A 71,800-nucleotide genomic window follows, 5' to 3' on the forward strand; every position below is an offset into this window, starting at 1 on the left:
GGGGATTAAGGGGGAGTAAGCTAACACAGACTCCAGAGAGTGGAATTTGCTTTCTCAAAATATTTGTATTTTGGTAGTTATAGCAGAATTTTAGCAGAACTATAGTATCTGACAAGAATCTGGAGTGATGGTACCAAAGTTTTTAAGAAGCCTTTTGTCAGTGCTTATTATCTGAGATTTTATAAAGTTATTTTTATTTTTAAGGATTCTCGGAGCCTTTGCATAATTCAGTCCTGAGACAGGCCTAGCCAACTAGGAAATTTCTTGTGGCTGAGATTTGCTTAGGCAATAGATTTTTCTAGACAACCCCTAGATGAGATAAGAATTTTGGTATGCAGAATTTGGCTTGCAATTCTGTAACAATAAAAAGAACTTGAAGCCAGGGCTGGGGGAGAGCAGAGGAGAGAGGCTGGGACAGAGAGCGGGAGGTCTAGACGAGTGGCAGGGAGTCTGATTAAGTCTGAATGACTATCTGAGGACCTGCCCCCAGCAGAACTACTAGCAGGCTTAGACTGTACAGATGTGTCTGTCTTTATTATTAAACCCCAACGGGACCCCTAAAAGTCCCCAAAATAGGTAGTTGCCAGAACTGTGTTGAAATCCGTTCTCTGCCACCAGTCAGTCTAGCGTCTTCCCTTCTCGTATAGACAGATCACCAGCAATTTCCTTGCAGAGTTGTGAGGGGGAAAAAAAGAGATGATGAATTGTCTGGTATCCAGGAAACTGTAATGGGGAAAAGTCTCTCTGGGCCAGGAAATTACCTTGCCAGACCACGTGACCTAGAAAAACCGAGATGCACGTGCATTTTTGGTTTCAAAGAACCTTAGTAAAATTTCACTCCTGCACCAAAATCTTAAAAAGCGGTGTCTCCTGATGCCTGAATTCTGTCCCAGGCTCTCTTGTTAATCCAGAGTCGAAGACGGAAGAGATACTTTGGAAAAGGAACTACATTGCTGGTTAATCCTTGGTTTTTCAATGAAATTCTATTTTTTTACTAGGTACTGTGATGTATCGTTTCAACTGATATAAAGGCGAAAGCAAGAGAAGTCTCCCTCCCTAGCTAGTACGTCAGTCTCCAGTCTCTCTCTCTTTCTTCCTTACCCTCTCCATCTTCCCCTACCTTCTCCCCCCTCCCCTTTTGAGACAGGGTCTCGCTAGGTAATCCCTGCTGGTTTTGAGTTTATCATATAGCTGAAACCAGCCTCAAACTTGTTAATTCAGCCCCCAGAATACTAAGATTATAGGTGTGTGCTGCCATGCCTGGCTCATGTTTGAGGGTTTTCCCCCTGCTCTTCTCTCCCTCCTTCTCTGACTTCCTCTCCCCTATTCCTCCCTTCCTCCCATCCCCCGCCCCCCACACCTTGGTCTTTCAAGGGTCAGCAAGCTGGACAGTAGCAAAAATATCACCTGTAACCCCTTTGTTTGAGTTTCTTTAATCTCCTCCCACAAGTTCAGTGTGGGGTTTTTCTCTCTTGAACATTTAAGTGTAACATCACTTTAAATCAAACCACACAAGGGGACTGGCTAGATGGCTCATCAGATAAAGGTCCTGACTGACAAGTCTTGGAAGCTGAGTTATATCCCTGGTACCCAGGTGGTAGAAGGAAAGAAGGCTGCACTTGTAACTTTGTGAACACACATATACACACGTTTGTTTATTTATTAAATAAATTAAATGTAAAAAAGTCTTTCAAATAAAAAAGCACACTCGTAAGGCCACCTCAGTCTTTTATAAAAGCGTCCTTGCTAAAGAAAGGCTGTGTCAAGTTAAATACCAAATTGATGTTTGGCATGGGGACAGTAGTGAAAACCAATTTTTGATCTGTGCAACCATCGTGCTGCCAGCGACAGCTGCTCTCAAAGTGTCCCTCGTGTTGGCAGAAGTTAGGTATCTCGTAAGAAGCCGGCACGTACTTAACAGACACTATGGAGTAGACATCTGACAATGCCTTCTGCAGCATGGTGTCCACATGTGACCTATGTTTTGCTGCATGTACCAAGCCAATTACCATCTGGTCACCTAGCACTTGGAGGCATGCAGGACTTCACAGAGCCCTTTTGAGTAAGCCATCTTCAGCCTCTTCCAAACAACACAAATGAGTACACAGTCACTGTCTTAGGGTTACTTCTCCTGTCATCAAAGGCTATGACCAAAAGGGAGGGAGAGATCTGTAAGCCTGTCATTGAAGGAAGCCAGGATAGGAACTCAAATAGAGCTGGTACCTGAAGGAAGAAGCTGGTGCAGAAGCCATGGAAGGGTGCTGCTTACTGGCTTGCCCTCCAAGTCTTGTGCAGCCTGCTTTCTTACAGAACCCAGTGTTAGCATTTCTTCTAGGCTCCACCCAACAGTAACGTAGCAACAGCCAGGTAGGAGCCTGGCTGCTATAAAAGGACTGTTTGGCCTCTCTTTGTATTTCTCTGGCCTCTGTCTCTGGCCTGTACACCCCCCACAACCCCCGACCACTCCAGTCTCTTTCCTTCTTTCTGTCCCCTCTTTCTGTTCCTTTCCTCTCCTACATCCCCTTCTCATGCCCCAACTAAACTTCATTTTATACTAAACCTGTCATATGGCTGTGTGGCTGGTACACGGGGAGGGGGGAGATGCTTCAGCATGGATCTGCTAAGGCATCCAACAACCCCCCCACCCCACCTCTACCCCATCACACATGAAGCCTCCGCATTGCAAAACATATCGCCCAGGACCACCATCCCAGGGTCACTCTATCCACAGTGGCAATGGGCTGGACCTTCCTTCATTAAACACAAAATTTAAAAAATGCCCTACACGCTTGCCTATAGCCCAGGCCTACAGAGGCATTTTCTAAATTGAGGTTTCCTCCTCTCAGATGACTAAGGCTTGTGTCAAGCTGACATCAATCTAGCCAGCACAGTTACTGACCCAAGTGTGTTCACTGTAAGCACCCTGACATTGTTCTAGTGGAACACTGAGTTCTGCATACATTAATGCATTGCTTTTTGGTTTTGTTTGAGTGTGTGTGTGTGTGTGTGTGTGTGTGTGTGTGTGTGTGTGTCTGTGTGTCTGTGTGTCTGTGTGGGTGTGGGTGTGTGCATGTGCGCGCTCCTTCAAGGAAATCCTGGGGATCATCACCCAAGAACAGAAAGGCACTTGACTATGGCTCATGTGGAGCCTCTGGAGAGGAGGGAAGCAGGGCTTGCCAGGTAGAAGGCAAGGATTCGAGTTCTGTAAAAAGAGTTATTTATTCTAACTGGCCTATATAAAAGATACAAAACCATGGTATTTTACTTACAAAGTGTGAGCCTAGATTGGGCAGGTTCTGAGCTGTTCTAACTTTCATACAAACTGTACACTGTTTGTTGCTTGCTGTTTGAGTCATGCTCTGGTTGCTTTGTTTCACCTGTCTGTCTTCATGGTGCACTTTTCTCAGCCACACGCTCCTTTATCCACAACCTCCTGCTCCCTCCCTCTTCTTCCTCCTCGCCTTGATCTCTTCTGAGACCCCCTCACTCTATCCTCTAGTCCTGCCTTTCTCTCTACCGCCTAATCATAGGCTCTAGCCTTTTATTAACCAGTTAACTTTACATTGGGGAGCAAGGTTTACAACAAAGGTGATGTACGCGAGAATTCTCTTCATTTGTCTGGCAACCAGATCTTGGGGTTCGGAATTTAGCATCTGTATACATAGCACCAGACCAACCTTCAACAGATTTCATCAGAGTCTGAACAACTTGAGTTCAGCTACATGCAAACCTGTGGGATAAAAAGAAGCAGATGCCAAGAGCTCACCAGCCAGCTAGTCCGGCCTAAATGTAAAGTTTGGATTGAGTAAGGCTTGTCCCAAGGGAATAATGTGTACAATGATAGAGCAGGACTCTGAATGGCTTCCTCTAACATCTAAACATGCGCGTGTGCTTACACACACACACACACACACACACACACACACATCGACATATGCACACATGCACAAAACAAAAATCAGGATTACCACTTAAATAACTTGATACCCAGTTAAATCCAAGTTCCAAATAAACAGTCTGTAGGACACAAATTCAATGCTTTTATTAAAAGTGTATTCATTGGGCTGAAACAAAAATCAGGATTACCACTTAAATAACTTGATACCCAGTTAAATCCAAGTTCCAAATAAACAGTCTGTAGGACACAAATTCAATGCTTTTATTAAAAGTGTATTCATTGGGCTGGAGAGATGGCTCAGCAGTTAAGAGCACTGACTGCTCTTCCAGAGGTCCTGAGTTCAAATCCCAGCAACCACATGGTGGCTCACAACCATCTATAATGAGATCTGATGACCTCTTCTGGTGTGTCTGAAGACAGCTACAGTGTATTTATATATAATAAATAAATAAATGTTTAGAAGAATGTATTTATTACTCATTTGACATTAAAATTTTACTGGATACCTTTTGTTTTACTCAGCAGCCACAAAAGGTGGGAGAAGGGTGGCTACAGCCTGTCAGTCAGCTGAGCCAGCAGCCAGTGGGTCACACTAGATTAGATGCCCAACATTTACTGGGCCTGGATTAAAGTTGCAGAGGTTTACTCAATCATCATTATCATCATTATCAATCATCATTATCATTCATCATTATCATCATTATCAATCATCATTATCATTATCAATCATCATTATCATCATTATCAATCATCATCATTATCAATCATCATTATCATCATTATCAATCATCATCATCAATCATCATTATCATGGTGGGAAGCATGGTAGCATGCTGGAGGAACCCAGAATTCTGCATCTCGATCTGCAGACAGCAGGAGAGTGTCTCTCACCGGGCATCACTTGAGCATACATAACACAATGACACATCTCCTCCAACAAGGACACACCTCCCAATAGTGCCACCCCCTATGGCCAAGCATTCAAATATGAGTTTGTGGGGGCCATACCTATCCAACACAGTCCCCTACCCCACCCCACCCCCAACCCTCCTGTCTTCCAGAGCCTCACAGGACGGGGACTGCCATGGAGCTCTGTCCTTAGCTCATTTAATTCTCTTCCGAGATAGGATGTAATTAAGTTGTCGAGGCTGACCTCCAATTTGTCATCCTTGAGCATTAGCCTCCAAAGTATCTGGAATCACGGGCTCTTGTCACCAGAACTGGTTAGATGCAGTTTCTCTGGAGAGCTCTGCATTCCCCTTACAGAAACCTGAGGCTCTGTGGGTTAGATATAGAAGAATTCCCAAGGCACAGAGGTAAGAGAAGCAGGTGGTAGGGCAACAGTAATTCCCAGCAAAACTCCATTTATGTTTTTAAAGTACCCACAGAAGAACCTGTTAATAGGTGTGTATGTCCATAGATGTGCACATGTGTCTGCAAGTGCACAGACATCTCCCAAAAATAATGGGGAAGGCGAGGGCAGGAGGCATACTTATCTTTCTTCTTAGTATTTAGAAAATAAAAGTGATATTGACATCAACAATTAAATTATCAGGACAAGCTCCTGATGGTCAGAACAGGGTGCTGTGGCACGTATAGGCTGCTCCTTCTACATGCTGGAAAATTCTCTTCCACAGTGTGCTACCCACTTCCCAACAGAAGAGCTGGAACCTGGAGAACAGGCTCCCACTCTTTGTGACTCTGAAACTAAACAAGCATACAAAACAGAAGTGCAGTCTCCTCACCCAAACCATGTTGAAAGGAAGGCTTGATTCCGATCTCATCCTGTTTACACTGAGCAGAAGCATGGGTGTGTTAATTTGATTCTGCATGAAGTTGGGATATTACATGATACGGCCCCATGGTGCTTTTACGAAGGGACAGTTTTGAACCGAGTCACATTTAGACCTGCGGCCTTGGTGAGGAATTATGGAATTAGGCTCACATTAGTCCTGGCAGAGTCACCTTCCAGGGGTTGTGTTTCAGACGAGAGTCATATGTCTCAGCTAGCTTTGGCCTTGGGCCACTGGGGTTGTCAGAATCCTTCATTCCCATCACCTGATAGAGCTGTATGGCCCAAGGTTCCCATTCACTGCCTTGGAGGTTTAGGAACCAAAGATCCCAGAACTCGAAAAGGAATGGTTCCCACTGGAGCTCAGAGCAGTATCAGCAGCAGTCGGATGCCTCTTCCTTTCTCAGATTAGTGATGGCGACTTAAGACCCCTATTCCCATCACAGGCAGAGGAACTGACAGGCCCACACTGTGGTTATTATCAGCCTAGAGAACGTTAATGACATGAAATCACAAAGCTCCGGGGTAGCCCTGCAGGTTCCAGCCTGCTCTGTTCAGACCTTGACAGGTGATTTGAGGCTTTCGATATAGTCCCATCTCTGTTCATTCCTTCCCCATCAAAACACCTACTTTTTAAGCCCCGACAACTGACCAAGAAGTCTACTCTGGGTTCAGTAGTAGTGACACTGGGAGAGATAGAAGACAGTGGAGCCATGTTTCCAGTGGCTAGGGGTAACTGCCTGCACCCGTGGGTGACTGATACCAGGTGAGGCACAGAAACTCACTGATAAGTGGATATTAGCTCAAAAGCTTGGAATACCTAAGAAAAAATTGACAGATCATATGAAGCTCAGGAAGAAGGAAGACCAAAGTGTGGATGCTTCATTCCTTCTTAGAAGGGAAAACAAAATACTCACGGGAGGAAATACAGGGACAAAGAGTGGAACAGGGACTGAAGGAAAGGCCATCCAGAGACTGCCCCACCTCGGGATCCATGCCAAATGCAGCCACCAAACCCAGGTACTATTGCTGATGCCAAGAAATGTTTGCTGACAGGAGCGAGATACAGGTGTCTCCTGAGAGGCTGTGCCAGAGCCCGACTGATACAGATGAGGGTGGTTGCAGCTAACCATTGGACTGAACAAGGAGTCCCCAATGGAGGAGTTAGAGAAAGGACTGAAGGAGCTGAAGGGGCTTGCAACCCCATAGGAAGAACAACAATACCAACCAACCACACCTCACCAGAGCTCCCAGGGACTAAACCACCAACCAGTGAGTACACACGGAGGGACCCATGGCTCCAGCTGCATATATAACAGAGGATGGCCTTGTCCAGCATCAATAGGAGGAGAAGCCCTCGGTCCTGTGAAGGCTCATTTTCTTAGTGTAGGGGAATGCCAGGGCATTGAGGTTGGAGTGGGTGAGTGGGAGTGGGAGCACCTCAGAGAAGCAGGGGTAAGGAGAAGAGGGTATGGGAGATGGGAGAAAGGGGGATAACATCTGAAATGTATATACATAAAATATCCAAGAAAAATACAATTAAAATAAATAAAACAGGACCCAACGAACACAATAGCCTCAGACATGTTGCCCCACCTGGCAGGTATTCCAGTCCCAGTATTTTCTGAGAACTTCCACAGAGCAGCGCAGAGCAGAGCAGAGCAGAGCAGGGCAGCACGTATGACTTCCCTGGGACACGGGGCCATCACAGAGGCACAAGCAGAGCACAGACTTGAACAGGCAGCACCGTCAATCTGGCATATGCCGCCCAGTATCAAGTCAGTGCTGTTGTGCACGCGCGCGCACACACACACACACACACACACACACACACACACACAGGCGCGCGCGCACACACACACACACACACACACACACGCATGCACACCGCCCTGGACAAGAAGCCCAGACTGAGGGCAAACATTCTGACCACTGCTTGTCCCTTGGTGTCTTCGGTATCTGCCCAGGAGGGCGACGTGCTGTGTGCAACGGCTCTGGTCCTAACTCCGAGCAGTGGGGCTGAGCCTCCTGGGGCTTTCCATTTTGATCCCAGGGCTCTCTGGCAGTCTCTCAGGAAGGGCCATGGTGAATGATTCCTTTCTTCTTTTCAAGACTCAGCAAAGCCACAGAACCCACAGGATCTGGTGTGGAGGCGGCTAGCTGGCAGGAACTAGCAGGCTTCTTATAATTCCTGAAGCAGGAAACAGTGCAAGGAGCCTCCCAGCACAGCAGAACCAGAGAACTCAAACCTATGCTATGTGTTTATAAAAACACAACTCATATTCTTGATTCATGACTTCTAGTCCAGGTTTTCTGTTGACAGTGGAGGGAGTAGGGACCATGTCCTCCTGCAGAACCTGTCTACTGTTCTTGAAAGGAACCCCCAAGACCAAGTTCTCTCTGCACAAAGGAGATCTATTTGCCCAGAGGGCAAAAAATAGAAGGCAGAGGAAGGACTAGGGAGAAGGGGAAGGGAACGAGAGGGGAGAGAGGAGACAAGGAGAGGCCTAAGAGGATGTTTGACTTGGAGTGGGACAAAGGATTGCTTCTGGATAGATGGGGAAACAGACTGACACATAGGCAAATGGTGCTTTATATAGAAAAGATGGGACACACAAGTTGGAATTAGGTGTTTAATTTTAACTGGGTATGTCGATGAGGGAGCCAATGAGGACTTTTGATTGTTGGACTTAATACTCTGATAACTGGACCTTGATAGCTCTAGGAGGAGGAAGTGGCCAAATAAGGGACTAGACCTTGGGGACAAACTTTAAGAATATAATCTAATGGTTTGTATCCAGGCAGAGGGAATGGGGAGAAGGGTGAGGGCGGCCAGAGCCATGCTCACAGTGCTCGAGCCAGCCAGAGTCCCTTCATTTCTTCCAGTCAGGTGGACAGCACATACCCTGCCTGGATGACAGTGCAGATGCCTCTCCCCATGCCCTGTGCTTTGGGGCAGTCTTAATGCAGTCACATGATCTTCTTGCCTCCTCCTTCCAGGTCCTATGGTTATGAGTATGCCCCTAGAGGCTTTAACCCTCACCAGGAAGAAATCCTGGGTCCAGAGTCAGCTGTTCCGAAACAGATCACATGGCCTCTTTATAGTGCTTGACAGGAACGCATCTCTCACCACCCAGACAGAGACTCACCCAGAACTCTTGGTAAATACAGATCAGGAAGTAAACATCCACGATCTCCTTTCTTTGAGAAAAAGAATACTGTAGATTCTCTTTTCTGTTGAATTACTTACTACCTTGTTTCACTGGGTTACTAGTTTATTTTTTAGCTCCTGGAGGTGGAAACTTAATTTTCCCGATTTTCAGCCTTTCTTTTCTTTTTTTTTAAAGATTTATTTTATTTATTATATATATAAGTACACCATAGCTGTCTTCAGATACACCAGAAGAGGGCATCAGATCTCTTTACAGATGGTTGTGAGCCACCATGTGGTTGCTGGGAATTGAACTCAGGACCTCTGGAAGAGCAGTCGGGTGCTCTTAACCACTGGGCCATCTCTCCAGCCCCAGCCTTTCTTTTCTAATGTATGCATTTATAATACCTACATGTTTTCCTGGCCACTGCATTGGCCGTATCTCACAAGCGTGACGCAATTTTCTTGTACTTCTCTAAGAACTCTATTGCATGCTTCTCTGGTCAGTTACAACATTCACATCTCACCATGGACTTCCCTTTAAACTATAGAGACCAGAAGCACATGAAAAGGAGCAAACTGATGACGTCTCCTTCTAAGAGATAATCTCAATACTTTAAAAAAAAAAACATACGTAGGGGGCTGGAGAGATAGCTCAGCAGTTTACAGCCCTGGCTGCTCTCCCAGAGAACCCAGCTCAATTCTCAGCACCCACATGGTAGATCACGGCTGCCTCTAACTCCAGTTCTAACAGATTGGACGCGCTCACACAGACATCCATGCCCATCATGCACGTGTAATAAATAAGTTTTAACCAACCACACACTTAGGATGACGGAGTGAGTGGCACAGCAGTTACCAGCACACAGCACTCTCACAGGGGATTCAAGTTCAGATCCCAGTACCCACGTCAGGTAGCACACTACCTCCTGTAAGTGCAGCTCCACCTGCCCCTGCAGCCCCTTGCATCTACCCCACCCATAAGCAGACACTGACACATAATCACGGTAAACGTGAAATAATAAAAGTATGTTTTTGGGCCCGGGGGAAGGACTCAGTCAGTAAAGGACTTGCTGTGCTAATAGGAGAACCTAAGCCTGGATCTCCGGCACCCATGTAAAAAACTGGACACAGAAGCCTGCACTTGCAGTCCCAGTGCTGGCCAGGCGATAAGAGGATGCCGGGGCGTTGCTAGCTCCAGGTTCACTGAGAGATCCTATCTTAAAAATAGGGTGTGTGTGTGGGGGTGATTGAGAAAGACACCTGACACCAACCATCAACCTCTAGTCTCCTCACGTCCCTGCTGATAAACACATTTTTAAGTGACCAGAAATCTATTAATAGTACACCCCATTAGGAGCTCAGAATCAGAAAGCACCTAGGTGTTGCCAGCCTAGACTTAGTAAATTTATTTCACATTATTGTGGTCTCTTTTACAGCTGTTTGGACTCATTTTTTTTCTTTCAATCACACAATATTGTTTCACGGAATTCACAGAATTCATTAACGAGCTGGTATTTTACTTCCGAGGGTTTTCAGTAGAACAGCATCATTGAAAGGATGCCAATGAGCTGCTTGGTGATGGGCCTCCCGTCCGATCAGATGGAAGTCTAGAACATTATTGCTTTATTAGTCCTATTAATAAATTGTAAATCACTCCTAGGGAACCCACCCGGTCAGGCGCTCTTCCCTGTGGGCGGTCAGATGTATCTGATCTGTGGGTGTCCAAACTCGATATCAGTCTGCATGTTCTGCGGCTTGGCTGGTTTCTAGGGCTGACTGAGGTGGAGCACTGCCCCCTCACATTGATTTCTACATTTAAAAAAAAGGTAGAAACATTTTCTCTTTACTTCTTCCAGTCAGTAGCTCAGGCTGGCCTTGAACTCGCTCTGTACCTCTAGCAGGCCTTGATCTTGGATCCTTCTGCCTCAGCCTCCTGTGTATTAGACCTCGAGGCAGAAGCCTCTTCCACAGTTCGCTGTCTCTTTCATGGCCTTGTGGTTAATGCATTCACACTTGGGCCTCTATGTAAAACTTGAATTACATCTAAATAAGAGTTTTCAGTGAATGACTAAAGCTCCTGTAGAGAAGGCCACTGGCCATGCAGGGGATACATCTGAAGTAACAACAACAAAAAGAGATCAAGTTTAATGTGTGAGGAATGTCTTAAAGAAAGTGTCCTTGAAGATAACGGTCCGGGGTGACTGCTTAGCACTGGCTTGCCAGTGGCGTGAAGACTCTGGTAGGCTTCATGGCTAGGTGTGGTTTGTTGTTGTCTTTTTTTCTATTTAGGTTTCTATTTTGAAAAAAAGGATCTTGGAGAGTTCCTTGCGGCCCCTGATGCTCTATGGAACCAAGGATACTGGGATAGGCAACTGGTTTCCTCAGGGACGTTGGTGCTCCGACAGCATTTGGGGCAGGATCCCTGAGAGTGGTTACTGTGTCAGGTTTTGGGGATGGGAGCAGACGCTGTGTGCAACAATGCAGGCCGTGGCAGCGGCCTCAGTTCAGCTTCTTGTTGTTGTCTGGGTTGTGCACAGAAGCTAAAAAGTCGACGATGAGCTTGGCTGTCTTCCTCGGTCTCTCCATCACCACTGAATGGCCACAGTTTTCCAGAACCTCTACCTGGGAGTTAGTGATGGACTTGGCTAATATGTCTGCCCCCGACACATCAAGCACCTGCAGAGGAAGAGAAAGAAAGAAGACATATGCGAAGATTTAGACGCTCCGCTGCATAGCTGTGGACAGTTTCTACCGTTTAGCCCTGGCAGGAGTCAGGGAGGTAAACGGAAGTCACCAGCATGCCTCCTGTTTGACTCTGAAACATGGCACTGGAAGTTCAACACTGCCAATGATCATGAGGTGGAAAAGACGAAGTTCCTGTCTGCACGGAGGTTAAGCTGGAGGGGGAGCGAGCCCTATCAAGAGATAACTGTAGCAATGATATGAACAGGCTGAGAGGGCAAAAGGGAGTGGAGCAAGGGGAAGACATCGTTCTTGAGTTCTGAGACAGCAAAGGGAGCAGAGGAAACTATAGAAAGGGGAGGAGCATGAGGACGAGAGGTTATGGCAAGAGCAGGAGTCAGGCAGGGCATGCTAGAGCAGAAGGAAGGTCTTTACTCTGGCCTTACCACCACATCCAGTGTTCTATCATGTTGGGAATCGAATCCAGGGCCTTGTGCATGCTGCACAGCACATACCACCAACTGTGCCACATTCCCAGGCCTAAGTCAGCCTTGGGACGTGGGGTGTCCTGAGACTTGCTAAGGGGAGTGATTCGAGTAGTAGGGAGCCCAGTTGTAGGAAGGTTTCACTAGAAAATTCAAGAGGTGAACGTTACAGGGGGTACCTCCATGATTGACATCTGGGGACTCCCGGAGCTTCTGTAAGACTGATACTTTACACACAACTCGCTCTCATTTCATCTCGGTTTTCCTGCTAGTGTGCCTAGTGGGTCTCCTCAGGAGGTGGGTTCGCAGTCACAGCCCTAGTGTTAACGTCACCTGCAAGTCTTCCCAGCCGAGGCCCTCTTCTCTACCTTCAGGGCAAAAAGCAAAGACATGTCGTGAATCTGTTTCTGAGCTTTAGTCTCACCAACCTGAGGTTTCCAGCACCCTGAAGTGGGGTAGGCAGAAGAGAGTGTGGCGGAGCACCATGGATCAGGGGAAGAAATGTGGACATGCGGCTCGATGAGACGGGATCACCAGATGTGGGTGGAAACCACCACTGAGTTACTGTTCAAGGAGAAAGAAGCCCACGTACTGGGAAAGTAAGGGCCCAGAGGATGCAGGTTACAAAAAACGGCAGAGGCAGATGAGAAAAAGAAGAAACTCCCAATATGGATCCACCCTGAGGGAGACAGGACAACTCACAGGCAAGATGTCATTACAAGCTCTAGTTTGGCTGGGTCACACTGCTTAGCTCTGCAGACCCAGCATTTCCTCAGGCCACCCGTGTGAAGCTGATGTATGGTCCCTCATGAGATCTGCTTGCCAGTAGGAACCATAGCACCTATTTGGTGGGTAGATTACTTACATGCATTCTAAGAATTTTCTCAATTCCATTTGAGACCAAGGCCAGGTGAATGTGAGGTGAGCCTAGACCTCACCTAGGATACAAAACTTAAATGGACCAAAAATATGCAGCATTGGAAATGAGAAATTCCTAAACGCAGTATTCACGAACATTAACCAGAAGTGGTAGAGGGAAAGCAAGCTCTTGTATGCAGTGTCCTGTCACAAAGAGACAGAAGGCCTAAGCCAAGCAGAATCCCTACTCACTAACAGCCAGGCAGTAGCCATTTGGGGCCTGGGGCTTGATGCTTTTCTCGAGACAAGGTTTGTCTGTGTAGCTCTGGCTATCCTGGAACTCAGTGTGCAGACCAAGATGGCCTTGAACTCGAAGAGATCTGTCTGCCCCTGCCTCCCAAGTACTGTGATTAAAGGCGTGCACCACCGCCCGGCACATAAACATTCATAAGAACCTATGATGCCCTACAGGGAGGGCTAGTTGTTCTGTAGAACTGGTTATTCAACAAGATAGTAAGGTGCTCACCTATCTATCCCATACAAGTGGCCCATGAGATAAACTCAAGCACCTTCCCCTCCAAGTGCTATGAAACTTTCATTCCCTCCCACACCCCTCTGGGGCTTGCTCACACTTGTATTAGGTCTTAATAAATTCTCTGTCTGTCCATGTCCTGGTAAATTCTTTCACCACCTGCCTGTATTACTGTCCTATCACACACAGTGCTGGCAAGAAGAGAGATGATGAACAAATGATGCTGACAGTTGTTCTCTTGCAGGCCTTTCTCTTCTGGTGGACTGAAAATGGAAGAGAGATTCTTGGCCTGGTTGATGTCCAGGAGCCCTCTCAAGGAGGACTGCCAGGTTCAGCCATGCTGGTTTATACTATCCAAATCCAGGCTCATCATCCATACAACGGACAATACACAGTGACCCCTGTCCCTGGGCATGATGACAGCTGACCTACTGGGGTTCAAAGAGGAAGGCTGAATTCAGTCTGACACAGGTAGGGGTACCATGATGCTAAATGCTGAAACAAGGCAGGCAAAAAGCAAGGGAGCTTGGGAACCAGGGAGCATAGTCAAAAGGCCACAAAATAGACCACCTTCCCTCCCCTTGAAGCCTCTGTTATTTGGCCTCTGGCCTCAGGATGCACAAAATATGAACGGCTTTGTCAGGTCTGTAGCACACCATACAATTTTACATCATGAGACAAGATAGGCTTCAGAATATGTGGGATTAATCACGTACATTTTGATAACTGAAGAGAAAAGATCACTCTCATACAAGCTGCTGCACTTGAATCGTACTTATCCCAGCAGCAACAGAGACACCCTAACTTGGAGAGTACTGGGGTGCTTGCTTGGGGTTACAGGCTGAGGGAGGACAGAGGTTGAGGTAGAACACACTTCTGAAGCCCGAGGCTGGCACTCTGACTCTTATTCTTCCTGCACTACAGCAGAATGGGCTAGCATTAGGGACCAGCATTAAAAAGGGAGATCTTTACAACAACAAACAGGGGGAGGAGAGAGAGAGATGGAGAAGAGGAGGTAGAAGGAAGATGGAGCAGAACTGCATGGCCTAGAGAAGCCACAAGTAAGGGCTCTCGTAGCTGGGGAATAAATTAGGATAGTGTTATATCTGCACAATCTGGTCTTATAGTTTATAAATCTAATAACTGAGTTGTATGTTTTTATATGGGCTTCCTGGGGTAAGAGATTACTGCAACACACAATGGTGAATTTTCTCCCTTGGGTCTGCCAGAGCTTGAATGTGTCCCTTATAAGTTCATGCACTGGGGGCTGGAGGGATGGCTCAGTGGTTAAGAGCACTGACTGCCCTTCCAGAGGTCCTGAGTTCAATTCCCAGCAACCACATGGTGGCTCACAACCATCTGTAATCGGATCTGATGCCCCTTCTGGTTTGTCTGAAGACAGCTACAGTGTACTCACATACATAAAATAAATAAATAAATCTTAAAAATAAAAAAGTTCATGCATTAGAAACTTTATCCTTCTGTCCTCTCAAATGGATTAATGAACCACTGAGATCTTTGCCCTCAGAAATAGATTAATGTCACCATCGTGCTGTCTTCAACCATGTTATACAGCAGGAATACCCTCTGTGCCGAGCAGAGGGTGGCACTCTGCACGTGAACTTCCCAGCCTCTGAACCATTAGCTTATAAACGTCTAAGTCCTTATAAACCACTCGGCCTTAGGCATTTTGTTACAGTAACAGAAAAAACAATCAGAAAAATGGAGCCTGTTTTTAGTATCTTTTTCTTTTTTTTTTTTTTTTTTTTTTTTTTTTGGTTCTTTTTTTCAGAGCTGGGGACTGAACCCAGGGCCTTGCGCTTCCTAGGCAGGCGCTCTACCACTGAGCTAAATCCCCAACCCCTTAATATCTTTTTCTTTAATGGAAGACTGTGCACCCTTTAGAATACACTGCTGTTCATCTGCTTTTACACTTACTTCTCTCTCTCTTCTTGCTCTAAACTTTATAGAAAAATCTTTGGTAAGCACGGTTGCTCAAAGGCAGCTACAGAAGCGCTTCTGGGAATGAACCTGGTGCGTCTCTGGAGAGCTGGCCATGAGCTGAATGGTGTCCCCTTAAATTCTTATGCTGAAGTCCTGAGGTCACTACTCTGCATTGGCCTGATTTGGAATAGTGCACTGTAGGTGTACGGGTTACGATGATGTCATAATGGAGCAGGGAAGCCCTAATCCAATATGGCTGGTGTCCTTACAAGTGGGTGGGGTGGGGAGGAGAATGTGGATCGAGATATACACACATGCACAGAATGCCGTGTGAAAATGAAGGTAGAATCCAGGGATTAAGATGGTGGCAAGCCTAGGGGGACGTGGAGTTTACTTCACAGCTCCGGGAAGGAACCAGCCCTGTTGATACCCTGACCTTGGACTTGTGGCCCCAAGAGCTGAGAGACAATACATTTCTCTCGGTTGGTTGCTGCAGTCCTCTGAAACAAATACAAACCTATATGACAAAACTTACCACATCTACCCACACTTACACCCTACCCTGCCACACATATATAAATGAAATGTAACTAAGTATTCCCGATCAATAAAGCAGCTAAAACTGATGAGATAGGTAAAGGTGTATAAGAGTATTTTGTACTCTTATTTTTTGCCTTTGTCTATTTTTTAAAATTTATGCATAGAGGTGGTTTGCCTGTATGTGTCTGTAAACCACGTGCCTGGCTGGCATTTGAGGAGGCTAACGGTGTTGGATGCCCTAGAACTGAATTTTCAGATGGATGTGAGCAACCATGTAAGTTGCTAGGAATTGAACCTGGTTCCTCTGGAAGAGCAGTCAGTGCTCTTAACCGCTGATCCACCTTCTCCAGACCCTTTATAATTTTTATTTTTCCAATTACACTAATTAATGTGTATGTGCACAAATGCATGAGTGCTGCTGCCCCTGTATGGATAACATGCAGGACTTGGTTCTATCCTCCTACCACGTGGGTCCTTATAGTAAGACTCACATTGTTGGGCTTGGCAGCTAGTACCGTTGCCTGCTGAGGCATCTCACTAGCCCTTTGATTTGTTCTTGAGGCACAGTCTGGCTCTGTACTCCAGGCTGGCTTTGAACTTATGACCATCCTGCCTCAAGTCTTTCCACATGTAAAATTTTCTATTAGTTTGAAATTATTTCAAAAGTAAAAATACGTTTTACACAGATCCATATAAGCAGATGTGAAATGATTTCTAAGACACAGGTGTCGTATATAAGGCATAAATCTTGGTGCAAAACAGTATGTTTAGGAAGTATATATATCAATCCTAGACCTCTGGAGATACAGGAAGAAGTTCAAGGTTATCTTTGGTTACATAGGGAGTTTAAGGCCGGGCCAGTCTGGGCTACCTAAGAGCCTGCCTCAAAATGCAAAACCTCCACAAACTTTCGTATCTGTGCTGTACATATACATGCTTGCACACTGGAGTAAACGGCAGCTGCCCTTTGTTCTGCTTTGTCTCACGGCGCTAAGAATTGAACGAAGCACGCACACACGTTATTGAGTGCTCTGGCCCTGAGCGATGGTCCCTGCTGCCGTTCACTGTTCTTGTGAACAGTGGTTCTCTGTGACACGGCCATGTCCCGTCTTCATATATCATCACCTATGATACTTTACACACAGAGCAGAACTGAGTGCATGTGACAGAGACCATGGGGAGTGGAGCTACAGTTATCTACTAGTTGGCCCTTTACAGGAAGTTTCCCAACTTCTGGCTTAAGAAAATCCAGAAATCTTGCAAGGAAGGAACTAAGATGTGGAAGTAAAGGACACAAATTTACGTGCTTAACTTTTGGGGTATTTTTTTGGTACCATGTGACAAAATGGCTTCTGGTAATATTGACTTATACGGGACTTGTATTGCTATGCTGGCTGGCATTTCCTGCTTCACCTTCTTTTTTTTTTTTTTTTTTTTTGGTTCTTTTTTTCAGAGCTGGGGACCGAACCCAGGGCCTTGCGCTTCCTAGGCAAGCGCTCTACCACTGAGCTAAATCCCCAACCCCTCCTGCTTCACCTTCTTATGTAGCAGAATATAGGTCCCTGTCCCTGCACCTAACAGGAAAAGTAGGGTTGGGAGTATGGCTTACAGTAAAGTGATTGCTTAGCATGTATGAGGCCCAGTACTGCACTCCGGTAGCCTGTGATTACAGGATTTGGGATGTGCAGCCAAGAGGATCTCATGGACAAAGCCAGCTTGGGCTACATGGTAAAAGAAATCTTATTTCAATAAACAAATTTGCTTTCATGTTAAAAGTCAAATGTCACTGCTCTCTGCTCACAGAACTTTGGCAAGCATTGACACCCAACACAAGAGGCCCAGCAGGGAGGCCTGCTGTCAAGATACTATCCGCTTTTCTTCCACAGGGCCCTGTGACATACCTGGTCTTGTTTTCCCCAAATGATCTGTGTTGGGACCTTGATCTTGTCCATGTTCTCATGCAGAGAGTATCTGGATTTCTCACTGACGATTTCCAAAAACACTTGTCAGAAAAAGAAACACACAGTAAGCCTACGGATGCCGGATCTGCACAGAGGTGTCCCAACAGTCAGAGCTTGTTCAAGCCCAGGCCACCACCTCCTCTCTTGAGGGCCCCAGAAAACATTCTGAGTACAGAGGTTTACAAATCACAAGGTGGCCAGCCACTAAGCTACAAGCTGGAGCAGGGCTACTTACATTTCCGGTAGAAGCTGTTGTGAGGGATGCGAACGTCGACAAGACCTTGAAGGATCTGAGGATGAATAATCCCGAGTTAGAACACAAGAGAAGTCTCACTTCCTCTAGCCTTTTACAGCTCTGGGGCAGCACAGGGGAGAACGCTCAGGATGTTCCTGCACTGTCTATGGCTGGCCTTGTGAGTCCTCAGAATGTAGGCTATAATTGGGAGGCTTTACAGAAGCAAACCAGGGCCTTCTGGAGAGATAGTTCCATAGTCAACAGCATTCACAGCTCTTGCAGAGGACCAGGGTTCAATTCCCAGCACCAACAAGAAGGCTCACAACCATCTGTAACTCCAGTTCCAAGAGTCCTAATGTCCTTTTCTAGCCTCTGTAGGTACTTCATGCTGCAAAGCCAGAGGCCTTCGCATTATGTTAAAGACACCTGATTGCCAGGCAGCTTGAGAAATTATTGGTTTAGTTCAAGACAAAAAACCTGAATTAACAAAATTTCAGGTGATTATTCAATGACATGCAAAAGCAGAACAAGACTGAACCGTCAGGATTGCTGATCCCGTAAACAGTGAAGGAGCTGGGGACATGGCTCAGTTGGGGGAGGGCTGGCCTAGCGTGCGCCAAGCCATGGTCATCTCCAGCACGACATAAACCCGCTGAGGTACAGCGAGCCCGAATGTACCACTCTGGAGGTTGTGGCAGGGGGATTAGGGGTTTAAACTCTTCTCAACAAGCCAGTGAGTTCCAGGCTAGCCTGTGAGACATGAAAAGACCTCCTTGAAAGAGGAAGAGGAGAAGACATAAACTATTCAGAGAACTCTGGGAAGGCTCTGATAGTTCCACAGGGCACAGGCTGGCGTTTGACATCGCCTCTGCTTTCACTGCTGAGGGCTGTATCAAATATAGACAGGCCAGATCTCTAAGCCCCGGGCTACTAACCCAGGAGGGAAGCTTGTGGCCGTTTGTTCCTTGCCTCAGGACTCCTAGGCAGAGCGCAGGTAGCTGTCCCAAAGGTAGCCATCACTCCTCTCCTCCATCGGGGACAGGTCTAGACCCTTTCAGCAAACTTATGCAGACTAAAGTTGGGAACAGTAGTGTTATGGTCCTCAAAAGACCATGTACTAAATGTCTGGTCTTCAGCCTGTGGTGCCACTGGAAGGAGGACTTTAGGAGGTGGTGCCTACATGGAGGAACTCATTGGTGATACACTTTTGAGCAATACATTGGAATGCAGGCTCCATCCCTGCTTGCTGCCTGTCCACCATGAGATGGGCAGCTCCGGTCTATCACGTGCTCCCCCCCCACCCATGATGCATTGAATCATCCTAGGCTTAAAGTGAAGGGGCCAAGTGACAATGGGATGAACCCCCTGAACCCATGGTGAGCTTAGGTATCCTCCCACAGTGGCAGAAAGCTACCACGTGGACCACAGCTGCTTTGACTAGAATCTTGAGTGGTTCTGAAGGGGGGGAAACCAGGGGCGAGGGTGATGACTGCATATTTAACAGCACTGTGCTCTAAGACAGACATTTTCCTTTTTCCTCTGTCTATCCAGTATTCATGCATCTACCCATCTGTCTCCAACTTTGCTTAGTCGATTGATCAATTCTTCTTCTTTCCCTGAATCATATATTTATGTGTTTACATTTGCTAAATCTTCCACTCTCCATCCCTGTATTATCCAGCCAGTAGCCCACCCACCCACCCATCCTGTAGTCATATAATCATACACATGCATCAACTCATATATCTACCTGTTGTGTACCTACAGACCCACCATCTCTGACACTATGGCCTCCTATGGTATCCACCGCCCATCCAATCTTGTAAGTAGGACCTTCTTTGTGAAAGTGCACCACTAAAGGCTGGAGATAGACAGGCCCTGATCTTACAGAGCACACAGTAGGAGACACATGTGAGCAAACACAACCAATGACGGCCTACTGGGCTCAGTGGTAGGTGGTCCTACCCTCCTGGGAAAGAAAGGCTTTTGAAGCCAACAGCATTTCCTCTCAGTGTTTTCTTATCCCTACAATGAAAAATATGAAGTCGCCTTTGGTCACAACATTCTAAATACGTCGTAGTGGGAAGAGGACAGTGCCACTTTCTGAATAAAGAGGTATCGAGGACAGGGTGCAACACAGAAACAGATTTGGATGCTTCCCCAGATATGTGCTGCACTTACTGAGTCATGGTCACCAAGTCCGAATAGCAACCATTCTCATGGCCTAGGAGGACTCCATGCACCCAGAGTCAGGTTCTCTGCCTCCAACACAGGAGAGAACCTAGTCCATGGGCCCTAACCTATAGACTCTCCTCTCCACACCTCTTCCTCAATGACCTCATTCGGACCCATGACCCTCAACTGTGTCCTCTGCCCATAGGCCAGACTTCCATTTGCATCATTTAAGTGTCCAATCACCTGCTGGACATGCCCTTTTGGAGGCCTCAAATGCAATCTGAACTTCATGCATCCAAAATGGAACTCTCCCACACGTCCCACCTTGTCCATCCTTCCTCACACCACACCTCGGCCCTCATCGCTGGTACTTCTACCCCAGTTTGTACCCATCTAAGTCAAAGAATATCCTAAGTGGCCCCGTTTCTATTTGTGCTCCCCTACAGTCTTTCAGTGGCTCCCCCACAATGCTTAGAAAAATAGATTCATTCCCATAACAACATCTGGGAGCAGGTCCCAGGAGACCATGAGGTCACGCAGTACTCACTGTCAGTGACGCTCAATGCCATTGCCTTTCCCCTATATTCTCTTAAGCATACTATATAACATAATATCATCTCTGGTGGCAAATGCACGTTTATGTTAAAATAGTTTGAGTTTCAAAAATAACAAATATAACTCTCATAGATGAAAAGCCCTTTGGGTTCACCAAAAAAAATTTTTTTCAACTTACAAGTCTTCATTTCACTCCTGAAACTCATTTCAACTTGTAAGGTTTTATCTATTAATGTCTATTTCTGCACTGGACTATATCTGCCGAGGGAAATGCCCTGCGTCATGTATTTACCACAGTGCTCAGCACAGTGTCTGACATATCACAGGTAAGCCACATGTTGTAACAATGGAGCAGACAGAGTGGAGTCAGACAGTAGATGCAGGAGGATACATGTGCGTCTTGGGTGGGTGGGGCTGCAGGGAGGGCAAGGGAGTGGCACTGAGACTCTGTACCTGCTGGGGCACCTTGAAGCGGACGTACGAGCAGAGCTGCAGCATCTCGCTCATCTCTTCCGGGGTGGATGGGATCAAAGGGATCTTCTGCGTGGCGGCTGAGTCCTCCAGCTCTTTGAGCCGTTGTACAAACCGATTGTCAGTTGAATACTGCAGGCCTGGGATGCAGAACAGAAGAGCCCGATGACACACCAAGCCCAGGGCTCACCTCCTACCAGGAAGCTTGATCACCTTTGCTAGGGGCTGCTCCTTCCGTCCTCAAACTTTCCTATCGAAAGAGCAACTGAGCTGAGGAAAGGGAGAAGAGAAGACACGCCGGGAACTGTCTTTGAGTTTAATGTCCTTAACAGGCCTGCAAATGATCAACTTTCACGGTAGCTGAAGGGTTGGCTTTTTTCTTTGTTTTTTTTTTTTTGTCATTATTGTTTTTAATAAATTTTATTGTTTTTTAATTATTTATTTTTATTTCATGCATGTCTGTGTAAGGGTGTTGGAGCTCCTGGAACTGCAATTAGAGACGGTTGTGAGCTGCCACTGGGAACTGAACCCGGGTCCTCTCAAAGAGCAGCCAGTGCTCTTAACCTCAGAGCCATTTCTCCAGCCCCTAGCTGAATTTTTTTTTTTAATTTATTTATGTTTTTTTTTTAAATGTAGGAGCACTCTGTCTGTCTGTACACCTACATGCCAGAAGAGGGCATCAGATCTCTTTATAGATGGTCATGAGCCACCATGTGGTTGCCGGGAACTGTACTCAGGACCTCTGGAAGAGCAGGTAGTGTTCTAACCACTGAGCTATCTCACCACCCTGCTGAAAGGTTTTAAAGGTTAATTTAGTTTAGCTTCAGTAAGAGTTGCAAGTGTCCAGTTGATGGCCAGGTTCCAGCACATCATATAAGGCAATGCTTCTCAACATCATGAACTTTCCGGAACTCAGGAAGCTGAGGCAGGAAGATAACGAGTTCAAGGCTAATTTGGACTAAGTAGACATACTCTGTCAAAACAAACAAAACCAAACAAAACCTACTTTACTGTGTGTAAATAACGCTCTACTATCAAAGACAGAACAGGACGGGGAGCAAGTTGGAGAGAGAAAAATTTCTATTTATCTACCATGTGCTATCAATCTAAATTTAAAGATATAGGTGAAAAATAAATTAAAAACTCCAATTTGAGGTAGTAATTTCTGGAGTTATAGCTCAAACTGTTGTAAGACGTGCGCACGCGCGCGCGCGCGCGCGTGTGTGTGTGTGTGTGTGTGTGTGAATATGTAAAAATATACGCATACAAATATAAGCAGAGAAGCTAAAGTCCACTGACTTTTTATAAAGCTCTTGTCGTGTGACTATTTAGGAAAAAGGAGGGAATAGTAAGGGGTGATAAAGGGATCTGAGATGACTATGATCAAAGTTAAACTTTGACTTGGATAAAAACCTTTGTATAAACTTAGCACTCTGCACATTAAACACTTACTGATAAAAATTATGGGGAAAAAAAACTTAAAATAAATAGAGTCTTTGGCAAAAGAATGAGAGCAGAATAGTGCGGTCATTTCTCAGGGTTAAGCGAGGATTAAATCTATAGGAAGATGCTAGCTCTTGAGGATCAATAGCTGTTGGAAGCTGGCACAAGTACCGCCATCAGGAGTATCGGGTGCTGCTTGGCACTGTGCGCATGTCCACTGCCTACCTCCGACTGCGCATGTCCACTGCCTACCTCCGGCTCTCTGCTGTAGAGGATTGGTCTTCTGCTATGTACCGTAAATGCTAAATACTGGCCCCAGAGGCCTGGCTGCCCCCAGGGATGAGAGAATTCGTAAAGTGGATACTAGTGACGCTATGTGACCTTACCCTCCAAGTTCTCCCTGATTGGTGAGTAAAGACGCCTACAGCCTATAGCTGGGCAGAAGAGAGGTAGGTGGGGTTAGGGTTCCCAGGCTTGGGTCTGGGGAGAGACCAAGAGGGGAGAGAGAAGGAAAAGAGGAGAGGAAGACGCCGTGAAGCAAGAAATCATAAGAACTGGCCACGTGAGCTGGCCAGTTGGAGTAAAGCAGCCCTCGTGGAACGCAGCAAGTCATAATTTGGGGTTATTGAGAGGGAGGTAAAAACTAATAGCTTAGAGGGTACATATCTGACCAACTCTAGTGTTGATGAAGGCTTATTATAAATATAAAAGTTGTGCATCTTTTATCTAGGAACTGAACGATAAAGGTGGGAGGAAACCCTGATCTGAGATTAATTAATTTCCACAACACTCTGTGGTACAGGACTGGTTGCTAAGCATCACAGTTGTCGAGCATCAGGTGGCGCTCAGCACAGGCCACCGCCTACCTCCAGCTCTGTGGAAGAATCTGGCTACGGTTCTCACCATACAACTGTTACCTGGCCAGCGTTAACATCTGGCACTGCCTACCTCTGAAGTCTTATCAGATGGATAGCCTTTTAAAAGTAGTGACAGAAGAAGCTGTGCAGATGTCTCTTTAAATTCGAGTCACTGGTAAGGCTGTCCTGGTCACACGCGACTCACCAGCAGGGCACACGAGAGACAGGCTGCAGACGTCAGATGGATAGTAAGCAGCGTATACTCCAGCCACGTTGCCACCCATGGAGGTGCCTATAAGGTGAAAGGGCTTTTTGTTCAGCTTAAGGCATTCTACAAACTAGGAAGAGAAACGAAAAGGAGGAGTGATTACAGCTGAGCTGTCAGCGCAGAATGTAGAGCAGAGACCCCCCCCCCTCCCCCAACACGGTTGGACCCTCCACTGGGTCTGACACTGGCTGGTCTGTCCCATCACCTAGTTGAGCTCTGTGACATATATGTACTTTCCTTTTTATGGCGCACGTAACTGTTGGGTCATTTATAAATATAAATCAAACGACGAGGCTTCCCTTAATAAGTCATAAACTGTTCTGTGAAAGGCCAGGGCATCAACATTTCTTCTCTGTGGGTCAGTTGGTCCCTGTGTCATTACCCAAACTGGTAACCGTGTTACAAAAGCTGCCAGAGGTAATATGTAAACAAGCAAGTGAGCACAGCTGCTGTGCGAAAAGAAAATTTAGTTTATAAAAGTAGGTGTCAGCTTCGGGGCCACGGTTTGATGGCTCTTGCTTAATTTGAAGCCCTATCTGGCTAGACATCTGTCCAATCGGCCATTTGCGCACATATCCCTCACTGGGAAAATATTTGTTGGGTACTTGTTACGTAGAAGTAGCTGCTGAAAATATAGCAAAGAGCCAGACAGTAACTCGTTAAAATATGTATTTAGGGCTGGAGAGATGGCTCTGTGGTTAAGAGTACTGGTTGCCCTTCCAGAGGTCCTGAGTTCAAGTCCCAGCCACCACGTGGTGGCTCACGACCATCCGTAATGAGACCATATTTGGAAAAAAAACGCCAATATGAACCTGAAACTTACAAACTATTCTTTCAAGAAAGGGCTCATGAGTCTGGATGACTGTAGGGGACAGCCAGAGATGGAAACTAAAATACAGTAAACACGCACAGCCTCCCAGCTCCAACCACACAGAAGCAGGAAAACTGGCCTCACCAGGGAGACAATCCATGACTTTTCAGAGGGCTGGGGACACGGTCCAGATTACGTTTCTTCATGTACAAATGGGCAGCCAGTACAGATGGGTGGGGTCGAGGGATCGATTAGAATGTACAAATTCCCAGCACCACACGTAACATGCCCAGTAGCCCAGTCTTACAATCATTGCACTTAGGAGGTAGGGGCAGGAGGACCAGAAGTTCACGATAACCTTTTGTCTACGTGACATCCTATTTCAAAATACAAAACCAAAAGGTTCAATAGGCTTAACGGAAAAAGCATCTGTAATAAGCTTGGGCCCTCCTGAGATGTCCCCAGGCTGCCATTTTGTTGACAGTCACTTGGACACAGAATGTGCTAGGGACTGGCCACGAGCTGGTGTGCAACTCTTGCCTGCCTTCCATGTGCTGGGAACCCATCTGGGACTTCGGACGGAGTGTCCTGCTTACCTGATGTATCCTTTTCACTTGCCCAACTATGGACAGGTCATCCAGGGAGGAACGGGTGGTCCCTTCATGTCCAGGCATGTCCACACAGACCAAGTGCAGGTTCTTGGGAAGGAACTGAAAACCCAGACCTGACCGTCAGTACACCGTCTACAAAAACTACCAAAAACCATGCTTGCCCATGTCCCTGGGGAGGTGGCTGCCACCTACCAGTGACCTCGACAGCCAGTGAGATTGATTCTGAGTCTCCACGTTTGACATAATACTTCCACGAGTGAGTATAGACAGCAGCCTCATGGGGGGGGGGGAAGATGCCTCAGACATGCACAGACGCAAGGAGGCTCTGGTGACTGGACAGGATGCCGAACGCAGGGTGGTGGCCTTACATCGGGGGCTTAACATTTTGTTTTAAATTTACCCCTATGCTTTAGATATCGGTTCTCTCTTTCCACCTCCTGTGGCTCCCAGGGGTCAAACTCAGCTCATCAAATTTGCATGGCAGGTACCTTTCCCTCCAAGCCATCTCAATGGGCCGACATCTTACAACTTCTCAACACTGTTGCTCAGTACTACTTCCTCTCCCTCCCATCATACTTCCTCCAGCCATGGGGCTGTTGTCTTGGAGCTGGAAGGAATGGCTCCCAGAACCCTGGCCAGCCCCAGTGCTGTCCCCCAAAGCTACGAGGCTGTTCTCCACTAACTTTTTCTTTCTCCGTCAAGCCTGATCCTCGAGATAATCATTTTCCTTTCTGCTCTGTTTAGAAGACACATCAACTTTAGCCAGGAATCTGAGAAACATCAGTTATCAGAGATGTTTACGGAAGAGGGGACAAAGAGGACTCATTTAAGGCTTAATTAAAGATGGCTGTCCTCATGCCATGAGAGAACAACACGGGTGACTCAATGACATATGCAGTTTTCTAGGGACACTTCGGGCCTCTCAGATACTGTCCCCCTTGAAGTAGGAACCCAGGATGCTGTGCTCTCAAGAGTGCCAGCCTTGGCCTCCCCATCAGGCGGTCACTCTCCAAGGGGGCAGCCAGAGGCCACACAAGTCAACAGTCAAAAGGGACGTGGAAAGGGATTCTGAAGAGCTGCTAAATCTAGACCGTTTCTCTAAATGACTAAGGAAAAGGAAGAAAGGCCAAACAACAGAAGGAGGAGGGGTTCGGGGATAGACAGAAAAAGGAGAGAGGGAAATGTAGTATTTAAAAGAACTAACACTTTTGGAAGAAGCCCAGCCTCAAGTATCACAGCAGTGCTGAGATGAAGTTATGTTAGCTCACCCCCACCCTTACCCCTGCCGAAAAATATCCCCACAGCGAGAAAATTCCAGAGACATGGGTTTTGCTTTTTTTTTAAAAAAAAAAAAAACAAAACACTACTCAACAATTCTGTAATATAAAAAAGGGTCTGAATAATACACTTTGTTAATTTTAAGACTGAACTTGAATTGTGTTCCCACCCCTCTCCTCTCCTCTCAAGGCAGAGGCATCCGGAAGTGTACCTTGACCACACTGAGCCACATATCCTTGTGTGCGGAGAACCCGTGAAGCATAAGGACAGACGGCTTGTGTCCTGGCCTGCCCCGGAAGGAGTAACAGAACTGATAGTCCTCGTGGTGCACGTAGCGGACTTGCATGCCCAGCGTCCTCCGCCAGTACCTAGGGTCGAGAAAGGCAAGGCAAAGTGGCATGCTCAGGGGACATGGCTTTGGGAGGGACACTGGTCCCCGCTAGAGAGTCTACTTAGAGGTGAGGCAGATGCTTCTCAAGGCTCTTGTCCTTTACCCTCGGGGAGCACGAAGAGAAGTATGTCACACAAGTGTTTGGAAAGAAGGGGACCAGCAGGGTGTCTGTGTGTGTGTGTGTGTGTGTGTGTACGCAACAATGCATGGACAGCAAAGAGATACAAAATCGATATACATTATATACATTACACATTACATATATTTGTGGAAAGGTCGTCATGAGACTCATTATGGTGTTCAACTAATACATGGCAATAAAGAAAGGGGGAGATTAGAAGTGATAAAAACCCCTAGCACTGGAAGGAAAAGCAAAAGCAAACAGACAAACAAAGCAGCACACGCACAGCTCTTACTGACTCACTGCTCGGGACAAACTGAGCCCTCTGGCTTTCTTCCACACACAGCAGCGGCTGGTTGAGGGCTCAGCTTCTGTTGGTTACATAAGCCCTGGTGCGGCTGCAGCTTGGACTCCAGTCCATTTCCATACGGAATTACCATCAAAACAAACTGAACTTTCAAAAATAAAAAATAATTAAACCATCCAGATATCGTCTCTGTAATAGACTCTATTCTATAGCAGATGCCAAGTCTTGCAAAAGCAAGTCATCAAAAGTATATTGCTATTCTGTGTGATGTTGAGGGGGAGGAGAAGTCGAAGCATATATTCACGTTTACCTGTATCTACTGACAGAAATCATGGGGACACTTCCAAGGCACTGTCAAGTTCCGGGTTGGAGAAGTGAGAAGCACGGAGCAGAGAGGGCAGGGGGTACCAACTGGATTTCTTTTGATCCTTTTGCAATGACTGCATTAAAACAGTAATAAAATGGCTAGCCTAAGGCTTCTCACCAGGAGAAACAGACATATTTCAGTTCTCTAAGTAATGGCTGTGTACCATGAGTTTGTATGTTCGTTAAGAGCCCAACCTGACTATGTGACCTTGAACATATATTTCCTCATTGACAATACAGGGGTGGGAGTGGGAATACTGCACTGTACAAAGGCTAAGACCAAGATTCAATGTGACAATCCCCATGAAAAGTGTTTATTATTGTTATTATGTGCGTGCCTTGCGTATGTATGTGTGAGTCAGTGTCTGAATGTGTGTGTGTGTGTGTGTGTGTGTGTGTGTGTGTGTGTGTGTGTGTGTGTGCAGCACTTTCAATACACTGGCTGCAGCCCTGGCTGCCCTGGAGCTGCAGGAACAGGCCGCTGTGGACTGCCAGAGACAGGCGCTGGGGACTGAGCTCCGGTCTTCTGGAAGAACGGGAAGCAGCCCTAAGCACTGAGAAATTTCTTCAGCCCCAATCCACACAACTTTAGTTCAAGACCCAGCACTCGACGATATTTGATAAATACTAATTAGCATTATATTTAAAAAGTATCTCTCTAAATATGTCATCTGCTAAGGTTAAAGGGGAAAATTAGAGGCAACACTTGCAACAAATATTATAACCAGAGATTGTTGTCATCTCCACTTCTCGAGGGACAAACCCAGAGCTCAAGGCAGGCTAAGTAAGCCCTGTACCAAATAACAAATATTTATAACAAATATAAGTAGCCAGGTGGTGGAGGTGCATGCCTTTCATCCCAGCACTTGGGAGGCAGAGGCAGGAAGTTCTTTTGAATTCAAAGCCAGCCAGGGCTACCTAGAGAGATCCTGTCTCTAAATTAATAAGTAGAAAATTAAAAAAAATTCGTATTTCACCAGGAAATTCCATGCTGGCAGTGAGGGCAGACCAGATAGACCCTGGTACCAAAGGAGGAACCCACTCCTAAGAAAGACACAGTTCACAGTTTGGGCAACTTAACCTATAGGTAAATCTATGCACACATTTCCCTGGCTCTGTTTCAACATTCTTTTTTTTTTGGTTCTTTTTTTTGGAGCTGGGGACCGAACCCAGGGCCTTGCGCTTCCCAGGCTGTTTCAACATTCTTACAGATCGTCTAAGGGCAGGTAGAGAGGGGCTGGGATCTTTTTCTCTCCCAGGTTCTGGCCAAAACTAAATCAATCAAATTTCTTTTACCAGTTCCTGCTTCCCGAGTTTTGTTTTTTTTGTTTTTTTTGTTTTTTCCCTTTAGGACAGCTAGTGCGGTATAAAAGGATGTATTTTATTGCACATTAATATCTTAATTATTAGTGAACATCACTGTGTTTTCTGCATTTTACATTACTCTCTCTTCTGTCCTGAGTTACCCTTTCATTTGTTTTGCCCAGTGTTAAGTTTTTAGCATGGTTTATATTGGTGTGTAAGTCATGGCTGACGGCACACTTGAGGAACACTTGAGCCCCACGCTCTTGCTCAGTCACCCAAGCACAGATTCATTGCGGTTCTGAGTGTCCCTAGGCCCGAGGAACCAGAATACTGTTTCACTTCATGCTAACGGGCTACTGGATACCAGAGCTCTATAAAGTGAGTTTTCTGAACATTTTTTTAGGTTATATGTTCTTTCTTTAGACTTACGGAAGGAATTCTTTTCTTTTTTTCTTTTTAAGATTTATTTATTTAATGTATATGAGTACACTGTCGCTGTCTTCAGACACACCAGAAGAGGGCATCTGATCTCATTACAGATGGCTGTGAGTCACCATGTAGTTGCTGGGAATTGAACTCAGGACCTCTGGAAGAGCAGTCAGAGCTCTTAACTGCTGAGCTATCTCTCCAGCCCACAGAAGGAATTCTTTATATATGCTGGTACAAGTTCTTTATGAACAGACTTACTGCGAATACATACCCCCTGGCTTGCATTTTTATTCCCTAATAGTGTTCCTTCCAGGAGAAGGTATGCTAAGAATTTAGCATGCTGGGCACACTCACTGTTGTGCTACACGCCAGCCTGGTCTTTCTGGTTAACAAGACTTCATCATTTAACATGATACAATGAAACTGAACACGTTTAATGGCTAGAAGTTTTTATGCCACGCTTCTACCTACCACAGATGCCCAGAAAATACATTCCTGTGTTTTCAAAAGAATGATTTGTTGAACATTTACATAGTCCTTCAATCTACCAGGCTTTGATTTTTGTGCAGAATGTGAACTTGCAGAAGAAGGGTTATGTTAGCCTTTCTATCACTACAAGACGACACAGACAGAGGAATTTAAAGCCACCCTTCACTAGGTCACCTGTGTGGGTTAAGACATGAGCTCGGCTGGGCACCTTGCTCAAGGTTTCACACTGTTGACTTGGAGAGCTCAGTCAGGTGACCTCTCATTAGGCTCTGTGCTCAGCTTGTTGGCAGAACTCTGTTCTTCCCGGATGCAGGACTGACGTCCTTGTGTCCTTGCTGGCTGTCATTTGAGAGCTCCCTGTCTCCAACTCACCTGTGCTCTTCTTGGATGGCCCCCTCTGGTTCAAATAAACAATAGCAATAGCACCAAGTCACGATGGAGATTTGCATCTCTCTGCTTAAAGGGCTGAGGTGATTAGATCAGAGCTGTGTGGATGATGTTCCTGCCTTAGAACCAACCACATAGAGCACACGCTGACTGTAATTTAGCATGGCCATGAGATGAATATGCTGTCATAGTCACAGGTCTCTGGAGTGGGGACTCCTTTAATAATAATTTAATAATCCCGTCTACCAAAAAGGTCAACACTACCCTCCCCATCCCGAATCAAGATCTCTTGTTAATACAGTGTAGTTTCCATATCACTGTGAATCTATTTCTGGGCACCTCTGGTCCGATGCTCTCTTTGTCCCCCTGGGCCAGTTCCACACTGACTTGCCTTTTGTAACTTTATAATTAGTCTCGATAGCTAGTAATATCAATCATCTAGATTCATTCTTCAAGACTGTCTTGCTTGGCTGGCCCTTTCTTTCTCCTCTTCAAGAATTAACTTAGATGGACTGGACAGGACCCTCAGCAGTGACAAACACCGGCTGCTCTTGTAGAGGACTTAGGTCGTGTTCCAGGACCCACATGGCAGCTCATAACCATCTCTTAACTCCAGTTCCAGGGCATCTGACTCCCTCGTCTGCTCCCCATGGGCATTGGGCACACATATAAAAGCAGATAAATGCGCAGACACATAAAACAAAAACAGATATCTCTTGGGAGGGACAAGAGAGGGTGACAAGGGATGAACACAATCAAGATACACTACAGATACGTCAAATTTGTCATGATGAAACTCCTCCTAACTATCATAGATGGCACATGCTAATAAGAATTAAAACTGTAGACAAAATACCTTAATTTCAGCTCTCCCTGTCCCTCGTAGAAAGTAGGTCAGTTCTAATCTAGAGTGCTTCACTAGTCTTATCTGTAAAACGAGGCTAATGCTATTTTTTGCCAACTTGAAGGTTCATATAAAAAATTAAACATTTCTAAACGTAAAAAAGAAATCTATGTGCCCTAATTCACTTTCTACTACTGTGGTGAAGACCCATGACCAAAAGCAGCTTAGAAAGGAAGGCGTCCATTTGCCATACATAGCCTGGATCACACAGTCCATTGAGGGAAGCCAAAGCAGCAATTCTAGGCTGGAATCCAGAGGCATGAAGTGAAGCAGCAGCCATGAAGGACCACTGCTCACTGGCCTGTTAGCCTGCTTTTTATATAAGCCAGGACCACCTGCCCAGGGGTGGCACCACCCACAGAATGCTGAACCTTCCCACATCAATCATTAGTCAAGAAAATGCCGACTTAATGGAGGCATTTTCTCAACTGAAGTTTCTTCTTCATGGATGACCCTAGTTCATGTCAAGTTGACCAAAACCTAATCAGCTCACTGCTCATCGAATGTTGTTAGGAAAACCTATCGGGATTTAAGATGATTAGCCACTTAATTTAGGAGCCACCTATAAAAGTAAGACATCTCTACAAGAAGAAAATCGTTCAACACACAAACACGGTATATCCTATCAAATTAGGCATTGTCAACTACCTCCCATGAATACATTTTATAGTTTTTTTAAAAATATTATGTATTTAATGTATATAAGTACACAATAGCTGTCTTCAGACACACCAGAAGAGGGCATCAGATCCCATTACAGATGGTTATAAGGCCCCCTGTGGTTGCTGGGAATTGAACTCAGAACCTCGGGAAGAGCAGTGCTCTTAACCACTGAGCCATCTCTCTAGCCCTACATTTTATACTTATGTAGAAGGTTTTTATGTTCTTTTAAAAAGGGGTTGAGGGGAGTGAGTAACACCTTTAATATTTAAATTTTTAATTTATTATTGTTATTACTTGTGCGTGCACATGCTACCATGAGACTATGAAGGTCAGGGGACAACTTTCGGGAGTCAGCTCTCTGCTTCTATTCTGGTTTCCAGGGAGCTAACTCGGTTTGTCAGCATTGTGTGGCAAGGACCTTTACCCACTGAGCCATCTTCTTAGCTCCCATGTCATTCTTCAGATTTATTGTCAGTTATTAAGAGTTACTGACACTAACGTAAGTAATCACATTTAATACTTTAGTTTGCTTGTTTCTGGTATATGGGCATGCCATTGATTTTTGATGATTGATTTTTTTAGATTCACATATTTACTTTGTGTATATAAATATTTTGCATGCATGTATGTGCACCATATGTGTGCCTGTTGGATCCCCTGGAACTGGTGTTAAGGACAGTTGGGAGCCATTATGTGTGTGCTGGGAATTGAACCCAGGACCTTTACAAGAACAACAAGTGCTCCTAACCAATGAGCCACCTCTCTAGCCCTAGTTATTGATCTTGTATTCAGCAACTTATCCAAATTCGCTTTTGGTGTGTGTGCACATGTGTACATGTGTATGCATGCAGGTACTTACGTGTATGTGCTTGTGAAGGCTAGGGGTTGACACCAGATGTCTTTCTTAATTGCTTTTCCTCTATATTTTTCAAGAAGTCTCTCACTGAATTAACTCTCACTGATTTTGCTAGAATAGTGGCCAGCAGCCCCAGGGATTCTCTCATCTATGCTTCTCCAACACTAGGAATACAGATGTATGCTGCTTTACCCAGATTTCCTCATGGGTGCTGGAGATTGGAACTCAGGTCCTATTCTCATGTGGTAAGTACTATACCAACTGAACCATTTTCCCACCCCCAAACTTCCCTAATTATCTACAGATTCTCCCAGACTTCCTGTCTACAAAATCCTGTCATCTGCAAACAGGATTTATATCTTTATTTTTTCCAGTGACTTTTTTTAATTAAGATTTATTTATTTTATATGAGTACACGTAGCTGTCTTCAGATACACCAGAAGAGGGCATCTGATCCCATTACAGATGATTGTGAGTCACCATGTGGTTGCTGGGAATAGAACTCATGACCTCTGGAAGGGCAGTCAGTGCTCTTAACCACTGAGCCATCTCTCCAGCCCCTATATCTTTATTTTTAATTCTCATTCTTTTTTATATTTTATTTATATAACTAGATGATTTGGTATGGTCGCTAACCTCAATTTCATGACCAAGCTTCTACAGGACACTTAGAAAATCTCAGTCTTTTCCACGGTGATTCTAGTCTTGTTATTTCCACTCTGCAGTGGAAACCAGAAACAGGGTCCACTACATAGCATGGCCATGGTGCCATAGCTGTGCCTCTGCTGATTCATGGGGGAACATTTGGCACTTCTGCAGAAGCCCATGACAGTGTCAAGAGGGGTTGGCCATGCTCCAGGAATACTCAGATCCAGAGAGAACTGCCAAGAAGACTAGCTATGGCCTACAGCGGTCTCTGGTCCTTGAGCAGGGCAGATCCTAGAGGGAGTCAGGATGCCCAATGATCAAGCTCTTCTGCGCAAACAGCAGGGCAGCCGGGATGTGTGTGCCACAAGGCGACCTCTAGCATCTGTTGTTCCTATTTGTATGACATAATTGAAAAGTCACCTGAGTGCCCAGCCAGGTTGGCAACTCCACTGGTGATCATGACAGGCAGCCAAGCAGACAAAAGGTCTTTGAAACAGCGTGATTAGGGAGTGTCAGGGATGTGTGGGAAAGCTGTTGGTTCTATGACAGCACTGTGCAAATGCTACTTGCAGTGAGGAGATTAGGAGAAAACAGGCTGTGCTTTTCAGCACAGCAGAGGAAGCTACTCGCAGGGCTTCTGACTGCTCTCTGGGACAGCATCAGAAGCTGTTACTAAAATCTCAATCCCTCATGTCACCATGCCATCTGGTGTGATCCGAAAAGTATTCCAGGATTTTCATCCTCTTCAACTAGCCGAGTCTTCTTTTTGGCCTAGAGGTCTGAGTTCATACAATAACGAGCACTGTGTCTGTTGCTGGCCACTGCTAGAGCTGGGTGTCAGGCACAGTCAGGCTTTAAGATACCATTCAGTGATATTGACCAACAACAAAGGGCTAAAGGCTCTGTTCAGTGGGTCTCTGGCTTTTGGTGGTATCATTTGCTGATTAAAGTGAACTGTTTGCTCTGCACTGTTAGGAAAGAAGAGCCAAATATGGGAACAACCTGTGTTCAACAACAGCCGAGGAATAACCAAAATGTGGCAGAATCACACTATCCTTGGTTTTTTTTGTTTTGTTTTGTTTTGTTTTGTTTTTTTTGTTTTTTTTGCTTGCTTCAATAATGAAAAACCTTAAGATTGGGTACTTTGTAAAGGAAAAAGGTTTATTCAGGTTAATGGTTCTAGAGCAGTGTTTCTCTACCTGGGGGTGGATGACACAAGGGTTGCATATCAGATATCCTGCATATCAGATACATTATGGTTCATAATAGTAGGCCAAAGTACACTGTTATGAAGTAGCAACAGAAATAATTTTATGGTTGGGGTCACCATACCACGAGGAACTATATTAAAGGGTTGCAGCATTAGGAAGGTTAAGAATCGATGTTCTAGAAACTGGGAAGTCCCAGCCATGGTGTGACTTCTGTTTGGCTTTTGGTCAAGTTTTTCTGCTGCTTCAACTCATGACAGGAAGCCAAAGGGCAAGTGGCCACACACGAAAAAACAAAGAATAAGATGCTGCCTTGACTTACAACAACCAATACCCAGGTCACAGGTATAGCAGAATAGCATTGATTTCTCTAAATGATTTAATGACCTCTTACAGGTCCCTTTAATACTGTTCTATTGGGGTTGAACCTTCAACAAGGTTTGGGAAGGGCAAACCCTCTTAAAACGAGGCGGGTACAATGAAAAGTCACTCTACCATAATAACAAAACAAGTATTGACACCCAAGACAGTGTACATGGAACTTGGTGGGACAAGCCTGTAATCCCAGCATTGGGAAGGCTGAAGCAGGAGGATCACACATTTACTTAGTGTGAACTTTGAGGAGATGGAAAAGATCTAGAACGACATAGTAGTCATGATAGTACAAAACTGCAAATACAATATAACCACTCAACTGTATACACTTTCATGCAGCCATATCCATGTTATAGTCCACATGTACAAACTGCATTCTTTGCCTCAAGCTCATTTGTTTAACAACGATGGAATCTGCGTGTGGAGGAACCTGGCCTTGGCAGGGTCGTGAACTGGAGACACGGCTCTGACCTCTCTATGTCCAGGACCACCGAGGAGTCTTGGCGATGCAGCAAGGACAGTGGCATTCAGGCAGCTAGAGGTCTAATTTGTCAATGCAGAGGTGGGTCATAGGTGACCAACCCAAGGGGTGACAGCTTCACCCACACAGAAAAGACAAAGAATGAAAGATCACAAACCATTTTGTCCTATTTGCTACTTACCAAGGCTTGGAGCCTGGGCAGCCGGTGGAAAATTCCATGAGCCAGTGAAACAAAAGGGAGCCAAAAAGGAGGGCAAACAGAGGGCATCTGCCTCCTGGCCCCCTTCTCCACATGAAAGGTTCCCTCTAACTGCCCAGATACATCTCCTGGGGCTTATCTACAGTATGGAGAAGAACCCGATCTATTTCATATTCATTTCATCATGAAGCAGGAAAAGGTTGACTTTATTTCACAAATGGACAGTGTCACAGAAAAATCAAGGAAGCCTAGCACTGTCTTTTCAAGGCTAATTTTTTAAGACCTAGGAATACAGGTCAGTGCTAGAGGCCCTGAACACATGCACAGGCCCTGGGTTCAATCCTTCGATAGGCAACAATAACTAGGCTAGAATTTAGTATGACTACTTAAGGTAATTGTAGTGAGAATTCTGGAATTTTGGTTTCTTTAAAAAGCACAGAAATGTTGTAAGAACATGCTCTAGCTTTAATCCCAGGTGTGGAGAAATGGGGCTGTTTCAGATTGTTCACAGCAGCTATGATTTGCCTCATGCTCTAGCATGGTGTTGCCAGCTGCAGATAGTTTCTGCAATCGTGTGACCTTTAGAATTCTGGGAATTTTTCAGAGGATATATAAATGCTAGAACCTTAATAGGTAGGATTGGTGGTTATTTAGGGGGTGGTAGTTGTGGTTTGTTAGCAGTTGTGCTCAAAGAAGAAAAGGGGATGAAACTGGAAAAGGGGTGGGAAAAGAAGAATCCACAAAGTAGTAAGGCTAGCTACAGGTAACTTTATTTTTCCTTTTTTTCATTAGTTTTCATGGCAAGTTTTTCATGTCTCAGTAGAGGCATCTATATCACTTTTCAAATACATAGATTTAAAGCTTGTACCTTAAACTTTTTTGGTTCTTTTTTTTTTTTCGGAGCTGGGGACCGAACCCAGGGCCTTGCGCTTCCTAGGTAAGCGCTCTACCACTGAGCTAAATCCCCAGCCCCCTCAAATACATAGATTTAAAAGCCAGGTGTGGTGACTCATTCCTGTAACCCCAGCACTGGGGCAACAGAAACGAAGAGGGTCCTGAGTTCAAAATCACGGTCAGCCACACAGGGAGTTCTAGACCAGCTGGGGCTACAATGAGACACCATCTCGAAACAGCAGCAACAGAACTCACAATTCCCCAAACTGTCCTCTGACCTCCACAAAAAATAAAAGTTTCCAAAAGATCTCCCCAAGAATAATAAATGAATAATTTTAAAACAGCCCAAACATAGATTTAAGCTCTTAATGCTAAAGAAGATATGGAAGAAAAGTACAGAGACTATGTAGAACAGGCTGAAATGAGGGTGGTGAGAATGGCGGGCATTCAGAAGTTGTATTTGCCCTTGCACCACAATAATTAACAATTCTAGAGCAAGTCTGGGTGTGCTAGAACATTCCCGTGATCCCAGGATTTGGGAGGTCAAGGAGGGAGATCAGGACTCCTCTTCACAGTGAGGCAAGCCCCAGCTATGAGATCTCATCTCCGAATAACTGTAGTGGAGTACGCCTTCAATCCCAGCTCTTCCAAGGCAGACGCATGCAGATCTGTGAGATCCAGGCCAGCCTGTTCTACACAGATTTCTAGGCTAACCACACCTACATACTAAGACCCTGTGCCAAAACGCAAACAAGAGAGTAAAACACCTAACAGTTCTAGAGTAAATTTCGAGAACAGTCTGTCATACATGCTCCTGCCACCGAGGCTTCCCAGTGCTTCTGATTCATATCTCAGTGACATCACAGCAGCCTTTCTCAGAGCTTTGGGAGTCTGTGTGACCCTCAAGGCAAACATGCTATCGGAAACTTGAAATAGTCTATCTGCTTTGAAGAGGCTGCCAGTTCAAGAACGTATTCAAAACTCAGAAGAGAAGCTGGAAGAAGGCTTAGTGGTTAGCAGCACTCATTGCTGTCTCAAAGGACTATGAACATGGCAGCTCATAAGTAGCTATAATTCCAATATCAGGGCACCCAAAACCCTTTTCTGGCTTCTGTGGGTGCCAGGCACAGACATAGTCAAAAGCAAACACCCATACACACAACAATGGTCAGGACAGACTGGGGATGACAATATTGTGACACTTTACAAACCTCCATCATCCAGCTGACTTACCAATAATAGATTCTTATCAGCGCCGAGGGCCAAAGGAGGAAAGAAGCTACGAAGGCCAGGATCGGAATGGCCAGGGTCCCACCCGCAATCACAAACATGTTAACCACATCGAGATCCATCCTGCTCCTTGAGGCCTGTCGACACCTGCAGAGGATGAAGAGAGGGCGAGAGTATTGAAACCACCCCAGGGGAAAAGAGGAAGAATCGGAAAGGAAAGGATCCTGAGTCAGGAGACAGGTGCCTGGAAAACAAACCGTAGTGGGGAGTTACGACCGGGCAGACTTGGGAGGACCTTGCAAACAGTGAAAATCAACATTGCAGGGCACACCGCAGGATGACTGGAGCAATCCAAGCACCCAGTGGGTACCAGAAAATAGTGGCACACATACAGTGCTACTGTTCTTGACATTCAACAAAATAGCTGTGGACAATGCAAGCTGTCGTGCCCCGGAGAAGCCTGCTCAGGCTTGGAGGTGTGTGTGTGTGTGTGTGTGTGTGTGTGTGTGTGTGTGTGTGTGTGTGTGTGTGTGTGTAGGGGAGAGGGATCAGGCTTTGAGGTGTGTGGGGGGATGGGGAGGGATGGTGGCAGCGGGGCGCTATACAGACTGGTATCCACTACTCACTTCTAAAAGTTCAGGAGAGGGGCTGGGGATTTAGCTCAGTGGTAGAGCGCTTACCTAGGAAGCGCAAGGCCCTGGGTTCGGTCCCCAGCTCCAAAAAAAAAGAACCCAAAAAAAAAAAAAAAAGTTCAGGAGAAAGTAACGTATATAAAATGATAACTATGATGTATTATCCCTTCAAGTTTTCTATAGATCTGAAATCTATTCTTACTGATTAATTGATTGGGACAGGTCTCACTATGTAACCTAGACTGGCTTGAAACTCATTATGTAACCCTGGCAGGCCTGGCAGGGTTGGAGAGATGTCTCAGTGGTTAGGGGCAGTTGCTGACTTGGGCTCTCGGTACCCACAATGGAGCTTACAACCGCCTATAACTCTGGTTCCTGAGGACCTGACGCCTCCTTCTACCTTCCTCAGGCATCAGGTGGGGACTTGTGCACATACATACATGCGGGCAAAACACCCATGTACTTAAAATTTAAAAACATAACCAAATGAAAGAGGAGTTATAGGCATCACACAGGTGAAGCACTGTAGCAGAGCGGACATAACCCTGGTCTGCTCATGGGACTGTCTTCTGAGCTGCTTAGTCACCAGAAGCAGTTTTCCCAGCATGCTTTAGTCACTGGCCTGCTGAACAGGAATGTATATACCTTCTTAGTGTCTGGAATAGCACAAGGCAAACACAAAGTACGAACAGACTGAAGAAAAGCAAGGTTACCAGATGGGATTAATCCTGTGTAATATGTTTTAGGGAAGGAAAATCATTCCCTAGGATGCTACAAAAGACTGAAACTTCCCCAGGAAATAAGTAATTACAAACCCCCTTGGAGGTCCAGGGGCTGGGGAGAGAGGTGTAGCTCAGAGCAGATGTGTATAAATCTGCGGGCTGCAGGTTGTGGGTCTCACGGGAACTGATGGAAACTAGAGCTTAGCTTTAGATAAGTCTTCCAGATCACAGGATGTCCTTAGAACGTGCCAAGAACCACTGTGATTCAGACTCCCGAGCTGGGAGGTTAATTACACAAAGTCCCTTCAGTCTAGAAATAAGAACATTTAATGCCCAAGGTCATGTTCATCACAAGTTCTGACACTGGAGATGGTAGGCAAACAGAAAGAAAAAAACTTTTCCTCTGCCGGTGTCTGCTGGAGATATCACGCTGTTGAGAGAAATTCTACCAGGACCAACCTTCGGAGAAGGAACTCTTGTGTGGCCAGGATCAACTTAACAAGGTTTGGGCTTCCCCAGAGAATCCGTACACCCTCCCGAAGACAAGGTCAAACAAAGCCAGGCCCTAACTGAATAAACTATGCTTCCTGACTGCCATATTCCCTAGTGGTTCTCAACCTGGGGTCGCAACCCTTTTATGGTCAAATGACCCTTTCACAGGGGTCACGTAACAGATACCTTGCATATCTGATGCTTATTTTATAACTCCTCACAGTAGCAGGATTACAGTTATGAAGTATCAACAAAATTATTTTATGTTTGGGGTCATCACATGAGGAACTGTGTTAAAGGGTCAAAGCATTAGGAAGGTTGAGAACCACTGATTTAGACAAAGAACAGACGGTATTTCCCATCTCCGCAATATCGTTTACCTACAGAGGATGGCTAGATTTCCTTTGGGAGGTGGCTCCCCTATCCTGCTAGGACTTTTTAAAAGACTTCCTTGGGCCTGGGGGTACACTAAAGACAGAAAAGACAAAACCTCGAGCACAGAGACTACCAATGACCAAAAAATGAAAACACATCAAGGTGTTACCTGGAACTTTCCAGACTACGGCCCCATATGTAGGACAGTGCTTGGTGGTTTAAGCCAGGCTTCAGTAGCACACAGCTTTGGGTAATGCTAATGCTTACTAAGCAACTTACCTCCATAGTCAAATCCTGTCAAGGCCAGAGAACAGCTCTGAGGGATCTCTGTGCCTGGGAACTCCTAGTATTTAGTTAGCCAGTAACATTGTTTCCAGCATTTATTTTAACAGTGTATATGTACCTGTCTTTGTTTTTTAACTGACATTTTGTTATATGCATTGGTGTTTTACCTATATGGATGTATATGTGAGGGCATCAGACCTTGGAGTTACAGACAGTTGTGAGCTGCCATGTGGGCACTGGGAATTGAACCTGGGTCTTCGGGCAAAGCAGCCAGTGACCGAACTGCTGAGCTATTTCTCCAGTCTGCCTATCATTTATCTTAATAGTGTGTGTGTGTGTGTGTGTGTGTGTGTGTGTGTGTGTGTGTGTGTAGCATGTAATTGTGTCATGAGGCAGAGGCATGCTACAAAATACATTCAGAGATCAGAGAACAATTTATAGAAGTCTGTTTTCTCCATTGTGTGGGTTCAAGAGTTCAAATTTCCATAATCACATGTGGCAGTAAGGGCCCGAACCATTCCTTGGGTCTTAATGATACTTTTAAATTATCCTAGGTACATATCTTAATTTTAAGAATAAATTTAAGAAAAAAAATAGTAATTTAATCCCCGATGCAGGGAGAAAACAAAGGAAAATGCTAACTAGGTAGTGTGTGGCTCTGAGGTCGTGGTGTGTGAGTTGCTGGATAGCAGGGCAGTCACAAGATGGAGGAGCACTGGACACCAGGCCATTCCAGCCCCCAGCTCTTCTACACATCTGCTCTGAGACCCCCCACCCTCCTCACCTTGTCTACCCTTCCCTAATCTGATTAACATTTCTAGAGTTAATCAAAGGCAATCAAAGAATAGGATCTAACTATTCCTATAAATCCCCCATAAATCTCATGTCCTTGTACAGTTCCTCAGAAGCACTTAAGTGGCACCTGACAGGCCCCTGATCCCAATAATGTTTGCTGGTCTTTTCACTAATCTATGGTATAAAGTAGGGCCCCAGCAGGGAGAAGGGAGGTAACCATGCTCAGTGCACAGGACAGGAGGTGGTCATGGCTCTGCCTCAATATAAGCCTTTTTGGTTTTCCTTGAATTTCAATGTAATCAGCTAATTGGGGATTTATTCTCTGTACAAACCAAAAAAAAAAAAAAAAAAAAAAAAGCAAAATAGAGGGGGAGGAAAGGAAGAAGAGTTGGCCACTCTTGTCATCAGCAGGGAGAGTCACACAGTGCCATACCCCAGAACAGAGTCCACACTCAGCCTCCGCTGCCACAAGTTAAGACACAAGCTCTGTGTTCAGGGCCTTTATCATTATAAACAAGAGTGGGGAGGAACTAGATAGAGGTCTGACAGGAGATCCAGCAGACAATAGATCCAGATAAACCCTGCATAAGAGAAGTCAAGTGTAGTCTGCGATTAGAAATCAGGCATGGCATTTCAGAACTGTCTAATGTCCCCGACTTTGAATGCCAAGGATCTTGAGCAATGACAGACCTCAGGGTTTAAAGCAGTACGTAAGAGTAAACAGAAAATAGAAACACTTTCACTGACTCCTGCCTTCCAGACATGTCCAACCTGCCCCACGAGTCCCAGGATATTCTCGGCTACAGCCCACACATTTGTAGTAACAGTGTCATTGTCAGAGTAACACTGTCAGAGGCTGGATACCCTGACATTCACCTGGAGTCCATCAAATCTGACAAACGAAAGTCTTGGTCTGTCTATAAAAGACAATGTCTTTCTACAACAAAAGACAGTAATTGTGGCCAGTTATGGTAACGAGCGTAGTCACAGAGCTAAAAGAACAGTCTCCATGCAGTCTCACTCTCCTGTGCCAACCCCATGCCCTGATTAGCATCTCTCTTCCCACGCTCTCTCCCATACCACGATGAGACGGGAAGCAAGCCTATCGTGGGGCCTGGGTGGTAAGCAGCGTGCCTCCAATTCTCACTCGACCCTGAGCGCCTTCCTACTTCACATCTCTGCTCTCCCACCTGGTGCTTTCCGGAGCACACACGCACTGGGCATCGATTACTGGGCATCTTCCCAGTTCAGCGACCTCACAAGATACCCACTAAACTTCCACAGAACCGTTTCCATGCATGCTAACAACCTTTGCAATCTTGTTCATTCCTTATTCCTGCTGGCGTGTTTTTAAAACTACTCAGTGCTGCTGTATCTCTCTAGTTAGGCAATGTGGAAATTCTCTCCATAAAGTTTACCACTAGAAAAATACCAGGACAGCCAGGGCTACAGAGAAACCCTGTCTCAAAAAGCAGGGGGTTAGGGGAACCTGTTATTTTTATTCTGTGTATATGGGTGTTTTGCCTGCATGTACGCCTATGTACCACGTGGATGCAGTGTTCGGTAAGGCCAGAAGAGGGCAGTTGATCCCCTGGAGCTGGAATTAGAGACGATCATGAGCCACTATGAGAGTGCTGGGAACTGAACCCTGGTCTTCTGCAAGGGCAATTAAGTAAGTGCTCTTGGGGCTGGAGAGATGGCTCAGAGGTTAAGAGCACTGATTGCTCTTCCAGAGGTCCTGAGTTCAATTCCCAGCAACCACATGGTGGCTCACAACCATCTGTAAGTCTGAAGACAGCAATAGTGTACTCATGTACATGAAATAAATAAATCTTTAAAAAAAAAAAAAAAAAAAAAGTAAGTGCTCTTAAGTGCTGAGCCATCTCTCTAGCCCTAAAAAATACAGATTTTAGCTAGACCTCATGGCACAGATCTGTAATCCCAGCTCCTTGGGAAGCAAGGCTAGAGGGTCATTTGTTGAAGGACTTCCTAAACTAAATACTAAGTTCCAGACCAGCCTGGGTAACTTAGCAAGATCTTCTCTCAAAATAAACTTGATGGTTTTTGGTTTTTAGGAGCTGGGGACATGGCTCAGTGGTGGAACAGGTTCAAGTCCCACTGTAGGGAGAATGTTCAGTTAAAACACTATAAAGAAAAGAATATAGGAAGAGAAAATTACTACGTTCTTAAAATCTGAGTGCGGAGTCCGCACTGGTCAATAATGTTGCATCTCCACAGGCTCCTGAACTAATTTCTGAAAAGAGAAACTGATTCTTAAATGTATCCCTGAAGAGCTACAGCTCAGACAGCCTTGGGTTGCTCTCTTTCCTCACAGCCATTCTCTACCACTCTCTCTCACAGGAAATTATAAGTATCAACATACTTGACAGGATTTCCTTCTAGATTTTTCTAATGCCTGTCTGACTTAGTCCCATGACACTAAGCTATGCCTCTGATATAACTCTTCCTGTTTCTCCTGACTTGACAGTTTCTGCTGACAGTCCCCCCAGCCAGCCAGCCTCCTCAGTGCCAACATACCTTCTAGTCTTCATGTTTGTTTAACACATCAGAAACATAATGGTGAAATGATACTAGCACTCAGGTCAACCTGTTTGAGTCTATGGAAATCTGCCATCTAAGTTTAAATAACTTCTGGGGATATAGTTCTATGGCAAAGTGCTTGTTTAACATGCATGAATTCCTAGGTTCAATGTTCAGTAACACAGATTTAAGTAATTTACTAATTTAGTAGAATCCAAATTTCACTTCTCAATTACAATAACTGTCTATCAAGCACTCAATAGCCATAAGATATTAGGTATTTACTAGGTAGATTAGCATACCCACAGGAACATACAGCATTGGGAGTCACACCCACACAGGAACACACATTGGGAGTCACACCCACACAGGAACACACAGCATTGGGAGTCACACCCACACAGGAACATACAGCATTGGCAGTCACACCCACACAGGAACACACAGCATTGGCAGTCACACCCACACAGGAACACACAGCATTGGCAGTCACACCCACACAGGAACACACAGCATTGGCAGTCACACCCACACAGGAGCACACAGCATTGGAAGTCACACTGGGAAGGCCCCTAACAAGTAACTGAATAGGCCAGTTTGGTTCAGTATTTAGTGGGGATATTGACAGGAAGAGCAATCCACATCAAATACAGAATTGTCCAAGTCAGACTTGCTCCCTGGGTTGTAGCATGGAGTCATCCCCTCCTTCTCCTGATGCTGTTAGGACACATCGGGCACTCTTCCAACATCAACTCCTGGAAGACTCATCTCAGTTCATGGCAAGGATCCAGCTGTGCAGTCTGAGTTTAACACCTACCAGATAAAACTTTAAGCCACCCCATACGGTCCTAACTCAACCTCCCACTATCAACTCACCCCATGTCTGCTTATACCCCAACAAACCAGCTTCCTGACTCTTACCTGCCCCCACGGCCTCCTGCTCTGTCCCCCGTGATCCTGTTCTCCTAGCTAACAGATAAACAACTCCCTTCCTCTAGGGTGGGTTCCAATGACACATTCCCCAATAGAACACTGTGGCCTTGCCTTCTAGACACACTTTCTATCAGAGATCCCAGGCGGTCTTTGCGGTATCCTGGAGTTTAGACTGTATCCGGGAGTTCTGAACACCATTCCCCCAGTACTTAGTCACTAAGCACAGGCGGCTCGCAGAGTTGGACAGGAGCTCAGAGGGCCCAGCCTTGAGAAGGCCACTCCTGTTTTAGATACTCTAATATACTAAAAATTCACACTTACTATCCAAGGAGTAGATTCCCGACGTTGCTGGCTTTGGCGGGAGCTGAAAATGAGGTTCTGTGATCGCGGGAATTAAAAAAAAACAAAGCACTAAACCATCATAGGGAATATAATACGTTTGGGTGTGCTGGCAGCCAGCCGGATCTGGCTGCGGCAGAACAGAGAGCTCTCTCAATACCCAGGAAATATGCCTATCCTGTGGCTTTATAGCTCACCTCTGGTTCAGGCCACCTCCCCAACTAGGTAAAGTGCAGAGGGCAGGGCATCTAGATAACTGCTTGAGCCTGGAAGGGCTAAAAGGGTCTAAGGTGAAAGCGGTGATAGGTCAGGCACGCGGATTGACCACCACCAGCATGGAGAGGCACGGATGGGAACAGGAAGGGTGTAGCACCGAGCTTAATGAATAACCTCACATAAGGACCTAGAGTTGTCCTTCCTTATTTAAACTAGGGCTCATCTAAATGCTACCTTCCAAAAGGAATGAAAGAGAGAGAACCATGGGTGAAGGAGGCAATCCTGGTAGTGGACTAGCCAGTGAACAGAGGTCTAAACGCTCACAAATAAGGCTTAGAGGAACAGAAGGGGGCAGCCACAAGCTCCAAAGTGTGAGGAGAGGGGAGGGGAAGTTAGGCCACAGGACCCAGAAGCACACCAGACAAGTTAACATTAAACATGAGAAACAAACCAGGAAACATCTAGGAAAAAAAAAAAATCACAATAATTCTGAAAGTGTCTCCCATGGAGTAGGCCATTCTAAGACACACACACCTACAGAGGCCATAACGAAACACGTTAAAATAATCTATCGGTATTACGAGAGTAGTAGGTTGACGCACGAAATCACCTTTTAAAGTCCACTTGCAGAGAACCCATAAACAAGGTCAAAAGTTGCCAAGAGGCATCTTGCAGCAGGCACCCTCCTTAGAGCAGGAAAAGCCCCTGCAGGCCTAGAACCACTAGGAAAGTAAGTGACCTGGAGAACTCCCTGGAAGGAAAGAGAAACAGCTCTTAAACCCCTGAAAAGATGCTAGCCTCATTGATAATAAGACACAGGTAAACTAAGTCCTTGGGTTCAGGCTCTCACCTGTCAGCAGCAAACACTCACTCAGTAAAAATGCACCCTAGACCATGTGGTGAGGCTGTGTAGACAGACACGGATGCTCTCAAACCCTGTACCAGCTTACACACCCATCAACAAAATCCATGGGATGGCAACTTGTCAAAACCTGTGGCAACGTAAAAATGTGCCTTCCCTCGACCTAACAACACCCCTTTTCTTTTAGGCACTCACCCTTATTTTCTATCTATCTATCTATCTATCTATCTATCGATCGATCTATCTATCTATCTATCTATCTATCTAATCTGTCTATCTATCTATCTAATCTGTCTATCTATCTATCTAATATTTGTACAAAGTAATTTATTACAATATATTATAATGCAAGACAGGAAGGAACCAAAATGTCCACTTACATGGGTTCTAGTAAGTAAGCGTTGGCATAGCTTTAAATTTTTTTAAGATTATATAGAGCTATTAAATAAATACAAGTTAAAATTATTGGATATTAAAATAAAGGGGACTACAACCAGGCATCGTGGCCCACGCCTTTGATCCCAGTGCTTGGGAGACAAGGCAGGCAGATCTCTGTTAGAAGCCAGCCTGGTCTATGCAATGATTTCCAAGATAGCGTGGTTCGTTCTCTCTCTCTCTCTCTCTCTCTCTCTCTCTCTCTCTCTCTCTCTCTCTCTCTCTCTCTCTCTCAGAATTACATTTATCTGGGGCTGGAGAAATGCTCAGTGTTTAATAGCACTGGCTGCTTTGCAGAGGACCTGGGTTCAGTTCCCAGCACCCATGCAGAGGCTGAAACTGTAACTCAAGTTCCACTGGATCAGATCCCCTCTGCTGTCCCCCACAGGTGGCAGGTACACACATGAGTCACACACATACATGCCAGCAAAACTCTCATACACATAAACATAAATACATTTTAAAATAATGAAGCAGTTTCATTTGTCCAAACAGGTAACGGACAATAAGGTACACAGTTAATTTAAAAAAGAAAGGAAGGAAGGAAGAAAGAAAAGTAGAACAGTCAGACTTGTTGATACACATCTGTAATTCCATCACTCAAAAAGCCAAAGTAGGAAGATGTGGGAGGTCAAGTAGACTGAGCTGTATAGGTAGACAGGCAGGCAGGCAGGCAGGCAGGCAGGCAGGCAGTAGGTAAAATAAGACTCGTGCATCAAAAGACGATGAGAAAGAACACAAACAATACGCTTTTCATGTCTACACAATGGTTCTGAGATAATGGCCGGCCCTGGGAAGGGAAACCGGGTGAGGAAGAAGTGGAGGAAAGAGAGATTTCTAATGGGCACTCACTTATGCTTCCTGAACTGGCACCATGCACCTGCATACAAATTTCCCCCCATTCCCTCACAAATACAATATAACCTCCTCAAATGCAAGGAGCTCTCCTGAACTGTCTACTTCAGAAGCTACTACATAGATGTGACTATTTCGATTTACGTTAATTAGAATTAAAACTTAAGGGCCGGGGAGATGGCTCAGGCAGTAAAGTGCATGGAACACAGGTATGGATCCAACCTGAGTTTGGATCTCTCTTACCTACAGGAAGGAATGGGAGCACACCCTTGCAAACGTAGTGTAGGGAAGCAGGTAGAAGGGAGAAAGACCCCTGACACTGACCTCATCTCATCTACACACACACACAGACACACAGACACACACACACACACACACACACACACAGACATACACACACATGCACACACACATGCACACACATAGACACACACACACAGACACACACACATGCTCACACATGCACACATACACACACATAGACACACAGAGACACACACATAGACATACACACACATGCACACACACACATGCACACACATAGACACACAGAGACACACACACATACACACACACATGCACACACACAGACACACACACATAGACATACACACACATAGACACACACACATAGACATACACACACATGCACACACACACACATGCACACACACATGCACACACATAGACACACACACAGACACACACACACATGCACACACACATGCACACACATAGACACACACACATGCACACATACACACACACATAGACACACACAGACACACAACACACAAATATTAAAAATTGGTCCCTTGGCTGCATTAGCCATGCATCACGCACAGGAGCCACGTGTGGCTTGTGACTAACATGCTGGATGGTGAAAATACAGACTATTCTCATTATCACTAAACGAGAGAGGGAGAGAGGGAGAGGGAGACAGGAAAAGGGAGACAGGGAGAGGGGGAGGGGGGAGGGGGGAGGGAGAGGGAGAGGAAGAGAGAGCAAATAAATATGAGTAAAGAAATACACATTCAAGTACTGTTAAGATGAAAATCCATCTCCATTCAGAGGCACATAACCTGAAGGCCCACATTAAGGTAAGGCAATACTCAGTCCTGTGAGGCAGGGTCCCGACCTGTGTGACAGTGCAGGGGTTAAGTACACACCCATAAGAACTTCAGTCTTTAAGGTTCAAGTTCCAGTGTCTAAGATAGACACTGGTAAGGACTTTCCACCCTGCATCCACACAGCCTGGGTTAAACTATAATTTCCTGTCTCTTTTGTGGTTAGAAAAGGGCTAAGGAAAGGGTTCATAAAACCCTTGCAACTGGAGATTCTCGTCCAAGAACCAGTGGAGATAAGGCTGTTCCCTGATTCTGCTACCCTAGTGACACCGTGGACAAGATAGCTCAGCTCGCTGGGCTATGTCCATGGGCAGAAGACCAGAAAGAACAAGAACGTCTTGCCACCCGGCAACCCTGAGCTGCAACAGGCCGAGGCAGGACTAGGTAAGACACATTAACCAGGAACTCAGCTGGATGAAGGAGTCTTGTGCATCTGTGGCACAGCTTTCAAAACTCTGTCGAAGAAGCAAGGGCCAGCGTATGAGAAACATCACACTCTTAAGCCAAGAAGTAAGTTGTGATGGTCTAAGATCACTATCTCCTTGAAATCATGTTTAAATTAAGACACCACTGGAACCCAAACCAGTCTCTCCATCTGTTTAAAACAGAAACCCTAAGCCACTTAACCAGCTCCTCATGTGGTCCCTCAGACCCTGGAGCACACAACAAGCTTTCATCCTCCCTGAAGGTCAAGTGCCAGAGAAAGCCTCGAGTCAGCAAGGATTTTCTATGGAGCTAAAGGGGAATCAAAATAGCCCCACGTGTGCTATAGTAGAGACCTGGAATGGAAACTGAGCACCCGCAAACACTCTCCTGTGGTCCAAGCCTGCTCTCAAAGAACCGGGAGTTTAAAGGGGTTTATCTTTGGCAAAGGGGATATGGCTAGTCAACAGTAGTTCTGACTACAGGAACAAAGCCAGCTTCACATAGAAAAGGGCAATGTCAAAATAAAGTGTCAAGGTTTGGGGCAGAAAGCCTAAACCGGGAACTTGGTGAGCTCTCCACCCTCTTTCTAGCCAAAATCTCCTCCCCAGGAGTCTTAGCAACCTAAAACCAATGAATACCAGGCTGGTGCGGGCCTGGAACCCCATAGCATTTAGAAGGCTGAAGCAGGAAATTCACGTTCAAGGTCAGCCTGAGCTTCAAAAAGAGATTCTTGTTAAGAAAGAAAGGGAGGGAGGGAGGGAGGGAGGGAGGGAGGGAGGAAGAGAGGGAAGGAAGGGAAGGAAGGGAAGGAAGAGAAGGAAGGAAGGAAGGAAGGAAGGAAGGAAGGAAGGAAGGAAGGAAGGAAGGAAGCTGGTAGGCAGGCAGGAAAGGGAGGGAGAGAGGGAGGGGGGGAGGGAGAGAGAGAGAGAGAGAGAGAATAAAGAAGGAAAGAGAAAAAAGGATGAGAAAAAAGACAGAAGAAAGGAAGGAAGCAAAAAGTTAAGAAAAAGGGAAGGAAAGAGTAAAAAAAGAAAGACAGACAGACACAAGATAAAATCACACTCAAAATTTCACAGTTAGTGGATAGCACTGGAAAAATACTACATTAAGAACCAGGATCAAGAAGGCAGTATCAAAGACCTCACAGTCTTTCTCACATACAGATCCTAGCTTCTAGGCCTTATCTATGTGTATTCGGTAAGGGATATGTGTGGGGATGTTATGAAACCACAGAGGTCAAAGAGGAAAGGGCAGGAGGTACAGAAACAAAGCGCATGTGATACAAAGGTGGGAAGAAAACTCTGTAGGTGAAAGAGCACAACCCTGAGGGAGATAAGGAAGAGAAAGGGAGATTAATCTAAACAAAGGATGTTCTCAACCACCAAAGAAACTTGTTACTTTGTACGCTGATTAAAAATATCAAAATGCAGTGAACAGGGATTTGCCACTGGGAACCCATGCACTCTTACATAGTAAACTTAATCTTTTTGCATAAATAAGGGGGCTAGGTTGTACACAGCTCAGCACACACAAAGTTCTGGGTTCCATCTCCTGTCCTCTATAAAGTGGGCATGGCCATTCCCACATGGAATCACAGCCAGGAAGGTAGAAAACACAAGGTCATCTTCAGCAACATTGTAAGTTTGAGGCCAGCTTGGGATACTTGAGACCCTGTCTCAAACAAACACACAAATGGAGTAACAAACACTAAGTTTGTATCTTAATTACAACACTGTGCTAATTCCTAGGACAAAGAATAAAGTTCCTTATACTGTTAGCGGCATGAAGGGCCTACCCATTTTACATCTGGTTACCATAGTGATGATAATGAGGCTCTCCCCACCCCCACACCCCCCCCCCCCCGCCCTGGCCACAAAATACCACATAGTTTTACTTCTCAAGGGTCCTTCAATCCTCTAATTTCCCAGTCTCTGTCCCCTTCTCTTTAACTGCTGATACATCTTAAAACTCAGACCTTGCCTATCTCAGCACATCAGTCAGGAGGCTCTCAAACATGCCCTGACTTCAGGAAATCCTGCCTCTCTCTGTTAAGAGTAGTGATTTTACAGTCTCCCACCTGTGCGACATTTACAGATAGCTACGGCCGGGTAGACACAGAAGAACAAATCACAGAGCTTGCCCAGCCCCCAGGGTAGACACCCACAGGAGGATTGACAGACTGGAAGCTAACACTGCATGGTTGTGAATCCATTCATGAGGAGTTTCTTGTTTTATGAGAACTTTTAGCGCCCATCTCCAAGCTGGACCCTTTGGGGGACTAAGATATGAGACCAACTAATGTCCTAGTCCTCTGGAGGCCGTCTGCACTGGCTTTCTCTTTTTCTGCACAGACACCGCTCTATACCTGCAGGTCAGGTTACACACCTCGTCTCCTTTACAGCTCCTTCTGGGAGAGCAAAGTTAGGACCTCAGCTAGGGATTCCTCGGCACCCCCAGATCATCTCGCTCATTTTCCCTCCCCGAGAGCTTTTAAATGAGCCATATCATACCTTTTATTTGTCACGAGCACTTAAGACCCACTGTGCCTTGCCCTTGGTGGGCACCTAGTAAATTCCAAACACTATGCTAAAAAGTCAAAATACAACCACTTCTCAGACCAAGAAGAAAAAGCTGCTGTGGCCACCAGACGGTCTCTTGTGGAGGAGTTAGGAGTCCCTAGGGTTGCCCAGTTAGTGTCAACTTCCTGTCAGAACAGTCTGCTAGAGGGTGCAGGTCAGTGGGACAGGTGAGACCCACAGGGTCACACCGTTTTCTTCTCCTCTGCTCCTTGGTTCACAAGGGCCTTCAGCACCAGGTACGAGACTACCAGGAGCTTGCTTGAAGCCTGCCAACCCTCAGGAGTCATTTTCTCTACCACTAACCACCTGCCCAGTATCGCTTTCCTAGACTAGTCTATAAGCGTTGGACACAGCGGTTCCTTCCGCGTGTCTAGGGCTTGGGCACACGGTCCTTCTGGCCCTTTAAACCGTGGCTCATCTCTACGTCATGTCTGTGAGCATCGCACTCTGTCTGCTTCCCCAACAGCCAGGTTTGCACTTCATAACCTGGGTTCAAATCTCTGCCTTGAATTTTGAATTTAACATCACAGAACCTTACTGTGGAGGTGACATGACGCAAAAGGTCCAGAGAGGTAACTGGCAGATATTAGAGGCCTCCTCTGCACAGCAGGAAAGATCGGCCTACTGTCCCAGTACTCAGGCAGCCCTGCCATACACCACACCTTTACCTCAGCCGCGTGCCACCCGACTGTGCAGATGCTTGGGCTATAAGGAGAGGGTCTGTGCTGCCATTCTCACTCAGGGGTTAGCATCCTTACTGTCCAGTCCTCAAGTGTGTAAAACCTGGACTCTACATGGCAAGGAAAACTTTCTAGACCAAAGCTTCTGGAAAACTCTCTGGCAAAGGCTACTGCTACTCTAGGTAATCACTTAACAAGAGGAGGACCCCAGCCTGCAGCAGTTAGGAACCTCAGCTTACCCCTTTCAGCACTGTCCCCTCCCCTGCAGTACCAGAGAACCAGTCAACACAGTCCATTCAGCCAGAGGAGCAACAACTCCCAGACCCACGTGGGTCCTGACAGCCTCCTGCTCTTCTTTGAACAGACAACCACGCCCAAGGTCAAGAAGCACTTTCGGGTCATGAAAAGCAGGTCCATGTCACGTTTCCACAGCAAGTGACAATGGGTACCAGATGAGCAATGTTGGCGGTCCTGCCTTCAACATCCCTGGTCTTCACCTATCCATGTCACTCACAAACTATGATAAGCAGAAAGGTCTCAGAACAAAACAAAATTGACATCTCCTGAGAGACGAATTTATCCTGGCTGTGCCTTCTGCCCATCTTATCACCATAGAAACTCAGTAAGTAATTTGGAATCAGGCACAGGAGTTACCCAGAAATGATGTCTTCCATTGTCAAGGGTTCTAAATTTACAGTTTGCAGACTCTTAAAGCCTGGCTCCAAATCAGAATCTCCCTCAGAGTCAGCTGGCAACGGAGGAGATCCTTGGCACAGAACTGTTTTTAAAACCCTTGCTGGTTGGTTAGTTGGTTCTCTCATATAACTCAAGCTGGCCTGGAGCTTGCTATGTGTAGCAAAGGATGACTTTGAACTGCTCATCCTCCCTGCCTTCACCACCAGAGTTTCACACAAACACTTTAGCAAGTGAACCCCATCTCCTGCCCAAGCAGGATATATGGGTCACAGAGCATCTGCCCCCAGGCTGGGTAGTCTAAATATTCAGAAACTTACAGAAGCTAGGCAAGAACTTGACCACTGATTTACACTGGAGTCCAGCCCACATGTGGCTCTAAGTGTACACAAAATTTAACAGAGGAAAAAGCCACGGGCAGAGCCAAACAAGTGTAAGAAGATTTTTGATGCTCCTACCTCACAGTGATGTAACCTCTGTGCATTCCGTTTCTTGGTGCTTAGACAATTTAGCAAGAGAACTTAAGGCCACCAACAGGCAGCTTTCTTAAGGTCTCACTGAGTTATACAGTGTTGCCATTTGGAACTTTCCATGAAGGCTTGCCTCACACAGCTGCTGGCCATATTTGAAACATGAAGAACTGAGTCATGGTTTAAATTTAATTCAAAATCATTTTTAAAATAACATCATGTGGCTAATTGTTATTATTCTTAAAAACCCAGAAAGTGGGGTTGGGGATTAAGCTCAGTTGTAGAGTGCTTGCCTAGCAAGCACAAGGCCCTGGGTTCGGTCCTCAGCTCCAAAAAAAACCCAGAAAGTGTTTCTGTCCCGACAGGGTCACAAAAATAAAGTTCTACTATGGCCTCTTACAGGTCCTAGAGCGGCGAAATGTATAACAATGTATATCTTAAAGTACCCAAATTCAACATCTTGTCAATTTGTATTCCAACTAAATGCAATTTCAGAGAAATTAAAAAGTAGCACATTTTCCACCGGCCTTGCAGTACGAGCCTGTAATCCTAGCTGCAACAGAGTTGCAACTAGAACAGGAGATTCACCAAGGCCAGGCCTGCCAGCACAGGAAACATTCAAGGTCAGTTTCAGCCAGCCAGCCAGCATCTCAAAATTAAAAAGAAAAGCTGATGGTGGTGGTAGTGTGGTACACCTGTGTGTGTGTGTGTGTGTGTGTGTGTGGTGTGTGTGTGTGTGTATGTGTGTATGTGTGTGTGTGGTGTGTGTGTATGTATGTGTGATGTGTGTATGTGTATGTGTGTGTGTGGGGTGTGTGTGTGTGTGTGTGTGTGTGTGTGTGTGTGTGTGTGTGTGTATGCACATGCTCGTGTTGGTAAGATCATTCAGTTGGGAAGTGCCTGACACTGAACTCTGACAACCTGAGCTCAATCCCTGGGACCCATAAAATGGAAGAAAGGAACCAATTCTTCCTGTGTGTGCCACGAGGTACATATCAGATATGCACAAATACACACATAATTAACTTTTAAATTAACTTTCAATTTTTTAAAAAGGGTGGGCATGTACACTCAATAATAGAGTACTTGCCTAACATGTGCAAGGCCCTAGTTTGAGCACCCACACCCCTACACCCTGGGGAGAAAATACAATTTGCAGAACTTGCTTCTCAGCATATTGCAAACACTTAGTTTTAAAGGTGACATCTCCCGCCTTTTTTTTGAACTCACAGCACAATAACTGATCTAGTCACCAAAACATCTAAGAAATGGTATAGAAGATTCTCTCAGCTGCTCAGTCCCCCTCCCCCAAACCCAAAAAATGATCCTTGCTTCTAACTTCTTCCCCCAAGACAGACCTGTGCCTTTCTAACTTCTTCCCCCAAGACAGACCTGTGCCTGCAACCCATCCCTCAAACCAAGGCCATCTCTAAGACAGGTCTCCTTGCATGACGCTGCATAAGTATTTCCAGTTGCACAATCTGTGTGTCTATACTCACTCTCTCTACACAGATCCCCACAGAGCTCACAGCCCACCAGTTTTAACAGCTCAAGAAAGGGAAAGCCAATCGGCTGCTTGCTCTCAATGCAAACTCAGGAGATGGGTTAGAGTTTACAAAACTTCAGAGGCTTGAGTTTAAAAAAAAAAAATGTTTGCTTCTGCTTGGCCCAAATTCACTTTCAAGTAGAGGATTCGAGCCACTCATTTGTGATTAAATATAGCTCCTTTGATCCCAAGTAGTGGCCAAAACAATCTCTTCCCAACATGGTGACCCACACACCTGGCTCCTCTAATGTAGGAACAGTCACTAAAAGCTGAAGCTCAGAGGGTAGGTAACTTGCCCAGGGCCATAGCAAGCAGAGCGGAGATATGGGCCCAAGTCTATCACTGTGGGGGAACTCTTCTATGTATGAACAAAAGCCATTATGCTACCACATAGCAGGAGCCTTTCTCCTTGTGATCCTGCTGGGCAGCAGGGACAGAGTTTAGTGTTATAGGGTTCAGAAATCATGAGCCTACTATTACTTTACAAACCAATTTATCTGTTGGCTTCCATGGAGGGAGGGGTGTCTGTCTGTCTGTCCTGGGGAGTACTAACGATTTCCTGATGACCAGAGAACCATAATTTGCTTAGGTATGCCAGGGATTAAACCCAGGGCCTATCACATCCCAGGCAAGTGCTCTAAACACTACCTCTCTTACTCCCAGCCCATTAAGGTGAATTTTTAGAAAAATTAACTGGTACCAAAAACACAGGAGCCAAATTTCTATTCTCTATATTATAAGTATTTATTAATACGAAGTTAGCCATAGGGGATGAACCTGGCTCAGTAGTTAAGAGCACTGGCTGCTCTGGCAAAGAACCCAGGTTCAATTCCCAGCACCTACATGGTGGCCCACAAACATCTGTAACTTGTGTTCCAAGGGATCTTAGACCCTCGTCCAACTTCCACAGGTGCAGGGCATACCCATAATATACAGACGCACATGCCGACAAACCACCCATGTACATTAATAAAAAGTTTAAAGAAAGGAAGTCCTTAAAACTAAGTAAAAAGTGGCTCAGAGATGCTCCGAGGTCAAACTCAGTGTGTCTTGGGAAGGGCCATTTCTAGAAGTCTCAAATCAGTCCCTTAAGAACTGTATCAACCAGACCCTCACCTTGAGGTACTATCAGGGTGGTAACTCAATGATGTTCTTTAAGTACCTTAGGCCAGACCCAGGCAGTCAGTACTTACTTTATGTTAGCCATTAGAATTACATTTTCTTTCACTATCAGCTAGGGGCAGCCAGCCACAAGGGATTTCTGAGCAGGAAGTGAAGCAATGGTTGCCTTCAAGGTCCCAGCTGAGCGGGACTTCTCTACTTCCTTTCGTTAACCACCTAGCACCTAGCTCAAAATACAAATCCCCTGCCCACACAGCGGATTGATGGTGCCCCACTGTGTGGATGTGGCCTCTCCCCAGGTCTGTGGACAAGGAGATAAATCACGCGCTCTGTCCTGAAGCTAGCATTTCACAACCTGCATCTCTAAGGTGATCAGAAAGCCCCAGGGATGATAAAACTAGTTCTGGCTGTCAAAGTGGTTAGACTAGCATCCCTAGTCCACCAAAAGCTGGGACCTGCTACTAAGGCAGCTGAAAGGGGTATTAGCGGAAGGAGAGAAATCCTAGGGGAAATACAGATGTCTAATCATGGTAGGGAAGATGACACGAAACTAAGTCATTTGAAAGTATTAGATAGCCAGACAGGCTTGGAGAATGGCCCCGCCCCTCCCACCATGAGTTTTGGGTTCCACCTCTGGTCTCCCTAGCAACTCATTTTTCTTTCTTTTTTTTTTTTTTAAGAAAAGGAAGCGTCACAATTGCCCTTTAACATTTCAAGTGCCGCATTCAAAGGAGGAAGCTAGAGGCTGGTGGTCTTCGTTGAAGCCCAGAAAAAGAAAGTATTTCCTCCCGGTAAATGCGTGGTCTTTAAGAGTTGATCCAACTGGGTTTGTCAATCACCTAGCCAGGAGACCACCTCTTAGCAAGGCTGATATGCCCGAAGACTGTTAAGGTAATGGTAGGAATAATACTCACCTTAATGAGATAAGTACATTAAAAACACGAGAAGCAGCTGCTTACACGACTTCACTGCTGAGTCTACCTGCTTTTCTGAGCTCTCTTTCAAAAAGCTAGTTTTCCCCTTCCCCCTTCCCACCTCTTCGTCAGATCCCAAGCACTCTTGCCCTGACATTCGGAACTCCTTCCACACAGCTGCTTGCAGACTTCCCACTGCAGAGCCTCTTTTGACCCGATCTCAAAGGACACGAACTTCTTCCTCTTCAGCTACCCGTTTCCACCAGCCACAGATTTACCTCGTGCCTGCCTAGTTTTCCCAAACTCCAAAAAACGAGGTCTTCGAGCTTTGACATGTTTTTTTGTGTTTGTTTGGTTTTTAAAACCAACGAGGCTACAAATCCTCAAAGGGGTGCCGAAATTCCCTGATACCAGGAGAGCGAGTTGTAGCCCTACTCTAGGGCTGTGTAGGAAGTAGGGGGTTGGGGAGAGTGCGGGACTGAATCCACCCTGGCACTAGTAGAAAGGCGCCGCGGCTGCTGCAAGCGCGGAGGATCCGGAGGAGGAAGAGAAATAGGATGCAGAATCCGCTGCGCCCTCACTTTATCCCTGGGCTTAAGGATGCTAGCATGCAGCCAGACAGTGGGGAGACCCGGCTTGAGGACGGCTCAGGCCTTTCCCCGCACCTTAAGAGAGAGCGGGAAAACGGACTAGGAAGGGAGGTTTGTATCTCGGACTCATCTGCATTCACCCTTGCGATGCTGGGGTGAAGAAGGGACTCGGAAAGTGGGGGGCGGGTGGTCAGGTCGTGGGAATGGGAGGCTGCCATCCCTCTAAGAACGTAGCCACCGTCGCCTTCCCTTCCACCTCGCTCACCAGACCTACCTCAGTGGCCGAGGTCCTGCTGCCGGATCGCCGCCCTCCAGTCCCAGGTCCCCGCACCTGCGCACTCTCGCTCTCCACGATAGGCTTAGTTTGACTCCTTAAAGGCGCAACGCACTCGCTTGCGCCCTCCGACAGAAAAACCAGCCCAACCCGCTTCAGGCGTCGTCTCTGCAGCCCGGATTTGTTTGGCTCAAAACATCAAACCCGGAAGTACAGTGGGTATCGGTCCCCAGCAGCGGGTCTCTAACAACCGCGAACCTAAGGCAGGAGCATCCATTGGATTCTCAGAGGCCGAGCCGAATCAACCCTCCCACTGAAGAGTGCTCAAGGGAGGGCATTGGGGAGCAGGCATTGCTACTCTGCCAGGGGAAGCCACAGTTCATGGGGCGCTGTTCCGTTTATTGAGCATCTACTGTGTGCCTGGCACTACTGAGTCTCTCGCACCGAAAAGATTCAAGCAGGGTCTTGGCCCTGAGAGCTTAGGGGCGCTTGGGAAATCCAAAGAAAACCCAAAACTCAATCCAATTGGAGACAGGGTTCAGAAACATCCGGAGGTGGAGACAAAGGAGCTAGGACCTGGGGCTGCAGGAAGACCTGTGCTATGAGTATAGGGCTGGATCCTTTTTGCTCATCGCTATGTAGCCTGTGGGTGCACAGTACATATTTGTAAAAAGGGTGACTAGGTGTTTTGACAGGAGAAGTTTGCAGCACAGTGTGAGCTGTGGGATTTAAGGAGGGCTTCCTGAAATGACATCTTAACTGAGACTTGGGAACAGGAAGACCGGCCAGGCCACACTGTGCTTTGCTTGGCCTTACAAAGGAAGAAAGGACAATATAGTTTTCAGAAAGTTTCCTAGCCCTCGCCCCCTAACCATCACCATCTTCATCCCCACCAGTAGCCAAGGCTTGCTTTAAAATTTCTCAAGAATCCTAAGCTCTCAGGGCCAAGATCCTGCTTGAATCTTTTAGGGGGTCAGTAGTGCCAGACACACAGTAGGTGCTCAGTTAAACAAAACAGTGCCCCTGAACTGTAGCTTCACCCAGCACAAGGCAATGTCTGCTCCCTGGTGCCCGCCTCTGAGCACTCTTTGTGGGAGGATGGTTCGGCTGGGCCTCTGAGAGCCCGATGGGTACTTGTGCCTTTGGTTCACGCTCGGGGAGAAGGACTTTGAACCTCTCATATGCTTTATAGAAACAGCCACCCGGCATGCCCCACCAGGCCCTGGAGCAAGTAGATTCTAAGAATGAACAAGAAGCAAACTCCTATCTGCAGAGTTTTTCTACATCAAGCTTCTGGAATTTATCCCCAAATCTGGGACAAGGTTCTTGGCTCAGACCGGCTTTTCTGCATGCCAGTTGTTGGCTAGCTGATCACTCAGGCCCGAATGGCTAGATCTGACTCACTGCGGGACTCTTTCCACAGCCTGTTTAACAAGTCACCTACCCACAGAAAGCTCTGTGTCTTAGGCAATTTTCTGTTGCCTCCTTTCTCCCAACAGAACCGCATTTGCACCTTTCCATCCTACCTGTTCACCAATCGCTTCAGGATAGAAAGGCAAGGAACCAAAAGAGCCACCCTCAGCTTCCCCACAGGCCATTTGCTGGGGCCTTGCAACCTTGGTGTTTATCAAACAGATGCTCAGGGGTGATTTTTGGATCTAATTAAGCAATGATATCAATGATCAATGAACATCCCAGAAGACCCAGCCTGGAAGTCTTTCATAACCTTTACTGTGTGTGCTTGAAGACGGTCGTTTTTTAAGTATCTTAAATTTCTCTTCAGTACTTTAAAATTAGGTTGGGATATAGGTCGGTGACAGAGTGACTCTCTTCAGTGATATAAAACTGAGACTGACAGGTTTGTTGGCAGATATCTTTAATCTCAGCTCTAGAGAGACAGTGGCAGGTGGATCTCTATGAATTCCAGGCCAAACAGGGCTGTACAGTGAGTCTCAGAAGAAGAAGAAAACAAAAAAAAAAAAAACAAAAAAAAAAAAAAACAAAAAAAAAAACCAAAAAACAAAAAACAAACCTAAAACCAAACAAAGTACCAAGCATTGATCCCTAGCATGTAAAAACAAAACAAAAACAAACTTAAAAATGGGTAGATAGTCCTCCCCCACGTCTTCTTTAATTCATACCCTGGGGGCTCAGGCCTCCCAAGAGCTGAGAGTCTTTTCCCCCTCACAGTTTTATTATGCAGACATAATTAATCCCAGAGCCAAGTCACCTGCTTTGTGACTCTTTAGGTGATGGGTGACAAGAGAGAAGCCTGAATTAGCCCCAGTCTTGCACTAAAGACAAGGATGTAGGAAGAAGTGAAGGAACCCCCCCCAAAACCTCTCCACCCCACTCCAATTCTCCAGAGTCTGTGACACTTCTGAACACTGCCATTGCATCAGGAGCTGGTGGGCAGGGAGCAGTTCTCAGAGCTTCCTTATTTCCTGAGAAACAGAATCTGTTTATCAACAGTCAGATCTCACCCCAGGACAGAGTTTTGAAAGCCCTCCTCTGGCAGGAGCTTCCGCAGAATGTGGGCTCTGTTTCCATTACAAGTCTGTAGAAATGTCCTAGACTTGGCTGCACATCGGTCTGCGATGATTGTTACCTACAGTGGCTACTGATTAATAATGCTTGTTTGTTCTGCAGATCTAGGCATCGAACCATGTAGTCTCGTGATTGCTCCACACACCACATCACAGAGATCACCTGATAGACTCCAAATCTAATTCACAGTGGAACTAGGAGTCAAAGCATTCATTTTACACTTAGTAATTCATCAAACGTGACGAGCGACTCTGTTTGGTTTGATTGAATGAGTGTGTGCCTTTGTGTGTGTGTGTGTGTGTGTGTGTGTGTGTGTGTGTGTGTGTGTGTAGGTAACACCATGGGATGTGTATAGAAGTCATAGGACACTTTAAAGAGTTCTTTCCTTCTATCGTAGGGGTCCTGAGATTAGAATTTAGATTATCAGGTTTGGCAGCAATCACCATGAGTGCTGAGCCGTCTTGTGGGCCCAAGACTCACTAGTTGTCCTTAAAAACTTAGAGTTTGTGAAGATTAATATTGTTCTCAATTTGACAGGATCTATAATCACTTAGGAAACAGCCCTCTGGGCATGTCTTTAAAGAAGTCTCTAGATCGGGTGGTGAAATGATTATGGGTGACACCGTTCAATGATCTGCGTTTCCAGACGGAATAAAAAGGAGATGAGAGAGGACTGGCATTCGTGTCCCTGCGCTTTGAGGCTGCAGATGCAGGGTGATCAGCTGCTCATATCCCTGCTTCATGCTTTTCCCCAGGAAATGTCTGTGAACCCCAAAAGACCACCAAGGAGCCGACTCCGATGTGATCTCATTAGGATGTCCATTAGGATGTGTTATTACAAACTCCAGCTTGGGCCCCCTGCCAGCCCTGACACAGCAGGACTGGGAAGGCGAGGGAGCCCTGAGCCTAGTTTAGGTAAGCATTTATAGAGACAAGAAGGGGTGTCCAATCTGGCACACATCTGATTGGGGGGCCATTATGGCCTTTAAAATAATTGGCTGGCGCCGGGAGCCAAACCATAAACTTAACTTCTGCTTTCCTCCTGATTGGTGGTTGTTAGGAAGTGACGTGTCAGGGGCGGGCCTGTAACCTGGAGATGTAGATTTGTTGGGGAATAACCTGGAAACTAACTGGTGCTAGACGCTGGGTTTGTTGGGGGAATGACGTGGAGGCGCGGGTCTCGTTGCTGGGGTAGCCTGGAAACTGGAGCTAGGTACGGTCCTGTTAGTTAGCTTAGGTTTAATCTTAGGGTCAGGTTCTCTAAGACAGCGTCTGAACCCAAAAAGATCTGGTCTCTCGCTCCTGACCTTGTATTTGATCCCAGCAAGAAAACTAAGGAACGGTAAGGCAGAGTCTGCTTGTACTTAAGAAAATAGTGGAGGTTGCTTTTTTTTTTTTTTTTTTTGGTTTTTTTTTCGGAGCTGGGGACCGAACCCAGGGCCTTGCGCTTCCTAGGTAAGCGCTCTACCACTGAGCTAAGTCCCCAGCCCCGGAGGTTGCTTTATTACAGAACTCCATGAAGGCAGTGTTCAGCAAGGAAGTGCTGGAAGAGAAAAATGCAACACAAAAGATTCCACGCGTGCCCAGATGCCAGCCTGATGACTTTAACTTTGTAATCTGGTAAAGCACCTGCATGGTCCAGCTCCCAGGACATCTGCATGGTACCTGAGGGCCAGCCACTGAATCCTCCGCTCCGTTTGCAGTTCAGATGACACCGCCTCCCCGCCCCTTCCGTTTCCTCACTCCCCTATGTGCACACAGAGAACTAACTCACTGTAGAATGTGTATTGATCTGGGTCACTCTCAGCTCTCTCAGGCTACAGATCCTTCTCTCTTCCACTTTCCAGTGGCCTAGAACAGGCAAATATTAATTAGCTGTTCCTGCCTGCCTCATCTCATGCTCAGAGGGCTTCGTCTTGAGTTAGCGCCCCGAGACTTTCAACAAGTCTGTGGGGTGGATACCATTACTAGTCCCACTTTACAGATGAGGAAAAAAAAATTGAGGGTTTTTTTTTCTTTTTTTTTGGTTCTTTTTTTCCGGAGCTGGGGACCGAACCCAGGGCCTTGCGCTTCCTAGGTAAGCGCTCTACCACTGAGCTAAATCCCCAGCCCCAAAAAATTGAGGTTTTGATAGACTGAATAACTTGCTAAGTCATATAGCTAGTCCGTAATATTGTCATGACCTGAACTTGTGCGTGTCTGAACACAAAATTTGTGTGGAAGCCACTAAGCTACTGATACAGGAGGTAGAATTAAATATGAAGACTGTGGAATGTGGAAAGTTCGAACCCTAAATATTCAGAAACCTATGACACACTAGCATTTTAAGCCCCTCCCCCCAAAAAAAGAAAACCTTCTCAAATGATTCAAAATATTGCATAGAAGTCCTGATATGATTCACTCTGGCTCCTTTCTTCAAGGAGAACGTTCCTTTAAGTCTAAATGGAGGTGCATAGCAAGATGCTGTCTCATACAGGAGGAAGAAGAAAAAACAAAATCAAAACCCCAGACAGGACAAGTCACTGTATCAATCTGTAACGTATGATCCCAGAAAGACTACTTCAGAATTCGTGTGGTGTGTGTGTGTGTGTGTGTGTGTGTGTGTGTGTGTGTGCCAGAGGACAGCCTCAACTAGTGGTCCTTCAGAGTATTCACCTTGTTCTGGTAGATACAGTCTTCTACCATTCCCTGCTGTGTAAACCAGTCGCAAGCTTCTGAGAATTCTGTCTCCACCTCCCATCTAGTCACAGGAGTGATGGAATTATAGACAAATGCTACTCTGTCCCATATTTTCGGTGTGTTTGTTTTTAATGTGAGTTCTGGGGATCCAAACTCTGGTCCTTACACTTGCACAGTGGGCACGGTATCCCCTAAGCTGTATTCTCAGCATCCCCTAATCTGCCCATGCTGTGGCAGATGTCAGTGGAGTCCAGCACTCGGTCAGGGAGAACTGTGAGTCAGAGGGACAGGAGTTTGACTTTGAGGAAGCCCCGGGAGAGTCCTCCCCAAACTTAAACTCTCCAGGTACCATCGTTGGAAAATGACGGCTAATTTCCACAATATCAGCCTGGAGAAGCAGACGGAACCAAACCCCCAAACCCCTGGGATTTTAATGCTAGCAACAGATAGATTAAAGCTGAGACTTGAATGAAAGCATGAATAAAAGAAGAGAGCATATAGGGTACCAGCGGATGCAGAGGGGAGGCGAGAGGGCCAGCGTCCTGACTTCCTTCTCTGCACCATGAAAAAGAGCTCCTGATGGAAACGGTCCTCCAAGGGGAGCTCAGCTCAGGATAGAACAATGTGTACCCAACAATGCAACTTAGTTCAAGAGATCAGGTCAAGAGGAAAGACCACCCACTGGGCCGAAAAGAAACATCCCCGTGGTCTTCAATAGTCTATACTAACATCTTTTCATGATTGTGAGTTCCACGTCAAGTAGCCATGCAGATCTCGAATCCCCGAGGTGTGACTCGATTTCTAACAAAGGGCTGTGCCTGGTTACCAGATGCAGCCAGAATCTGGTGCTCAGGAAAGCACTGAAATCAGACTCCGGATAATTTGGGGTCATAGTTTCAACAGCACTTTTCAAGGGACATAAGGAGATTGTTCTAAAATCAATAGGAATGAGCAGAGTCAAGAAAAGCCAAAACATTCCTAATTTTAAAAAAAGAAAGAAAGAAAAAAAAAAGAAGCCTTCAGGACTTGAAACAGGAACACAGCTGTTTGTTGGTATTCTAAGTTCCACCCCCCCCCAGTTACCTGGCAACAGCCAGGTATGCTCCGCCCCACAGTTACCTGGCAACAGCCAGGCAAGCTGACAATAAAAGGGGCTGCTTGCCCCCTTCTCCCTCTCTCTCTCTCTCTCTCTCTCTCCTCTCTCTCTCTCTCTCTCCTCTCCTCTCTCTCTCTTTGTTCTTTCTTTCTCTTTCTTCTCTTGCCCCCTGCTCTTCCCCTTTCCCCCTTTGTCCCTTCTCTCCCTATTCCCTCCCCCCTTTCCCTCCACGTGCCCATGGCCGGCCTTTATTCCTCTCCTCTTCTACTTTTCCTCTCTCATTAAACCTCTCCACGTGGAACCATGTTGGTTTGGTGTGGTTTGTCGGGACCCAAGCCAAGATTTCCACCCCCAACACTGTTCACGAAAGGAGGCATAGCACAGAGATGGATTTCTAAAAGGCCCATTGAGGGCTTTAATCCTAGCACCCCGATGGCCGAGGCAGGTGCCAATCCAGTTTGAGGCCAGCCTGGTCTATAGAGCGAGCCGAATCTCTGAGTCTACAGAGTGAGTCGCAGGACAGAGAAAGCTTGTCGAAAGAGAGAGAGAGGGAGAGAGAGAGAGAGAGAGAGGAAGGAGGAGGACGAGGAGGACGAGGGGGAGGGGGAGGAGGAAGAGAGAAAAAAAAAGAAAGAATTCATGTCTACTTTCTCTCACACGGACTGAGGTTAGAGGAGACAGTGAATCACAGAAACAGCATAGGGTCATGGGTCAGGAACAATCAGCGTGGGCTGGCCAAACAAACAAACAAACAAAACCATTACTACAGCTGACTGCACCGGGAGTGGAAACAGCTCTAGTGTTTAAGTCACTTGATCCCACCGTGGCAGGGAACAGGCTGAGCTCCGAGTGAGAATGGTGACAGATGTTGCTCTAGAGAGCTAGAGGAGAGCAGCTTTGAGAGAACAGAGTGATCTGCTTCCGGCTCCTTCAGGCCAGTTCCCCCAGCGGGTTGTCTCATTAAAAGGCAGGTGAGCAGTTATCCTCTGGCTTTAGGGAACATTTCCTCCTTGCCTAGTTTGGGCCTAGCATTTCGGTTTGTGTGTGTGCATTGTCCCCTTGTTTTCCTCTTCAGCCCCATGAGTCTTTCGTTTAACTCATTTTAGCACCTCATTTTAGCAAAGACGCCTCCTCACCATTGGGGCTACATTTGAACACAGCTTGGTTGGATGTGAGTGGGTCTCCATGGAAACAGCTTCCACTGAGTCTCTGCAGAGGAACTGGCTCTCGGTAGCCTCAGAATTAATTTTAAATATAGTTTCTGGACTTTCTCTGTACCACCTCTACACAGGAGCTCCTTAGGGCAAAGCAAAGTTCGTGAGGACACGAGCTTGGTCTCTGGCATGTCCGTTCTGCAGTTCAGTCTACTCACTCTCAGCTCCGGCTTATGCCCTGCTATACAAGAGGGACAGTCTAGCATTTACCCCTTACACTTATCCGTGGTAAGAAATTCTTAGGTAAAATAAATATTAATTATGTCTACTGTTTCTTGCTTACCCATCCTCTGCCTCTTATCCTGACCCTAATGCCAGAATGAACAATTAACTTTTATTTGCTTGTGACTTGTTTTTTTGGTGTTGCAAAACTAGCACCGTAGGAACTGACTTGACATCGTGCTTGGACAGACTGGGAAGGTAACATTCTAAGCGTCACAGTCAGAAGTCAGAATAGTTTAGAACAAATAGTGGCCAATGGGACTCAATGTGATTGGAGTTTAAGATTCAGGCTGGCAATTCAAATTTGTGACCGTCGCGTAGCCATTGGTTACAGACATTTCAGAGACCCGGAAAACTCAGTAAAACTGAAGACGAGCCCCGTTAACTACCCAATTCTGAGTCCTTCATGGAAGAAGTTATTTTATTCATCCTTTTATGCCTCTCTCAGTCTGGATTCTGCTGGTATAACAGATTACTGGAGGTGGAATAATTTATAAAGAAATAAGAGCCAATTACGGTGGCTGCTTGCCTTTGATCCCAGCACCCAGGAAGCAGAGGCAGGTGAATTTCCATGAGTTCGAGGCCAGTTCTGGTCTACAGAGCTAGTTCTAGGGCAGGCGAGGCTGTTACACAGAGGAAACCTGTCTTGAAAACAAGACAAGACAAAACAAAAACCCACCAATACCACCACCACCACCACCAACAAAACTAGGTTCATCTTGTCTCCTGGCTTAGGAGGCCGGAAGGTCTATGCCAGGCAGCAGGATCAGGGAGGTGCTGCATGCTGCTTCAACGCAGGGCAGGCAACCTGAGGAGGAAGCAGAATGAGAAGCAAGCCGAGCCCAGTGGGTGAGCCTGGTTTGTAATAACCTGGAGGTGACATAACATAGGGCCTTCCTATGTAGCTTAGTCTGTCTCACATTCGATCTCCTGCCTACACCTCTGGTGTCCTGGGATGACCGGCATGTGCCATCACACTTGGCTTAATGTGTCATCTTGCTAGAACAAGCCCGATCCTGTAGAAGGACTGCTCGTCTTAGTCATCTAATCTCGTTTTATGGTGCCATCACTTCTCAACACAGTTCTATCAAACATGTTCCAAAATACAACCTCCACCCTTACAAGGGAAAACTGTTGAGTGACTGCTAAACCCACTGTGTCCAAGGATTCCAAATCCCACATCAGGAACTACTTGTGCCAAAGACTCCAGACCTGAGATCCTGAAGCAGAACCCAATGGGTGGGAAGGCCGCTGACCTGCATTGAAGTTTGGTCTGTGGACCGCTTCGGAAGCTCTCTTCTACAAGGAAACTCCCAGTCTTGGAGCGTCACCTGTGAGTCACTGTTTAGTTGAGGTTTGACAGCAGCTGAAACCTGATTCCTACACTGCCTTTGAGGTTGGTGTGGCTTCTGATGCACTGATGTACGGGGGCCTAATGGAGGATGACTCAGAAGAGGATGTGCTCCCAAAACGGAATCCACTGGAGACCCCTGGGCTACAACCTGGGCATCCAGAGAGATCCGTGTTTCTGGATTTGAAAGTCTTCAGAATCAAAATGGAACTACCTACCCCAAGACAGACCAGGAGCTTCTAAAGGAGAGGCCCCTGGCTCTGTCAACCCCAAGACAAACCAGGAGCTTCTGAAGGAGAGGCCCCTGGCTCTGTCATTTGGCAGAACCACTACCATACGCAAAGGCCATCACAGTGACTCACAGAACTATTTCTGTGGCCCAAACCTGTAATTCCAGCACAGGAAAGACTGAGGCAGGAGAATGGCAAGTTTGAAGCCAGCCTGGGCTACCTGAGACCAGAAAGAAAGGGGAGCAGGGGAAGGGAGGGAGGGAGGAGGAGAGATAGAGACAGAGACAGAGAGAAAGAGAGAGATTGATAGAGGGGGAGGGGGAGAGGAGGAGGAGGAGAGGGGGAAGGGGGAGATAAGGGAGGGGGAGAGGGAAGGGAGTGCCAGACACACTCAGAGAGCTTTAACTACATAACTGAACTGTGTACTTCCCGACGGTCAAGGTCATGATTGAGGGAGGGGACGAGTAATGGTTCTGGTAAGACATTCTAAGGGAGATACTGTCAGACCAGTCTCCTGTCAGCCAGAGCAGGGCAACTTGCCTCCCAAGAAGTAATTTCATTGAGTTCCATCAAAACATTGAATCACTTTTCAGATCAGACTAGACAGTGATGGATCTGAGATGGGCGGGGTCAGGCCTTAACCTGCACTGCTTAATGATGCATATCTTTTGCCTCGTCATCCCTCTTCCCAGCGTGACCAACCAAAGCTCTTCACTTTCATTGGCCCTTTTAAGGCCCATTGAGGACAAGGGGCAAGGCTCACCTGTCAGGAATGCCAGGGCGAGGCTCTGATAGATTGTAGGGGACCCAAGGCAAGATTGCTAAACAGATGCATAATTTCTATTGGATCCAGGAGGAGGGAAAAACTACGAAGGGCATTCCTAAACTGGCTGGCAAAACTGGAGTAATACTATAGATTAGGTAACAATACTGTGTCATTGTTAAACCTGGTTTTGGTATTGCTCATCTGTATATAAAGAAAACCTACCTGTTCTTGGGAAACGCACCATGATGTTTAAGGGTTAAAGTCACACTGTCCGAAGCCTACACAGAGCAGCTAGTGAAAAGAAAAGGTTAGGTAGTTTATAGTTTCTTCTTACTGTTTCCGAGATTTGCATGGACATCTGGGGTTATTTCAAAGTAAGAAAATCGTAAGTAAATAAATGTAATCTAAGAAACCACATAGCCCTAAAAACAAAAAAACAAAAACAAAAACAAAAACAAAAAAAAAAACCAAACAAAAAACTGCATAGTTTACATGACCTCTCCTTCAGCTTCTTGGCTCAGTCGCTCACAGCGACCTCTTGTGGTCAGGCTGGGAAGGTCAGCTTGATGCCCACCAGCTGCTTTAGAACCGCCAGAGGCCCTGCCCTGCTGGTTTGCATGTAAAGCTGTGAAGAGAGCAATGGACGGCGCTTCCAGAGGGAGGAATTGGGAAAGGGCTGCAATGGTATCGTTTGACCGAGTGCGCTCTTTTGCCGTATAATGGCAACCAGTGTTTAAGCACTGAACTGCAGACGCAAAGGTACCACCAGCTCACCAGCCAAGAAGCCGTGCTCCCACCAGCCAGAAGAGGGCGCTGCTTCCTCTGGTGTTCACCCTGAAAGGAGATGCCCGCGGCAGTACTGCGAAATGAAGGAGATAGTCACCCAAAGCAAGGTCCCATTTGTGTCCTTATTTAGGATATCTATACTCTGTTCACTATGTTTCTTTTTTAATAAAATTTGACTTTTACAAAATATGTAATGCAATTGCTTTGATTATTAATTCGTTTGGCAATACTTTGAAATGTGTGCCCTAAACCAGCATCTCGCGTTGGCCTCTCCCTAGCCCAGCCTGGCAGATCTAATAATCTATGCATTGCAACATCACCAGCTCTGAGTCACTGACTGGTCAGGCAAGGTCTGAAGTTATACGGGTCTTTTTGTACCTATAAACAAATTAGCCGAGAGAATTCGCTTTGAGAAAGCGAGCGATTGCCTTTGATGTCACGCCATGACCAATGGCTGGGCTCAATGCAATGTCTTATCTCTGACTTTCTATTCCCTGACCTGTAGAATGAAAATGAAAATCACAATGCTTTTCTTAAGATTTTTAGAAACTGTTTCTCAAATAGTCTCTCTCTCTCTCTCTCTCTCTCTCTCTCTCTCTCTCTCTCTCTGTTGCTTATGAGATGAGGAGTGTGGTGTATATAGCATATGCTCATGTATGTGTGTGTAAATGGGGAGGGCCAAAGGAGGGTGTCCAGTGTCTGCCTTGACCACTCTTCACCTTACTCCTTTGAGACAGGGGCTCTCACTGAGCCTGGAGTGCTCACAGTTTTTGACTAGACTGACCGCCAACAAATGCCTGTCTCCATCCCTCACAACCGTGGGGTTGTAGGTGTGTATGAGACCACACCCAAGCTATTACATGGGTGCTGGGCTCCCAAGTCAAATCCACGGTTGCATAGCAAGTTCTCTTCATCACTGGGCCCGCTCTCCAGTTCACAGATAACAATATTTTGTTTACAAAGATGAATGGCCAGTCACTGTGCTAAGTAAGTTAGTTTTTTTAATGATTTATTCATTATTTATAAGTATACTATAGCTGTCTTCAGACACACCAAGAAGAGGGCATCAGATCCCATTCAGATGGTTATAAGCCACCATGTGGTTGCTAGGATTTGAACTCAGGATCAGTCAGTACTCTTAACCACTGAGCCATCTCTCCAGCTCGTAAGTTAGCTTTTTAGTCAAAAACTAACTTTCACAGCTCTACTATATGGGAGCAATTATCGCCCATTTTAAAAGTTGGGGAATGGGCACAGAGAGGTTTAGTTTTTTGTGTGTGGTTGAACAGTCCGTAACTGGAAGCATACTTGCTCTAACCTCCACATCAACGTTCTCAACTAGACTGACTCCTTTCACTCATGGGATTGCCCTTAGGCTGAACATGGTTTTCGTTGTCACAATGTGGATACTAGCACCTCTCCAGAAGCATCCAGGAGCCTGCTAGACACCCTCTAAGGCGCTGGACAGACCTACGATAAAGAGTTAGCTTCTCTTCATTACAACAAACACCCAAGATAATCAACTTATGCAGAGAAGTGGTCTTTCTAGCTCTGTTTTGGAAGTCAAGCCCATGATCTGTAGCCCGTGAAGTGCAAATATTTCATAGCAGGAACATATATTGGAGCAAGGTACTTCATGCGGGTGGTGTTGGGGGTGAGGGGTATAAAAATGGCTGCTGTTCTACAATTTCCTTTAGGGTGTGCCTATGATGACCCAGACCTTCCATTAGGCTCCACCTTTTAAAGGCCCCACCATTTAGCAGCCCATGCTGGGGAACTAAGCCTCTAACAGAGGAGTCTCTTGGTTTAGGGGTGGGTGGACAGGTGGGAGGTGGCGAGTGATATATGTGAAATGCAAATTTCAGCAAGACCCCAAAGGTCAGTCGGAGTCAGTCCTGAGTGCCCCGGGGGTCATCGCTGTTGTTAGGTTTTGTCTGTGTAGCTAGGGAAGGGAGTTCCTTTGTCAGTGAGTGCAAGTGAGTTCCCTGTCTCAGGATCCACACCATCACGGAGAACCTGGGCTTTGGAGAGTCAGCTGAACACATTATACATTCAACGGTGATTTACTGTTCCATGCACACAAGCACACATGCACACAAGCACACATGCACACAAGCACACAAACACACAAGCACACAAGCACACAAGCACACATGCACACATGCACACAAGCACACATGCACACAAGCACACAAGCACACAAGCACACATGCACACATGCACACATACAAGCACACAAGCACACATGCACACATGCACACATGCACAGAAGCACACAAGCACACATGCACACATGCACACAAGCACACATGCACACATGCATACATGCATACATGCACACAAGCACACATGCACACAAGCACACAAGCACACATGCACACATGCACACAAGCACACATGCACACATGCACATAAGCACACATGCACACAAGCACACATGCACACATGCACACATGCATACATGCACACAAGCACACATGCACACAAGCACACAAGCACACATGCACACATGCACACAAGCACACATGCACACATGCACATAAGCACACATGCACACAAGCACACATGCACACATGCACACATGCACACATGCACACACACATACATGCAACATCTGGCCCTACAAAGAGCTGCTGAGAAGTCAGACATTAGATGAGGAAGCAAAAGCTCATACGTGATAATAGATTGCAATACCTGGAACAAAGCACAGGACCTAGACACCGTGAAAGAGGAGAGGAAAACAGGCATTCTCAGTGTGGCATTCCACCTGGAACTGGAAGCAGGAGTAAGGAGGAAGTCTGAGGGTGGAAGGGGTGGTGCAAAGGCTCTGGAGCGAGAGGGAGGCGGTGGGAGAGGAAGTGTGCATGACTTGGAGCGTGTGAGGGGGTAGAAGCCCTACCAAGGGATATGGTCACTGTCAAACAAGAACCTCAAAAGGAATGGAGAGGTTGTTCATTTGGTTGAATGCTTGCCTAGCACGCAAGAGTTCCTGGGTTTGACCTCCAAAAGTGCAAGAATGGGGAGCAGTGGCTCTCAGGAGGTGAAGGCAGGCGAATCAGAAGCTTAATGTTATTCTTGGCTCCATAGGAAGTTCGAGGTCAGCCTGAGCTAGAGGTCCTGTTTCAAGAAATTTCAAGAAAGAAATTTCAAAGAAATCTGAAGGCATGGCATGTGGGCTTTCCTTTCCCGTGTCCCTTTCCCTT

The 71,800-nt window shown here is 46.1% G+C and overlaps 1 protein-coding gene across 14 annotated transcripts; it reads right to left on the minus strand.

Moving 5' to 3' along the window:
• Window positions 1-10,226: 10,226 nt before the first annotated feature.
• Window positions 10,227-57,767, minus strand: Abhd6 (abhydrolase domain containing 6, acylglycerol lipase). Of its 14 annotated transcripts, none has more exons than XM_087585543.1 (10): window positions 57,707-57,767; window positions 38,484-38,517; window positions 37,807-37,950; window positions 26,762-26,918; window positions 25,258-25,371; window positions 23,788-23,874; window positions 21,265-21,422; window positions 18,082-18,136; window positions 17,787-17,887; window positions 10,227-11,520 (listed from the first exon to the last, which is right to left on the minus strand). In XM_087585543.1, exons 6-10 carry the CDS (start codon window positions 23,864-23,866, stop codon window positions 11,344-11,346), a joined length of 570 nt encoding a protein of 189 aa, XP_087441669.1. In that variant the 5' UTR covers window positions 23,867-23,874; window positions 25,258-25,371; window positions 26,762-26,918; window positions 37,807-37,950; window positions 38,484-38,517; window positions 57,707-57,767; the 3' UTR covers window positions 10,227-11,343.
• Between the last annotated feature and the right edge of the window lie 14,033 nt (window positions 57,768-71,800).

Source organism: Rattus norvegicus, chromosome 15, assembly GCF_021556685.1.
Source record: "Rattus norvegicus strain SHRSP/BbbUtx chromosome 15, alternate assembly SHRSP_T2T, whole genome shotgun sequence".
Taxonomy (NCBI): domain Eukaryota; kingdom Metazoa; phylum Chordata; class Mammalia; order Rodentia; family Muridae; genus Rattus; species Rattus norvegicus.

What these genes read in the sequence shown, in the direction of transcription:
- Abhd6 (XM_087585535.1), bottom strand. Translation starts at nt 37,925, where the DNA reads ATGGATCTCGATGTGGTTAACATGTTTGTGATTGCGGGTGGGACCCTG. An exon ending in CTGATAAGAATCTATTATTG is followed by an intron (nt 26,919 to 37,806) that starts GTAAGTCAGCTG and finishes TCTCGACCCTAG; the next exon opens with GTACTGGCGGAGGACGCTGG. An exon ending in CAACAGCTTCTACCGGAAAT is followed by an intron (nt 17,888 to 18,081) that starts GTAAGTAGCCCT and finishes TTTTCTGACAAG; the next exon opens with TGTTTTTGGAAATCGTCAGT.